The sequence below is a fragment of the Empidonax traillii genome, unplaced genomic scaffold (genome assembly GCF_003031625.1).
Source record: "Empidonax traillii isolate 1590-97213 ecotype Southwest subspecies unplaced genomic scaffold, ASM303162v1 scaffold293:size840699, whole genome shotgun sequence".
Lineage (NCBI taxonomy): Eukaryota > Metazoa > Chordata > Aves > Passeriformes > Tyrannidae > Empidonax > Empidonax traillii.
The window spans coordinates 7831-79919 of record NW_020955486.1 but is presented as its reverse complement, the minus strand read 5'-3'; the positions used below and the strand labels follow the sequence as shown (position 1 = coordinate 79919).

The 72089-nt window shown below is 37.2% G+C and overlaps 1 protein-coding gene across 1 annotated transcript; it reads left to right on the top strand.

The window, feature by feature from the left end:
* The first annotated feature begins 25416 nt into the window (after nt 1-25416).
* Nucleotides 25417-57556, top strand: EDNRA (endothelin receptor type A). The gene is made up of 8 exons (XM_027890656.1): nt 25417-25617; nt 28392-28875; nt 41375-41502; nt 46837-47035; nt 50827-50979; nt 53089-53222; nt 53598-53706; nt 55625-57556. Exons 2-8 carry the CDS (start codon nt 28474-28476, stop codon nt 55763-55765), a joined length of 1266 nt encoding a protein of 421 aa, XP_027746457.1. The 5' UTR covers nt 25417-25617; nt 28392-28473; the 3' UTR covers nt 55766-57556.
* The last annotated feature ends 14533 nt before the right edge of the window (nt 57557-72089 follow it).

Below are 72089 nucleotides of genomic sequence, written 5' to 3'. Positions count from 1 at the left end.
AAAAAAAAAAAAAAAAAAAAAAAAAAAAAAAAAAAAAAAAAAAAAAAAAAAAAAAAAAAAAAAAAAAAAAAAAGGCAGTTTCTTAAACTACTTTATTGTAGTAGGATCAGAAATACCACCATGTGGGAGACATGCATCAGACCCTGGTCACTTGAATGGTAGGATTTGAAGTTCCTTTGCATGTGTTTTCACTTACCTTCCAGCCAGTGTACTGAATGCCTAACAGCACAAACTGAGCAGTGGAGCACGAGAGCAAAGCACAGGGAGAAACCAGCAGATTTGAAGGTAACTCTGCCCTGTAAAGCTTACTTCATTTTTAAGTGCCGGTCCCAGATGACTATAGAATGCATCTCTCTTTTTTAATGTTTATTAGAAACGGGTAATGTGACTCTCTTTGGCTACTTCTCTGTATTTCCAGAACAGTGATAGAGAGGAATTTCCAAAAAGTCTGTAGGAAATGTATGTGGGCTGCAGCCTGTGGATCCCACAGCCACTGTGCATATCATTTCAGGCAGCCATCTGGTGATTTGTGGTAGCGTGAACTTTGATCACAAGCTGAAACAGTTTAATAACATGAAGTACGGCATGTCCAAGTAAGAGCAGAGAGCAAAGCATTAATTTGAGTTATAACACTGACATTCTCTGGGAAAATTCACGACTCGCAATGTCTTCCCAGATGACTGAAAGAACAAAATCTGGTATTGAATTTTTTGGTTTTATTTTGAAACCTGTAGCATCTTCTTTTTGATCTTTTAACCAACTGAAAGTTGCAGAGGCTAAATCATAATCTGTTTGAATAACTTTTCCTTTATTGTCATAAAAACAGACAGCTCAGCAAATACCAGTACATGAACTGGAAATAATTTGAACTTACACCCATTTGCTCTTTCAAGAGGCACAAAATCCACATTGCATCTATGCTCTGTATACTTTTATTAAGAGAGAGACGTCTTGGGATTCTTTGGGGAGAATCCCAGAAGCCAAACAGGAAAGAGGAGGAGCAATGAATGGGAAAACACAAGAAAAGTAAGATGTTTCCCACACAGCTATAGGATTTCCCGGGGGCATTACACAATTTAGGCCAAATTCTCACTCAGTTACATTTGTAGTACCTGACTCACTTCTGAGAGTTGTAAATGCAGGGGAGTGAAATTTGGCACTTTGTTTTTATCACTTGAAAAATAAGAAGGATAATTTAAAAAAGAAAATCAGACTAAGTCATATTCTTCTAAAAAAAAAACAAGTGGCAGAGTACAAAAAATCAATTATAGCTTATGTAATTCTTCAGACATTTTGAAAACTTTCCTGATACAAAGTCATGAGGAATCTATTAAAAAAAAAAAACTATTGCAATCTGAACTTAAGTCAAAACAAGTCAGAATTCTGAAGGATGGAAGCAGACAGAACAGCTTAAAAAAAAACTCCATGAGGTCATGGGCCTATAATGAATAAAATACAAGTCAAGCATGCACTTCTAGGCTTACACACAGAGCAAACTATCCAGCACTGACCACACAAGACAGTTCCATCCTCATGGCTGAAGGGTGTCACGTATTTCAGCAGGATGTACAAGTGGGAAGACCCAAATAACAAGGCAAAAGTGCGAGAAGAGGCAGGCTGAAGTCACTTTCTTCCACTCTGCTAGATGATTTCCCTGCTTCTGCATTGCTGAAAAATATGTGATACTTCTCACTCTTGACTGTATGTAGTGTGGTCAGACACTTCATTCACTTTGTCTTACGCTGCATAATGTTATTAAAGTGATTGGCTGAAAACATGAGAAAGTCAGTCCTGTACACATTTTGCTTTTCACTTACTTGGGTTTATGCTGTCAGCAGAATAAGAAGAAAAACTCCTTCAGTTTGCCTGATCTAAAAATGAACAACCACCCTTTCTCTCCATTGTAAGCAGCAGCACACAGCTCTCCCAGGATCTGCCAGCACTACATGATGAATTGTAGATGAGAATTCATCAAAGTGCTCCTTAATTTAGAATCTCTGGAAAGGCTTAAGTGGTCTGCACACATATAGACCAGCTTCTAGGAAATCAGAAATGGCTGAAGGAAGGGAAAAAGACTGATTAGGATGGGAGATTTCAGTGGATTTAAGGGGTGCAGCTGCCTTAGCTTTGTTCTGTTTCATTCTGGGGCCTTATCTTCCAGTCATTAATACTAACATAGCTTCATAATCACATTCACTCTGAATTGAACCTGGTAGCAAACATAGACAGGAGACTACATAGTGCATCCAACAGGGACATGAGATATATCACCATCCTTCCAAGATAATCCACCATCTTTCTCATGCCTTACAGCAACACAAAAGCACAGATCCAGTGGATCGTTTGGTTTCTGCTTCTCTTCCTTACCTGGCATGGGGAATTTGGGAGTTTCTCCTAGTGCTAGCCTGCACATGTGGTTTTGCTGCCAGATGAATACCATGGCAACTGCATGAGGAAGTGATCTGACAACAAGGTGTAGCAGCAAACACCACTCTTACAAGTTTATAAAACTGAAATCAGTGCACTTAAAAGCCCATATCCTAGCCCACTGCCACGGTTCAGTTCCACACATGCTCAGATTATGCACTGGTTTTTTGACCAAGAAACCACAGTACAGCCCTCATCCTCCTCTTTTATTGGAAACTCCCAAATGTGTCCACAGAGACTGAGGTCTGGCCTCTTTTTAGTTATAAAGACAGCATATAATCAATAGTCTCATCTTCCTACCCCAGAACACCATCTTTTTCCCTAAGGCATAAAAAGAAACCCTTTCTCAAGAGCAGACACAAACCTTGATATGTCTTTATTTGTTCAAATGCATTTGTGGAGAATGAAGAGAGAACGTGGGTTCTCCTCTTTCCTGTGCTTTCCATGTTCTGCACCATCTACACACAAGGGCAGGAACAGATTAGTCGGATGACTCCCATGACCTATAAATTTACTAATCAGCCAAATAACTTCTGTACATGAGTAGCACCTTCAGTATGACTCACTGATGGCTAAGCACAGCATACTATTGCAGCAAAAACTGCTCCGTGAGCATCTCTAAAGGCATATTCACCCTTCTGGCCTTCTGCATAACCACACATTCGTATCACCCTGCCTACATGGCACCTCTTTTAAAATGGCATTAAATATCACCACATCCTACATTTTTATAAGAGCAACAGCAGGCACAACATTCCTGCTTGCCTTTTGATCTAGAGTTGCTAATGACTTTTCAATCAGTGTTCTTATTTCAACAAAGGTTTGAACCCAGCTCTTTAGAGAACATTGTGTGTATTTAACACAGTACAAGTACAAATGACAGCTGGCAAATGCTACCGAAAACCTGTGATTTAATTTGCACTGGTGTTCTGTTTCTTCATTACATTCACAAGCAGTCGCATGGAAGGGGAAAACCCATCTGAATCTAGTTATTTAGTAAAAAAGAGAAATTAGTTACTGTTAGTAAATGGATTCTCAATATGAAGTTCCTTTTAAAGAATAAGCAGTAGGGTAGAGAAAAAGACAGAACCAGAACTTCAGCCACAGAACACCAGTTAATGATAGGACTTTTAGTTTATAGATTTGGACATTTCTCAGTAATTTCTTTATATTATTGCCCAACAGTAGTTTTATACAACATTAGTTTAAAGTTACTGTAAACAAAAGGATAAGCCTCATCTGAAAGCTGGGAAACATAATTCAAGTGCAGGCCTAAAGTTACCATGAGTAATATATGAAGTTTAAAAAACAAGGGTTTGACTCAGCATTCAAATAAACTTTTAATAACCACAATGAACAAGTAGTTGACAAAAAGTCTGGCATCATTCCTTTATGAACTGAGAATTCAGTGAGCACTTTCTGAACTGAAAGCAGCTATTAATGATATTGTCTTTCATCCAGACAGTGTGAATATAAAGAGTCTGGAGAGGTGACAACATAGCTGATATCAGTGTAGTAAGAGAATTTTATTCACTGGAAAAATGCCAATTAAAAAACCCCACATACCACAAAGATATGTGACTTCAAAGATTTCAGGAAGAACCAATTTTTACAAGGACATTTTTTAAAGTTGTTTTCTGTAGCTTTGGTAGAAAAATTAATTTTCTTAGTCAAAGTTTCATAAAAGTTATTCCTCCTCAATATCTCTAGTGTTCTCCAGCTCCAGCCTTCACAATAAAAATGTTCCTTGGCATCTAACTACCTCAAAAGCAAACACAAAACACCCATCTTTAAACGCCCCTCAGGAGTGTCTATATATCCCTTCCCTGTTTTATCACTAGTCTCACTACCTAAAGCTGTTGGTTTAAAGCTGTCCTTCTTCAATATGTCCCATATCTTGCTCCTGCCTCTGGATCACCACTGAATCTGCAGTCATTAAAACGCCTAGTGATCCTTGGTATTTCTAAATTTTAGAACCACTACTGTCCTTAACCTTCACCAACAATCAGACCCTTCACTTTTTTATGCCCCTCCTTCAGTGACCTATTCCACACTAACTATCCCCATTCATTATCCAAATGTCAGCTTACACTTCTGATTGACCACAGATACCTTCTGATACCTCTCTTAGATTTGAAAAAGATCATCACTTGGCTTCTTGTCATGCTGCCATTCACATGTGGGTAGTGCTCCCCAATACCACCCACAAAGTTATCTCACGAACTTCTCCAAGGCTCCAAGGGCTATGCTGCCAGTAAAATGCTCTGAATATCATGTTAACCAATATTAATTTATTGTTCTCTTAGGCTCCTTATCTCTTATTCCTTATTTTGCCTCTTCTGTGTACTGATGCTGCAAACTTTAAAACCACCTTTCTACTCTTTATAACTGGGATACTGCACAGTACAAGTTGTATAAGTGGTACTTTCTCACTACAGTGAATAGCAATATAGTACTGCACAGTAAAACCAATTAAAAAAAAGGACCTTCAGCAGGGAGAATTTGAGTTCAGCTTTCAGAAAAACCCACATCCCACTGGAATTCAGATACCTGCATTGAGTTTTGACTCGCATCCACATTGCAACAGCAGAAAAGAATTTCATAAATGGGAAAATTACTTCATACAAGTACTCCTAGAGAATTAAAGCCAAAAGCATTCATTACACATGTTCCAAAATAATATATTGTTCATTCTCACCCTTCCCCTTTAAGAAATATGCAAGAGTTGAAGTAAAACACAAAAAAAAAAATAGTGTGAGACAAAGATCGTGAGAGAGGTTATTCTCATAGTACTTTTGATCTGGCTGACACAGAGAGGTAATAAAAATTCATAAGACAACTGTTCTTGCTCAACTTCCAGGGCAAAAACATCTGGCCAAAGCTGACTCAACCTTGACAGTTTTTAAACCCCAGTGACCCATTTCTTTGTAACCAAAGGTATTGTGAAGTATTCACAGAAATGCACACATTTCCCAGTGGGTTTTGGTGTAGCTTAATCACTGTAGTATGGTAAGAAAGACAAAAGTTGGAGCAATCCTGGATACCAAGAACAAACAAAAAAACCCATTCAAATGACCACAGGAAGAGGTAAAACTTTCCCATTTGTAATAAACACATTTATATAGCTGTGCATGCTCACCATCTTTGCCTTGCAGTCTCAGTATTAGAACTGGCAGACAATGTTAGTGACAAAAATAGGCAATTTTAAAAAGTGGCATTTTTGCTATACAAATAAAGGGAGCAAAGAAAGCAAAAGCAACTGTTTTGCAAAAGCAAAAGCCACTGTCTCGAGAAAAGGGTGCAGGAGATGGGAATTTCAGAAGTGCACATGTGGAATGTTTTTGTAACACACCTTAACTGACTAATTATACTACACATGCCAAACCTCTACATTTCCTAAGAAAATAAACATATGTTCCATGTATACCTGTGTTTACAATCTACGGGATCAATGTCTTGGCAGCACCTGATAGAGGCAATTTTATTACTGTACTACCCCAAGCTTTTATTACAGAAATAGTCCCATTCTACTACCTGCTGTATTAATACAGAATAAAAGAAATAAAATAAAGAAAACATTACTTTGGCAGAACTACTTTAGAAACCCTGGTGTATTTTAAGTTAATAAATCAAATGTACTCACAGCCATTTAGTTCATGCTATTGGTCAACATAAGTCATATTTTGCTCTGATCCTTAAGGCACTGAGCTAACTTCCCGGAGTTATTTTATCTAATGTTATTGTTCCACAAGCCAGTCTAAGAATCACAATAGCACAGCCAGAGTTTCAGAGATGCTGAGCATAGATAATTTTCACCTCCAGTATAATTATGAGAAGTTCATCCCATCTGATATTAAGCAATTTAGTCAAGACACTTAATATTAAGTTTCAAGTTCAATTTTAATTGAGCATCTCTGAAATTCTGATGAAATTCACTTCAGCTTCAATTAATCTATTTGATACCACTATAAATTAGGAACTAGTGCTACTCACACAGTCTGCACCAATAAGATTGCAACCAGAATCTCACATATTGACTGCATTTAAAACTGTTAGTGCTCTATTTCAAATATACATCAGTTTCCACTCTTTAGCCACAAAGACACACACATAGACATTCATATTTGCCCTATCTCATACAGCTATGAGCTTTCCTAACATTAGATTTATTTGATAAGGAAGGAAACTGAGAAAAAAATGATTTATAGCAGTATTTTTATATAGCACGTAAGTCACCCTATAAATACAATGGAAGTCCAAAGACTGCTACTGAGGGTAGAAAATGATGCAACATCCTCCAAAGTTTATACCAGGGACTAGAATCCATTTAATTTCTGAAGGATTTGAATTAGGCTGTTGGACTAGCCTCCAACTAACCTTTTATATATGGGGAAAGCAATAACACATAGCCAGCAGGTGCGGAGTTAGCACACACATTCTCTTTGGTATGCTTGTATTGAAGACTCCCACTGGATTTTTAGTGTTTAAAGCTACTGTGGATGAATTAGAATAACTGGGATCATCTTGGAGAGATACACCTAAAGTGTACAACTCTTCTCCAAGCACACTTAAGAATATATAAACTGTGAACAAAGCACAGAGCACAGAGAAAGAAAAACCTTTTTACTGGTAAGCTCTGTTCCTGTTATCATGAAACAGCCATGGGGACACATGCCAATTTGAGCTCACAAAAATTTTTGTTCTGTATTTGCAAATTTTTCTCTGGAAAAAACAAGCCACAATGGGAATCAATAACAAAATTCACAGTAACTCACACAACACACTCATACTTTTATTCCTTTGGTGTGCCCACTTTGTCATAGAATTACATGCAGCAACTGTTAATAGTTCTGTGAGGGCAAAAAGGATGCTCTGGAACTGAAATGTTTCCATGGGACAGCCAAGTGCAGGATGATTTCTGAAGTGACTGACAGTTTCTTACAGAAGCTATCACTAATGCCAGTAAAGAGAAGAAACCAATTACCTAATAAATATTTACATCCATTTTTTTTCTACTTCTTTCAGCTTGCATTCTAGAGTTGAATACTTCAAACATTTGTTCAAGATCCAATAAATTAAAATTTAGTAAATATGTGAGAATAAGATATTGTTAATGTTCCCAAGTGTGGTTATGTGGATCTTTCTAGACACAGATTCAAAATACAGAAATTATGCAGTAATTAGCTACTGTTCAAAGTTCTAAGCACTATTCACAACAAATACAGTTTGAAATATAAACGCTAAAGATTATCAGAAAATACACAGTCTGTGACTGTCTGGACACAGCCCTGAGTATCCAGCTCCAGATGGCTCTGCACGAGCAGCAGGTTGAACCAGATGACCTCCAGAGTTCCAACCTCAGCCATTCTGTGGTTCAGTAATTCTGTGAATCTGTGTGCTCAGAAGTGGTTATAGAAGTACCTATATTTTGTTTGGAAATTTAACATTTTGAAGAAGTCCCTCTTTGAGAGGCCAAATATTAAAGACATAATTTATTAATAGCTACACACATCTAATTTTATCTACACAATCACAAGGACGTTAAAGGTCATCTCCCTCACCGTAGCAGGATTGAGGCACTTTTAAAACTGACAGCACCTATGAGTAGGTAACATCATGTGTGCCTTATTTTGTATCCCTCTTCTCCATTCCTTGAATGTTTCAAGTCTTTTGGAGCTAGGGTCGAGGATTTTAGGAGTTAGTAGACACACCTAGTGAAGTCTTTTCACACCAAGTTGGACACTGAACAAATAAATTCCTACACAAAGCAGGAATATGTTAATAAAGATGGCTGAAGGCAGAAAGGAGGGTATTTAAATAATCACATTTAGGTGCCTATGTGAGAGGAGGATGGTTTGCATTTACAGTATATGAAAAGAGATCTCTCTCCCCAGTGACTAGGAAAGATTCTAGCAGATAACCCTTCTAGCTTAGCATTCATCCCCCTCTAACTGATGAGCTTGACACCTCTATTTGTTCATTGCTTACATTCAAATGTTGAGAAAACACTCCCTGACCACACAAATCAGGACATTTGGGATGTCATCATAGATGAAAATCTCAGAAGGAGAACAGATAACCTTTAAATAGAGAGGCAAACAAATAAGACTTAAATGTCATATGCACAGCAAGAACACGCATTCTGAAACAGAACACAGAGGATTTCACCAGAGCTTTGTGAAATGTCAGTAAGACTTCCCTGCATCCTTGGGAAATGCTGCTATCTGCCACTGCTTCTCAACACTCTATTTTCTGCACTGATCTCTAAAGGTCCCTTCCAACCCAAGCTATTCTATGAGTCTGTGATTTGGTTCAAAATGACGGTTTGTAGTCAAATGCTAACTAAATGCTGCTACCTTTTTTTGATTTGGTCCTTTCTGGCTGTCCTGGTTTACAACAGAAACACGTGCCCACAGTTTTCTTTACGCATAGTCAGGAAGGAATCAGTCAGGCAGAAGTAGATAAAGAAGACTGATGGATTCCATTTAACCTACTGTAAGACAGACATATAAGGCAACCTATTTTGCTAACAAAGCAAAATCAGATCTTCAAGAGAATTTATTTCTCTCTTTCTAAGCAATAGTGAAGCAGAAAAATTACTCAGGTTGAATAAAATGTTATCATAAGAAAAATATTTAAAAGAAAACCTGAAGGTTTCTAGGAAACCCTAAATAAATTTAGGCCAAAAATTGGAAGATTATATCTTGGAAGACCCTTTAATTAGGAAGTAGGAGGGACAAGAAACCTAGTTGGTTTTACTGAAATTCTTGTAAAACATTAAATGAAATGGCTGTCTGAACAGCAGAGCCTGGTTCCAGTCACCCAGAGGTTCCAGATCTCAGATTTCCAATTTTATTTGTCTGATTGCTGCCCTAAGACCAGCAAAAGCTATGTTGATGAGACTATATATAGCTCATATTAAAAATAATAATTTCTCCACACAATTTATGATCAGAAATCAATTTCTGCCTACAACATCCACCAGGGAAATTGAAACTAATGATCAATTAACCCCTCACTAGCTATTATATTACTCATTCAAGAAGCACAGGACAAATACATACTTTTTAAAATTCTCTTTTGGCAATAAAAATATAAGATCACATCAAACCACAGCAAAAGGAAACCTAAAGGACAGGAAGGGGAAAAGAGGTGTTCAGATGCACACATCCAAGAATTCTTCAGAGGAAGGCAAAATTAGGGAGTTCTATGTGGAAAAACTGACACCTGCTAAGAAATTCAAAAATTCTAGAAATGCAACACAAACTACACAGCAGATAAACCAGGGAACTACTGAAACCCCTTAATTTACATGCAGACCAAGGTCTTTGCTTTGGATTTATAAATGTTCTCCTCAAGAAAATACATTTTAAAAGTATTACTGTGAACGAGACAACTCCATGTAAATTAAACCAGTTTCACTGACTCTCAACATCAGCCCTGTCTGAGACTTGGTAATTTGTGTTTTTCAATGTACAAGAGGCTTCTTTAGACAAAGCCAAGTCTCGCAGCACCAAAATTCTGTAGGAAAGACTGTCTGAATGGCATTTCCATCAAAGACAGAACAGAAGTCCCAGAAAACTTCCAAGAAAGCCTGGTCTCTGGAGGCTTCCAGACCAGTTTTACTCATGTCAAAAGCAGGCAATACATTTTTGAGAAGCATCACAGAATCATTCTATGGCTTTCTCAGAAGCACAGATGCTTCTTGAAAAATCAGTGACAGAACACAAGTGCAAGAAAACTTTCAAGTGTTGTTCATCTCAGAAGTAGGCAATACATTTTCCAGAAGCCTCATAGAATCAGAGAGCCATAGAATGATTCTGTGACACTTCTCAAAAAAATAAAGGCAAAACGTAAGTGCCAGAAAACTTCCAAGAAAGCCAATTTTTCCTACAAGCCACACAGTACAATCTCATCTCTTCATCTAGGGCAATGATACTACTGGACTAACCTGAGATATGAATCTAGAACATTAAAAACTTTTTCATCAGGAGTTCAAATTGACTTGACATTATATGACTTTTATGGTATAAAGAAAAATTCTTTTTTCTTTTTTTAATCCAGATACAGAAAGTTTGCACACAGTGGGTACATGCAGTGACATAGTCAACATACATATAGATTGTAAAATACACATTTGCAATTTAATTACATCATCTGCTTCCTTCCTAATAAGAAGGAAGAGACAGGAAGCAAAGGAATACGTAAGATGGTTGTGGGTTTGGCATCTTCTACTGACGCAGCTTACCTTGTACAATAACCTGGGGATTGCATACTTCACATGCCATATAAACATTCAAATATTTACTTGTTCTGTAGATTACAAGTTATCATTTATTATCTACCAGTTTTACTTACTCTAGCCACACTTATTTATGGACTATATTACTGGATATGCTCTAAGGTATGTCTCTCTATTGAAAGGAATTTGAACTGGATTTATAGTGAAAAACACACCATCCTTCTTGTAGTTCCGGAAATACAAACAGTAGTTCTTGGCAAGACGTATCCTGAGTTTTTCACCCTCTTTCTGGGGTTGTCTACTATATTTTCTCTTCTATCTGTATTCAGTGGAATATTTTATCCTGTACATTTCCAGAAGTGTTACAATTTTACTTCCAGGATAATTAAAAAAAAAAAAATAAATCTTTTTGTAACACTGACATGTCTGGAAACCCTTATATCTGTCCAAAACAAGCCACCACCTCTGTATCCACAGTATGTGCTATGACAGATAGAGAAAAAGGTTTAGAACTAAAATACAGCAAAAGCTCCATAAAAAACACTGAGATTTTTAAGTCCTACTGATAGCAGGTATCTAAAGTTATTACTCTGACAGCTGTGACTTCACTAAGCATCCCTTCCAACATGGAGCTCAGAGTTTGTGTCAACCCCCAGAACCATGAATGTTGCGGTGATTGCCATCAGAAAACAAGCACTGTATTTCCTTGACTATAAATGAACAGGGAGCAAATAAATGGAGGAAAAGTAATCAGCACTGAAAATGCACAGAGTAAAACTCTAAAAGTGCCCCATCCCTATTCTGCAATAGGTTTGTCACCAGTGGTGAGAAACCCTAATGCTGTGTCAGTGAAATGGCCGCTGTGGCTCTCTAGAAACTGACTGCTGGATTTGATGTTTCCCTGTTGGTGCAGCCAACATTCTTAATTCTTCACAGGAAGTCTTTCTGCATATATTCTTTACTGTACAGTCAAAGAAGCATGAACCTTCTGTTTTTCAGTGCGAAAATATTGAAATTCCATATTGGTTCTCGGACCTCCATCAGTAGATAGAAAAGCTGAACACAATAATCTCTTCTTTTGAGTTCAAGCAAGATGCCAGTTGGAATTTATTTTAAAGTTCAAAACAGCATAATGATGTAAAATGGCAATCTAACCTCTTCACAAAAGGACTGGTCTCTAAAATGCTTAGAATAACATAAGATTTGGGTCACTTGGGGTGAAGTTTTAGCTTCACTAAAAGACAAAAAGAATTTTCCAAGTGACTTCAAAGTGGTCTGGATTTCATTCCTTATACGCTTCAGATACTTTTTTCAGAGGAGGAAAAAGCTGTTGAAGTGTAAAAAAATATGATTTAGTTAACTTTCAAATGCACCAAGAGGCTGGAAGTATACCAATTCTTAAGTTGCAAATGGGAAGAAAACCTTTGAAATGTCACTTTAAAGAGAATACCCAGGCTTTTTATTAAAGGGTCTTATTTGGCAACAACAAATTGTAGCATGCCTTCCCATTCCTCATTCTCCTCTTATAAATTTTATTTATTGCCATTACTGCAAAGTGTTCTATAATTGGCTTCTGGCACAGATGGGTGGAAAGAGAAAAGTCTTTCCAATCTGATTCAAAATAGGTTTTACTTTGTAAAACACACATGCAAAGAGTGAAAGATTATCTCTTTGCTCCCTAGTAGTTATACAAACCATTTAGACATTTTAGCACAGGCAGACTTTAAACCTGCAACTTCTGAAGTTGTTTTTATAACCTATCTGTGTGATTCAGGGTTGGGGTAATTTTCTTCATATTTATTGGACAGGATAGCTTTCTCCTCATGGATTTTGGCTGAGCAACTAGAGTGTTCCTTTCAAGAAGTATGCTTTGAATGAAACTTGCCTCTCACCTAAGAGGTGCAGTCACAAATAAAATAACTTTAGTACTTGATAGTCTGAATTAACAGCTGAATACCAGGCATGCTGACAAGGCACAAATCTGTGGTTCTATTTCAGCATCTATTCAGAAACCACACGGAAGGAATTAAATAAATATAAGCATAGAAAGACATAGTAGTGTAACATCATAACAAATACAAATAACAAGAAATAAAAAATAAAGAAAAGTTACAGCTTCTCCTTCTGTTTGGACAATGTCTTCCAGAGTCAAAGAACTTTTTCAAATGAATTGATCACAGTGTAAATGGCCAAGCTGAGAACTGTCAGCATTGTCATGTAGTCTTCACCAAAGTACATACTGATTGGACTTCAGGCTAACCAGGACAGTGCTCACACAAGATAATAAGAAAGAAAAAATACAAAAAGTCAAACTGTTCTAAACAGGAAGCTAAAAGCAATTAACTGAAACATCAGTTTATTTCAATTTTTCCTCCTGTCTATAAAGGTTAAGCTTTAGCAACTGCCAGCACACAACAATTAACAGTATCAGCTACTTCCCAAAACAGAAGTACCGTCCAGTTTTAACATAAAAATAACTGAAAACTTTCTTGAGTTTTATAACACTTCAGAGTCATAGCCACCAGCTGACATACATTTTCTACATTACCTGCTCACCACTGGCAACTCCTCTCTACAAAGACAGACTGCCCAAGGTTCCCTTTCATTTGTTTCAGACCAACTTAGCTGTGCTCGTTTAACACCCAAGTGCAAGAAGGTATTATTATCAACAGGTGGACTTGGCATGAAGAGATTTAGGAATGCATACAATATTTCTTCTCCTAACAGAGCTTTAGGAGAGGGATACGTTCAGCTTCTGATTGGTGACAAGCAATGGATGGGTAGCACCATCTGAAATCTGGGAAACTACATTCAGAAGATGCCTGTTTGTGGCTTGCTTTGAACTAGGAGAGAAGAACTATTTTACTTCAAAGCAATCAGAGAGCAGATTCTGTATACCAGTTCCTCCTACTGAAACCCCAAAAGAATACCACAAACTTGCAGAAATGTTCCCATTTCTGTACAAAGACATTTTTTAATAGTGCCAGCCATTTTGAAAGCTTAGTACCAGCTTGTTTTTATTAGGTGGTTGAAAACACTGGACTCAATAATTTTAAAATAAAAAATACTACAATCCTTTCTTTAAAAAAACCCCACAGGACTGCCAGAGAGAATTTCACATGCATCTACAGTGATGTTATTTACAAAGAGTGCATCTTTAAAAAAAATATTGATAGTTTTATTTCCTCCGGATGTTTGTGAGTACACAGAGGAGAGAAATAAATATGTTTAATGAAAGATCTGGTTAAATTGACAGTCTTTTGAACAATTTCCAGGATAAACACAGTCCATGAATATTTCTCTGAGTATGGTTTGTTATAAACAAAGAAAATGTCAACAGACACCCCCCCCAATCCTTCAGATAAATGCAATGCATATCATGAGATGTCCTATCTTCCAAAACAGAACAAGGGTCTTTGTTAGAGTTTTGGGTCCATCTCAGCTCTTCATTACTCAAAGTTAATCTCAAGGGCTAAGTTTTCAAAACTCTAGCAGAAAGAAGTAAGCTTAAACCCTTAACAAGAAGTATAGTCCTCTAGAAACAGGTGGCCTGAACAAGGTACTACAAATAAGCCACAAGGAATGTGTGTAATGAACATTTTTTCAGAAGTGCATGATGTCTAAGCTTAATCAAAATGAACAATGGTACCTCTTGCAGCAGTACATCAGCAATCAGGGTGGAGTGATACTCCAGTATCACTATACTTATATAGTAAGTATACTGAAATAAAAATCTTAAAATACAGAGTTCAGTACAATATTCTAGCCTGTAGAATACTGTAGGTCATGATAGGGCGCATAATCAAGTGAAGTCAGGAAAATATTATAAACACAAGTATGCATAAGCAAATTAAAGAATAAGAAAGCACAAGAGAGAGTTGTTTTCTTTAAGATCCTTCCCAAGATGGTGACTGACTGATGTCATCTCTTGTTCAGCAAGGCAAATGGTGCTAACCTCAGCTAGGGTAAATATTAGAGCCAAAGAGTGCTCTGTGTAACCCCCTCTATTTATCTGCATTTACAACTGTTCTGAGCATGTTTTCCATAAAGGAATGTCGGGATTTCTATAAGAAATCCAAGTACCCCACCAGGCCTATGTTTTTTCACATAAATGGCTTGACAGTGGTTAAATAAAAGACCAAAAATTCCTACACTATACCAGAAGAAATAATAAAAAAAGAGTTTATTTAATATCATTTCACATCCAAAGTCATAAGTAAAAAGGAGACTGTCTCTGAAAGAATTATTCACCTGCCCACCTGAGCACATGAGATGCTCAGTCAAGTACAGTGTTAGTTGACAGAACCATCAGGTGGCAAGTGAGGGCAAGGTGTGCTATAATGGGACAAACTTATACAGAGAGATATCCTGAACCTGAGTCTTATCCTTTTGATGCAAATTGCCAAATGCATCTGTTCAAACTAGCATTTCTTTATGTACCAAGTCATACCAGCCCTCCAGGGCAGCAGGAATTAAACTCTCAGTTCCTACTCACCACTAAGAAAACCCTTAAACTTTGTTTCATGTAGAGACACCTCGTTAGGGCTGGGAACTTAAATCTACAAGGTAGCATTATAATAAGTACTGATTAATTTAAAAAAAAATTAGGAACACAACAATTGAGAATTTGAACCCTTTAGAAAATTGCAGAGATGAGGCATCTGACTATCTGGAGGCAGCAATTATTGTTACTATCTCTAGCAAGTACTTGGCCCAGACATGTCTATTAATACCAGACTTATTAGGTCTTGACAGCTTATAGGACATCTGTTTGTTTCATTTCCCTTTAGTCTCGCCAAATGCTAGCAGCAAAAATCCTACAAACTTTTCCCCCTACTTCTGCATAACTTGAAAGTCTTTTTTGCACCTATGAATTTTTGCAATAAATGAGATCTTCTAGTGTTCTGTATCTGATATATATATATCTCTGTACAGGCATGTATTCAAACAACTGCAAAGATGGGTAAATTTCTTTAATCTTAGGACATTTATCTAGGAATAAAGATGCAGTTAGTGGAGCTAACAAACAGATTTATTTTTAAATCTATTTAGAAAAGGCTGCAGAAACCAAAATATCTCAGCAGAAGTTTTTCCACAAGTAACTCCCTCAAGTATTTCAGTATCTTGCAAAATTTCAAGAAAGCGCTACAAAATTACAGAAAATAATATTGAGGCTTTTGCTACAGCTTTCCCCATTTTTCTAAAAGTCAGCACACAGATCCCAATCTAGGCAAAGTTCAATCTAAGGTATAAAGTAAAGCTTCTAAGCTAAGTTAGAAGCAGATTCTTGCAGATTTTTAGTCCCTCTTGCATTTTGCTGGACTCTAGACCTAAATCCGAAAGGTATTTCTGTCCTATGTTGTTCACAATTCTTGAAAAGCTTATATTGTTCTTGGCCATTATTTCCAAAGCAATAGTACAAGTGAGGTTTAAATTTAAAATAAAAAAAAAAAAAAAAAAAAAAAAAAAAAAAAAAAAAAAAAAAAAAAAAAAAAAAAAAAAAAAAAAAAAAAAAAAAAAAAAAAAAAAAAAAAGGAGATAACTACTTGTATATTATAAATCAACCACAGGTAGTTGTTGATGCTTTGATCCAGATATTTTGCTAGGAGTATATGCCAAACAGCTAAACTATTTTATTTACAAGAATCCAGCTTTGCCCACTCATTTGATTTTCATGTGGCTCTATAAATAATGTTTAAATTTTTAAAATAACTTTATCTCTGATTATAAACTTCATGTGAACAATATAATTTCATACGTATACATTATTTGTAATTATTTTTTAAAAAGCCCTCACTCAAGCTGTAGGGGCCATTCAGAGTGTCAATACAAAGTATTTTTATTTCAGTTTAAATCTTGTTTGGATGTAGATGTCTTTAAGTATTTTCATTCTGAGGAACCTCATTTCTAGTAAGAATGTTTCAGATTACAAATTATTTCAGCATCGAAATTTGATTTTGAACTTCTTTTCAACACTTATTTTCAGCCACTAGCAAATTAAAAATCATAAAAAATTCAGGATGTACTAAAAAAAAATTTTAACAAGCAGAAAAAGCTTTTGCAGAAAACTGCAGCAGCTGCCCAGTTTCAAGCATATTTTGGGATACATGCACACGATGGAATGGCTCCCTTCAAAGTATAATGATGTGAGTAGGAAACAACGACACCATTTATGACCATTTCTTTGCAATACAAATAAATATATTTCCCTTTCCAACAAGAGATTTACACTTACTTATGCCAGTTTAGCATCTGATCTCACAGTGTTGTAAGAGATCCACAAAATATCTTTGATTTCAGTGGCTCTGAAGTAAATAACACGACCACAACTTTGACATGTATGTTTTCAGCATCTGGTTCACAACAATATTCATGTTTTTTACTATATTCATAATGCACTTTTCTAAATAGCTAGAGAGGTTTCATCACCCAAAAGAGAACATTACATTCCCACCATCTTAGATCTAAGTTTTAGCTTTATACCATTTACTTACGGGTTAGAAAACATGAGTTTTACATCCATAAGTAAGTGGAAAGCATTTTTCCAGATATTATTCCCTAGGATAGTATGATGCAAATTATAAGCTTCTATTAGCATGCATTTATTGTTTGTATTTTTTCACTTACTTCCTGAGTAGTTAAATTGAATAGCACATTAAATCAATTAAGCCTTGTTGAAAATTTGTGACTAGGATAACTAGCAGTTAAAAATTAAAAATCTGAGCTTACTGTTTCTTTTACCTAAAATATATGATTTTATTTAATTACTGACAACAGCTTGGTTTTGGCTGTATTCATAAGAATTATCATGGAAAGCTAATATCATTATTCATCTGACAGTGCTCAGGAATTGCATAGGTCTCAAATATTTTTTTTTAATCTATTAAAACAGAATAGTCTAACAGTTTGACACAAAGGACTTTTTGTAGACTTAGTTTTGTATGTTATTTATGACAAAAATCCAACATTATAAAATGAAAACCCTTATAAGTATAGTGAAATATCAGACAGGAAAGGGAGACTGACAAGAATATCTCTTGTTCCTTCTTCATTTCACATTCAGAACAATCTGTAAGTATTAACTGTGACAAGGATAATAATTTAAAAAAAAAAAAGTAATACATGTGTAGTATTATGTGCTGGCATATTTTAACAGAATGATTAATTAATCTTTCCATAATTTCCCTTTATTTGAGAGGACACAGATTAATTCACAGTGGCTTGACACATGGAAATCATCTCAGTTTCAAGTTATTTTAGAAGGCAAAGTAAGATTGCTGTTTCCAGAGAAAGAAATATTTCTATCCAAAGACAGCAGAACTGAGTTGGACCTTTTGTCTAGGATACTTGGAGTAAGACACATAAAATCATTCCCTCTTCTCTATCCAGCACACCCTCCCTCTATCAGGAGGCAGTAAGGGCTGGCCAGCAGCCAAGGGGGATGCCAGAGATGGCAGAGCAGGGCCTGGCCAACCAGAGGCTTAACAACCTCCCACTTTGCTTCCCTGTCTGTCTGTCCTCACCACACCAAACCCCAGCACTGTGACTGGGATTAAGGGGAAAATAAGAAAATTCAACCATTCAGTGTTCAGTGTATGAAGAAATGGGCACAGTCCCAGCTGTCGGAGAAACTATAGGAGCTCATCAACAGCGTGTGGCAAAAGGATCAGTAAAAGGATAAATGTTGATGAGCACTGCAGGTGCCCAGTGCCTACCAGTCACATGTGGAAGAGATGAGTAATTCTCATTAGAAAGAATATAGAAAAAGAGATAAGGCTCTCTATGAAAAGGTTGGGATGGAAGAGGAATGAAAGCAGCCAAGGTTAATTGGCTCCCAACCCTCTGAATCTTCAGTTCAAGTTCAGATTTCTTGACAATTCCAAAACTTATTAACACAGCCAAGTACCAGTAAAAGCACTTATTCCACATACTGTTTAACTTCAAGAGACACAGAACAATCCCAGTGGTAAAATGGGCCCCACGGCACTTTCACTGTACAGGAGAATTTTTTGATATTGAATCCTGTTGAATCAATCCACAATATTTTTATTGAAATCATCCAAAATATCACTCTGGATTATGTCTCTGAGGAAAATGCAGTATTTCAAAATAGGTCCTTAATATGAATATGTTATTATTCATTGTGGATCTATATATGACTTTTGAGAAGTTCCTGGGTTATGGTAGTTTTATATTAGTCATATAGAAAATGTAGGATCTAGTCTAGTAAGAAGGTTTAGTAACACATTTTCCTGGATTTTTTTTCATGAGATTACTGATATTTCTTTACTGAATGAACTGAAAAACAACTAAACAAAAAACCAACAACCCACAAAACATGTCTTTTGGTACCAACTGCAAAGAACTAACTGGAGGCCCTAGCATAAGGACTTTCATTTTTCTCTCGATAGATTAACATTCATGCTTGATTTTTCTCATCTACATAAAGGGAGGTAAAAGTCGTTGCAATGGAAATCCATGCCACAGCAAGGCCATGACAATATATGACAGCACATGATACCAACCCTATAGCCACAAATACAGTCATGTCCCAACACAGCCCTTCCTTCTAAACATGAGATAGAGCCCCCTGCACTGCTAAAATGAGCAGACAGAATACTTTCATGCATGAACATAAATATAAAAGGATCATTCTTCGATAGTTGGGCAACTTTTCATCACCAAAATCTAAAGCACTGCCTGTTCCTTCTTTCTCAAGTATCACATGCCCCAGATTTTTCTACACAGTCCGTCTTGATGCAATTGAAGTTACCTAAATCTGTGCTTTGGTTTCCAATAAATAATGTTTTTCTTGATCCCAGAAAGGAATGGTGAGCTTTTTCCAGACACCTTGGTCATTTGAAAAATCTTTATCTTAAAATTGCATTGCAGAGATTTCCTTACATCTGCAAAAACATGCAGAAGTCTGTAGATCTATCACTTAATTATAAGTCTGTAAAGAGGCCTGCACATGTTATTTACAGTAAGATAAGATGTGGAATAGTATATGCTAACCACTTAATACTGAATAATATAATAAAGAGACTTTATCAAAGTAAATGCACAAACAGCTTATTTCAACTTAGCTTTAGTCAGGCTAACAAAAAATTGGATAACTTAGGAGCATTAGAAAGAAGCGAGATGAGCCAGCGTTTTCTATGAAAAACAGTTTCACTGCAGAATAGCCAATAGAAATAATTTTAACCTTATTTAGATTAAGATTAAATGGTATTCTAATATCTCACTATCTTATCTAGATAATTTTATTAGTGCTTAAGATAATAAAAGACATATCTGGCAGCAGAAGAGCATTCCTCTATCACAGAACGTGTGTTCTGCACAGGCTCCCATCTACAAATGCAAATTGAAACTTACTTTTTAAGTTTGGAAGATTTTCTAATCTAATACATTCTCTTCCTCTTAGTGTTCTGTAAATCAGTTTTTAGTTTGCCTTTATATCTGTTTTTCCTTCCTCCAGTTTTTTCTTTAGTGTGCTAATAACCTCTCAGTGCATAATTTCACTCATTTCATGATTATGTCACAGGCATCTTCAGTGACATATTGCTATTTTATCGTTCTTTATGTATATATTTTACTGCATATTTAGGGTTTTATGTGAAAATATTTTTATGTGTTACCATTGAAGACTGGTCTTTTTGGAGCAGGTTGAACTGCCTTAGCTCACAGCTAGTTTCAGGGTTGTCTGAAACAATGGGGATGAAGAATGAGAACCAATGAATATCCCCAAATGCTCCCTACAGTGAATCGTTTTGTTGTCTTGGTCCCAAAAGAGAGGAAGAAAATAATTTCTTCATAGAGCTAACACTAAAAAAATACATATTTGATAAATATTTCAATAAACATCACACATGTTTTGGACAATATCCAACTTGCCACAGAATATTAACTTACCAGTACTCCTTTCTTTTTGTTTTGGTTTGGTTTTTTGTAGTTCATGCTCAATTCCATTTCCAACATAAACAACATAACTTGAAGAATTTTGAACACCATCATTCTAGAGCTCAAGTCAAAATACTCTTGACAAAATGGAAGTTTCATCTGAATTGCAGAATCCCAGAACTGCAGACTTCTAATATTGGAAGGGACCCTTAGAAACTTCTCCTTAGAGCCCAGACACCTCAAGCATTTACTCGGGACTGCGTCCAGATGGGGTTTGAATATCTCCAAGGATGGAGATCCTCTGAGCTCTCTGGACAGCCTGTTTCACTCTTTAATCATCCTCACAGTGAAAATGGTTTTCCCTATGATAGCGTTTAATTTCTTGCATTTCAGTTTGTGTTCTGTGCCTCCTCTTCTGTCACTGAGCACCACGGAGAAGAGTCTGGTTTGCTCTTCTGTACCTCCTCCCACCAGGTGTTTGCCACATTGCTAAGATCCAGCCTATGCCTTCTCTTCTCAAGGCTGAACAGTCTCAGCTTTCTCAGCCTCTCCTCATATTACAGATGCTAAAACCCCCTAATCATTGTTCTAGCCCTTTCCTTGACTTGCTCCATGTCTCTAAGTCCATATTTTTCTTGGCACAGCATTCCAGATGTGTCTAATCAGTGCTGAGTAGAGGTGTAGGGTCACCTCCCTTGACCTGCTGGCAATACTCTGCCTCATGCAGCTGCAGATCACATGGTCCTCTTTTGTTGCAAGGGCACATTGCTGGTTCATGGACAACTTGTTGTCCATCAGGAAATCCAGGTCCTTTTCTCTCAACTCCTTTCCATGAGTAACCTTTCCATGAGTAGCCTTGCAATGGCATTGGCCAACTCCCTCAGGACTCATGGGTGCGCTCCTACCAGGTTCTATGAACAAGAGCTCGAAATTTAGGGTTTCCACCTATGGAAATGGAGAACAACAAAATTGTCTCTCCCAGCAAAGCTTTCCTGAAATGTTCTCAGTCTATTGCATTTAACACAGTAGACAAATGCTCCCCAGAGGAAGCTAAAATGCTCAGTTATTGAAGGGAATTAACAATACATGTTGTTATTTCTCCAGTCTGCACACTAAAGGACTGGAAAGGTCACTTCTTACACAAACTTTTCTACTGAGATTCTGCAAAATCTATAGACAACCAATCCACAGTTCCTGACTAATATTCCCATTTGGGGTGCCATAGCTCCTGCAGTTGCTCCTATTTAAATGTTTGCACCATGGTCAATTTTGTCCTTAAAACTTCAATCTTTTTTTCCCTTGTGATTCTATCACAGCTTCCAGTTTCAAATTCCCATAGTCCAAAGGCAGAAATATTGCAGTAGTTTTAATACAAATACATTTCCAATTAGTAGGGTAAACTAATATAAAATTATTCTCACTATAATTCTCTTTGATTTTAAATTCATATTGTAAATTGCCAAAAATTTCTAGTACGATGAAGGAAACAGAAAAGAGAAAGAGAAAGGGGAAAAAGAGAGATGGAGGGAGGAAAGGAGTGAACAAGGAGGGAGAAAGATAACTTTGCCAGAAGAAGGATTTGTGCTAAGCATATAAAGAGAGTTATAGATATGCCATTAGTAGAGATACAATTTAAATAAAGCAGCTACTGGGAACACAGAAATTCTATGTAACAGAAGCAAATCACTGGTTTAATGATCATTAGAAATGATGAGCCCTAAGTTTCAATGAATTTATATTTTCTGGTAGGTACTCTCTTAACTGAGTTGTTCTAAATCAGCTGCATAGGTGCATCTCTTGTTGAAGAACTGATAATCTACACAAGATAGAAATATTATCTATGGTTTGGATGATTCTTCTCTTCCACAGAATCACAGAACATGCTGAGTTGGAAGGGACCCACAAGGATCATCGAGTCCAACCCTTAGCCCTGCACAGGACCATCCCCAAGAGTCACATCATGTGCCTTTTGCTCAATGAGATGCAACTCATGACCGAACTAGTGGCTCAGTAAAAGTTGAGAAACCTGCCCAACAAGTGTTTTTCAAACTAGCATTTTACTACAAGAAATTTTGGATTTACCGAGTTCTTATTCACTAAATCTAGATATTGAATCCAAAGTGAAACAGTTAATCACAGAATCACAAAATATGCCAAATTGGAAGGGACCCACAAGGATCATTCAGTCCAATTGTTCTTTGTGTTGTTTCTTATAAAAACTATATAAGAAATCTAGTGGAAGAATGCAGAATAATTGGATAATTATACCCTTTGCCATTAATAACTTCTGTATTTCTGAAAAGGTTACAGGTTGTAAGAACACCAACTGGCTGCCTGTGAAAATGCCAGTTATGGACAATGTCTGGTTTTGATTTTGGTCATTTGAATCTCAGGAATGCAATTTAGGACTCCATGATCTGATGAACATATGTTCTTAGTTCATACCAAATCTGAGGAGGTAAGTGGCTTAACAGGTAATACATTCAGTAAATGTCCATTCCAGTCAAATAAAATTAACTCCTCCAAACATTCCTGATCTTCTGCTATTGCCTCTTAGGTAGCTGTATAAAAGGTACTGAAGCTTTGGTTTAAATGGGTTAGTAACACCTGCAATAAAGTATTTCTTTCTAATAGCTGAAGGCTCCAGGAAAATTAATAGTTTTGCAAAATGCTGATAGCCTTCTTGACTCCAGCTGTAAAATCCAGGTAGCCTTAAAACTGAAGTGTAATGGGTTATGTTGTAATGAGATTAATATGTTACCCTTACTCTGAATCTGTGAAGTTATGCAAGACAAGCTAAGTAGTTTGCTGAAGGCACAAAACAGAAGAGGTCAGAGGAAACACTGTCACTGTGCTGAAACTGGTAGACAGAGTCCTCAGTCAAGAACTCTTCCAAAAAAGAATACACACATGGGATAGCAGTCTTACAGCAATGCTGAAAGTTTCTCTAATAGCTGAGAACATCTTGGTGTAAAGAACTGTTTTATTTCATTTTACTTTTCTTAGTAGCTGAGGTCATCTGGATTTGCAACTGCAGTTTCTGCATAATTCCTACATGGAACTTGCTTTTCCATGTTACTTTCCTGAACACAGTAAAAAAACCCTAGCAGGAACTATTAGATATAATTTTTGAATTCAACTTAGTTTAAGACAAGAATTCAAGTCAACTTTAGACACCTAAAAGGTTAAAGACAGAACAAAGGTCCAATTAAAAAATAAGCAACAGGTAATAATAATAAAGAACACAGAATGGAGCGATTCAGTAATTTCTAACAACTAATATTACTTATTGGGTCGGCAATAACAAAAGCATTCACAATTGTAACAAAGGCTCTCTTGAAACAGATTTTTAACACCATTGGCAAATTTGCTTATTTCTTTGAATTTATTCCATTTAAAAGTAAATATACTATGGAACTATAAATTGGAGGAACAAAAGTGTGTTTGAATGAGATCACAAATATAAATTTTCTTTCTTTTTGGTTTGCTCTTTTTATTTTTACAACTCTAGTTGTTTAGAAATAAAGGTCAAATGATCCCAGGAAAGGAATTGGGTCTTAACAATGTTTAGAGAACACACAAGAGACTTAAGAATTGCATTCAATAAAGGACTCCATAAAGTCCACGTGGTCTTTAACTACACTATTGCCAGCTCTTCAACAGTTTTTACAACAACTTACCATATAGGTGATTCTTGACAAAGCAAATCATTAATACTACACATCTATTACCAAAACGTAAAGGATTTAAATTACTTTTACTAATATATGGACAATTTAGTGGCTTATCAGTATTTATCAAACTTCAGGGCAACTTGAGATTTTGAGTTAAACGTTTCTACCCAATTTGCAAACAGTAGGCTCTTTGCGATTCCCAGTCTGAACACATACATTCTTTCAAAGATCTTGCGTTTTGACACTTAATTTAACTGAGATTACTTTCTAGAAGTAATAAAGTATTGCTAGTCCAGTCAATCCAGATGCTGGTTTTCCCTGTACATGATTTATCAGATGATTTTAAACATATTACAGAAGCATTCTTTTACCTAACTATGCAAGACTGATAAAGTTCAAAATAATTTCTTACATGATTTAGTGCCAGATATTTTAATTCTTCAGGCCACTAGCACTGGAATGATTCAACAAGGGACTCAAAATTTCTTAAACTTGCTACCATGAAGGGATTTTGAAACTCTTTCCAGTACAAGCTTCTCCCTGCGATACACTGGCATTTTTTTCATCATGAGAAAATATCCTTAGCTATAAGAGAGCTTTCCACTTTTCCTTCACAAGTTTTTTCACATCACTACCTTGACAGAAGAACAGTAATAGGAAACATAGGAATGACAGAAAATGCCACACTCTTATTACCATTGTAAACGAGACTAAGAGGTATTAGCAAGGTGTGTCTCGGATGGATCAAAGAAATTTTCACTCAGGAAGAGTCTCTATTTATGAATTAGGCATTTTGGAAACTCTCACATATGGAGTTTCACTGATTGTCTCATAAAGAGACTCTGATCCCAGCCAAATCTGGGGGAAACGCAATGCAAAAATGGTGTGTTTCATCAGCGGATTTTTTAACCCCCGTTTTGCTCTTGTCTCCTCTGCTGTCTGGTGGGATCAGACACAGAACCTTTCTGAGAATCCTGTGTGCTATTGGCAGGCAGCTATAGGAGCGGATTCCCAAGGCTGTGTCTTGGGTGAGTCCAGCAAAGTAGTTTTGCTCAGTTTCAGCCAGGAAATAGTTAAAAGAGCTCAGCGTTCCCCTGTGCCCGGGAGGCAGCCTTTGTGTTTAACATTGGCAGGGGCTCAGTTTGGGCTGGAGGTTTGTTTTAATTGGGGGAGGGGGCAGAGGAGAGGGGACGCTCCGACTTCTTCAGTCTGTCTCTTTCTTTCACTGATTTAGCGGAGGTGGAGATTTTCAATCCCACCCAGTCAGACGCAGGCAGGAGGATCTGGTAAGACTATCCCAGGAAAAGCCACTCGGAGGAAATTCTCAGAGGCAGCGGCAGCGGCGGCGGCGGCGGCTGCAGCCCCAGCATGAGGGTGAGCCCGGCGGGGAGGCGCGGCGGGGGGAAGTGCGCGGGATGCTGCGGGAACCCGAGCCCGAGCCCGCCCCGGGAACTGCCCGGCCCCGACCGCGGGCACCGCTCGGAAACGCCCCAGAGAGGGATTCGGTGCCGGCGGTGCATCTCTGTGTGTGAGAGTGGGGTGTGTGTGAGAGAGAGTGAGAGAGGACACGACACAGGCTCAGGGTAGCCCGAGGTAACTGTTATTAAGTGAAGTTTAACAATATATGGCTCTTGCCAGAGGCACGGGGAGCGCTTTTCCTTTGGCGGTACTGGAGGAGCAGCAGGAGCCTCCCCGGCAGCGCGGAGCGCTCCTGCCTTTGCCGGGCTGGGAACAGCCCGGAGGAGTCCCCCTTGTTCCCTTCAGTGCTTTCCTGCCCCTGCTTCAGTTCGTTTGCTCCTGTTCACATCTCAGCTGCTTTCAGGCTGATCCATCACTGATAACGTTTTAGCTCGTCTTTAATACTTGGAACAATTCCGTTTCCACTGCTATGGTCTCTCCTTGGTAAAGCTCGGCATGGGAATCTTTCTGGCTTGTTACCTCAGGCAAGTCAGGAATTTCGTGCTCTGCATCAGCGGCCGGTTCTGCAGCGCTGGAGGAGCACAGGCACAGCATATGCATGTGGTTCTCAGATTAACACAGCAACCTCACGGCAATACTAGATTACCTTATTGCAAAAAGTTACCACAGATCCTAGGATGTCACTCATATGAGGCAGTTTGCATGCAATTTTCTGTAACAAGACAAATACTTTGAAAATACACACAGAGGAATGAAGGACTGCTGGGAATACGTTAAAAAAAAATATATCCTTAGAAGTTTGTATATTAAAAACTTTCTAGTTTCGCTTCTAGGAGAGGTAAGAGATGGTAAATAGCAATTCTGTTCCAAGCTTCGCATGCTGGCTGCCTGATTTGCCATGCCACCACCATTGTCCATACGATACATACATCCCATTTTCACAAGAAGACGTCATAAATTAAGGAGGACACTAATTTAACTACTGAAACAGGGGGCTATGGGTTCTGTTCATAGCTGTATCGCATTTACTTGGGAAAGTCATTTAACAGTGATACAGTTTTCCCATTTGTAAATTGAGGAGTCATAGTAAATAACACAAGTGTTAATAGTTGCCTGAAAACAGTTACAGTCAAACATCTCTGCTAGTTTTGATTTAGAAATCTAAGGTGAATGCACTTGCATCGTGCTAACTGCTGCTGATTGTCCTGGGATACTGTTGTAACCAGCATTTAATAAAGAAGGATTTACTATTTAGTACATTCACCTTTAAAATCAAGTCCATAGGAACTCACAGATGGTCAAATCCTCATTTCAAATACACCAACACAAGGACTGTAAATGTGGAGCCCTGCTCTGTGAGGGATAACGCTCTACATGCCAGACAGGAATACTCTGGTTAACATGGCTTTTGCTGCTGTATATAGGTACACAAACACTTCACAGACCACACACAACAGAAGCCTTAATAGTAGTAAATATTTATACTGTGCCTGCTCCAGAAGTACTATCAGTAAATTGTCTCCCTCCTTCTCTGGTAAATTTCTTGCTATAAACTCTGACTTAACAGCCCCACAGGGAACGGAATTAGGATTCATTTATTTAAAAGGATCCTCCCAAATACTTCATGTGAGTCCCTAGAAGTCAGAAAGTTATAAATATTTTATTTTCTGCTCCTCTTTTGTCAGCATTGCAGCACTTTGCCTTGTTTTGCATACAGAAGCCATGTAAAAAAAAAAAAAAAAAAAATCTTTATATTAAACCGAGGCTTCAAGGAAATGGACCTGAGTGGCATCCTTGGTTTCACTGGATGAAGGTGTATCTACTCTATTCTAACCCCCACTCTGGCAGGGGTTACACACAGGCTGTCCCACTCACTGGTACAGAACGCTATGATGCTTCCTTTCCTAACTGGAAATGTCATGACTTGTTGCTTAGAATACTAAACCAGCATTTTTTATCTTTAACAGAGCTTTAATTTTTATAATTAGCTTCACTGTGCTTCAGTACTGCACACGAATTGCAATGACATTCAGGAACCAAGTGACACAGAAGTTTGAAGGACTTTTCCTGGCCAGAGGTGTACCTAGGTAGACCTAGACCTAGACTGTAAAAGTCTTCCTCCTAATATTTAGGGACTTTGGATCTGGTCCAAAGTTTGACTTGAAATCCCAAGTATTTTCAGTCTTCATTTGAAATCCAGTTAATAAGTCAGGTGAAAATAAGTAAAAGCTAATTGTTGCAATATATCAAAAATACTGAGAAAATTAACAGATTTGCTATCTTTAACTATTGATGCATTGCTGTCACCCTACTTTTTCAAGGATAAAAGAATATCTTCTTATTTTATCTAAAATATCATTCAGCAGCCTCCAAGGCAGGTCGACTATTCTTGCAAGACAGTATTTTAAAACTGAATTTCATCCACCTTATTTTTTTCCATCCATATCCAAATTCTGCATCAAGCTAAAAGGCTTTTATAAAATCTTATTTGTATAAGCTATCGATTACTTAAGGAATTTTTTGTGTTTGCCGTTTGTCAGACAGTTAATGGGGGTAATCTAGATTTCAGAGCAGTGCAGTGAGTGTAAACAGGTGTTTATACCTATTAGCTGCAGAGACTGAATATTCAAATATCTTTCTTAAGCGTGAAAAAGGGTTTGTTAGTCTACCTGTTGTATTTACTCTGTTTCTTTTTTTTTTCTACTTTTACTTACTGTTTCTCTCTGCAGGTGAAGAAGTGATAAGTATCTCACTGAAATACTGAAAAAAACCCCAAACCCCTGTTTGAATTCGCTCTTTGAGGACTTCAGAATGGAAGCCTTGTGTTTAAGAGTTTCCTTGCTGCTGCTGGTTCCCGGATTTGTCCTCAGTGACAGCTCTGACAGATACGATGCCAATCGGAGTGACTTGGAAAACCACCTTTCCACTTTCTCAGGGATCGAATCCAGCTTACTCCTCACCACCGTGCAGCCCCCTGTGTCCAACCAAACTGTCAAGTGCTCCCAGCAGACCAAGATTGCTGAAACTTTTAAATACATTAACACAGTGGTATCTTGTGCTATTTTCATCGTTGGAATGGTTGGGAATGCAACTCTGCTGAGGATCATTTACCAGAACAAGTGTATGAGGAATGGCCCGAACGCACTGATAGCCAGCCTCGCACTGGGAGACCTTATCTATATTGTCATCGATATCCCTATCATTGTGTACAAGGTAGGACAACCACACCGATGCATTCTAATTGCACTTTCCTTACAAGCACACTGTCTGTTCTCTGTGGTTACTTCTCTGTCTGTTTAGTGCCCTTTTGTCAATGAATAGTGCACTTAAGAGAAAATACAACTCCTTTTCGTTCTACAACACAAGCCTTGCTCTCAGGTCTCACCTCCATCAAGAAAAAGTGTATCTCCCGTTAAAGGTGAGGTAGCTCTCAGTTCTTAAACCAAGTGTGGCCTTGGGCATTTCACAGGAGCTCTTCATTTATTACAGCTACTAGAGCTAGCGAAAGAATTTATAAGGGAAGACTTTTTATAAACGGTTCTCCTCCTTGATGGACTAGCTGCTATTTTTGGAATATCTTACCCATACTTTGTATTTTGACAGAAAATACTCCCTGTGATATGCAGGCTTCGTGTTAAGGCTTTGTGGAGAGAGAATATGTCAGTTAAGTTGACCCTTAAGTTTTTCATTTAATAGTCATTAATAGCAGATTCTCAGAATTATTCCAGAGTTAGTAAAATCAATTTTATCACAGACCATTTTTGAAACATTAAATTTCATCTGGGTTTGTCAAAGTATAAAATGGCTCCTCAGCAATTCTTTTATCTGGTATAAATTTATCCTGTCCCAGTGTTTTGATATTCCACTTTAATTAAGCAAAACCATGAAGAAGTGTTTTTTCTGATGCAGCATATGTTTACTAATACAATTCAAGCCAGGACATGCTTGAATAAACAGAACTAAGTCCTTTTTTTAATATAGCTCACTGATATTAGCTTATCTTAGACAATCATCAAAGAATGTTGTAAGCTTGTATCTGTCTCTTTGTGGATTGTACACAGGTGCATAGCTGATAGGATATTAGACTCCTTTCTTTTCTCCATAAAAACATAATGTCCTTCTGTTACTAAATAGAACACTAAGTATTATAATTTTAAAAAAAACATTCTTCACAATTTTGGCCCTAAACGACTCTAAAGACTTCACTTTTATTTATATGGGCTTTAAATGAAACATTTTAATGCATAATTTTTTAATAACTAGTGTCTAGTGGTTTCAAATTGGATTTTAAAATTTAAGAAACAGTGAAGAATTTTGCATATATGTAACTATTGACATCATAACTGCATTATAACCCAGCTATTCATAGGACAAGATCATAAAATTTGAATTAATTAGTGGATCAAGAATATCTATATGCATATATTACATTTACACAGAGGCATATTATCTATGGTAAAATGCAGCACCTGATTCTGACCTTCCAGTAGTATCAATTACAGAGAAGTCTTTTATCTGGTTTTAGTATAATATGGATGTGAAACTAGGATAATGACTGTCAATAATAACATATGCGATTTAATGGAAATTCAGGTTTACACTTTTCCATATTCCACCTGGAAAATGAAATTACCGTAAATTGTTGATGAGATAGCAGGTCTCTGTAGAGTATTTGGAATTAACTACTTGTTGAGAAAGATTAGTGCCTGCCTGATTAGAGATTCACCCATCCTCCATAGCTGTGTGAATGCCTAATGGGACATGGGATTGGGGTTCTTGCCTGGACTCATCACCTACACAAGGCCAGGCTGGATGGGGCTTTGAGCAGCCTGGCCTGGTGGGAGGTGTCCCTGCCCATGGCACAGGGGTTGGAACCGGATGATCTTTAAGGTCTTTTCCAACCAAACCTTTCTATGATTCTATGACTCTATGACTGCAGCTCCCAGCATGCATTGCAGTTTCCTCCCTGGTAAATTATCCTTCTATGTTTATGGATAATTGCTAAGGCAGTATTCTTACTTCTTGTGGTATATATGATAGCAGATTTTGAGGAAAAAATGGCATGAGTTCTTTTCAGAGCCAAGTTTGGGCAAGAACAAGTATTTTTATTACCCAATTTTTTCTAACCTTTCCAGAGCTCTGCTTTTTTCACAAAGAGGGATGGAAAGCTGGAATTAATTTTGCCTTTCAGAATTGCCTTTGATGGTCTTCTGAAAATTCTTTAGAAGTTTAGTTAAAAGTAATGAACAATATTTTTTATATTCCCTTTATCATTTAGCAATAAATTTTTTCTATTAATTTTCTGGCACTTCTCTGGCATTCAAAAGGTTCAATTACCCTGAATAGCTCCAGACAAATGAAATTTCCTTAGCCTATATGAAAACTTATTTCTGTGCTGCAGAGAAGTATTTGATAAATAAAGGCTGTGAACAAAACTGCAGCCCTTGACATCAAGGTCTGCCAATTCCCACATGTAAGAAGGTGGAGCTAAAATCACATTTAAAGCACAATTCTAAGTTTTAGGGTTTTTTTTAGTGCTTGAACATTCAAAATAAATTACTTTAAAATTATCATACAGAACTACCTTGTTGTCTAAGGTTAGCTGCATGCATTCTGATACAGGGAAGCATTTATAGCATTTACAGGGGAGCTGTAGCACTTCTGATAAGAAATGCAGTTATGTATAGTCCACTTTTCATATGAACCACTCAGCAATGTGTCTGCTTACATTAGGAGTTGATTTTAAAGTTTGTTAAATGTCATTCCTCTTTGTGTCACTAGGGATCCTAAAATCTGTGTCACCTTTTATCTCCTTGTGTTGAATGACACTATGAAGGCTGTCCACTGGAAATACCACAAATGGAGAATGGAAGTGATAGTCTTTGAAGGAAAAAGAATTGAAGTGTTTTAATTTTTGTTTTAAAGTTTAAATTTTAAGATATTTTACAAATTTACTTCTGAACTTTACTTTAGAGATTCTTTTACATTCAGTTAAAAGATTCTTTAGAGTCTGCCTTATGTTGAACCATGTATTAGTATTCTATATAAAGAAGTGGTTTCAAGTACTTAATAACTTTCAGGTCAGATCTTCATTTTTAGGAGGACAAAACAGCTCTGAAATTAGAATTAGAGTAAACAAGCATTCATCTGCATTTAAAAAAACCAAATATATATGTATACTGTATAATTATAATTGAGTATCAGAAATAGTAATAATCACTTTCCTGAAACATAGTGGTGGCCTTAACAATTTTGAAACCACTTTCAGAAGAGTAGATAATGTTACTAATGCTCAAATCCATTCCACAAATCCTTAGAAAGAAGCAGGTGTAAGATTATAGTAACTGACAATGTAACGTTCCAGGAGAATTAAGTCCATTATTCTACTACGCATTTACACAATGAACAAAGGAGTGATGCTGGGAAAAAAGTAATTATGTAATTTATTTCAACTAAAGATGTGGACACAGGTGTTTGACATTTTTATCCTTTCTTCACAGTACAGTAGGCTCAGAAATTCCCCTCTTACTTTCTCTTATTACTGTAATTAGGTTCCCCCTAGCAATTTGTTAAATGGATTGAAATGTGACTAATATTCACTAGCCTGCTTTTGAAGGTTCTGGATTTATTAAAGCCCCACTACACTTAATTTCCACTAGTATATCCACTTATAATATCAAATCAATATTAAAAATTTTAATAAATTGAGTTTTACAGGAAGGGTGGCAGTTATAAATCCATCCTTAATAGACCAAACTAAGCCAATTTAATTCTCAATCACATTTTTATAGCACCTGGACCCAAACAGTTTCCTCTTTACCCAAGACATGCCCATCTCACACATTCAAGATGTCAAAGCCTATAGCTCCAAAACAGTAATTTCTTTCCAGGGAAAAGAAGATCAGAAAAAGAATGTTTAAATCTTACACTACTGTTGAGGTAGGGTTAAGGCACTGACGAGACATGTCCCTTTTCTAGTATTAGGTAGCATTAGCACAACTGAAAGCTGCGGCATCACCTGCGTTACCCATCAGTGCCATGTGTATAGAAAATAAGCTACGACAGATGCAATGCACGAAAACTTCTTTATAGGGCTGCTTTCTCTACAAAAACTAGTCTGTTTTCTAAGGCTATGCATGGGCAGCAGCAGAATATCCATAGAAACACCATCGTCTTGGCTGCACTAAGGTCTGAAAAGCCCTTACTGGCTCAAGTTTAGCAGAGCAACAGTAACAACACCAGGGTTGTTGGACAGCACAGAAAATGCTTTCCTGAGCTCATGGAGCTTGAAACACTCTAGGCCAAGGCTCTCACCTTTAGAATGGCAAAATTCAGTTTTAACTATGTTATTGGGAAGTCCTGAGCTGTCTCTGCTTCTAGTTCTATGCACTTTAGAGAAAAATGTTTAAATAAGTTCTGTTTATTGAAAACTGACCTATATAGGATTGACATAGCCTTAGATCATAATATGCTTAACTCCTTAAACCATGAGTTTATAAAGCAGAGGAAGCCAATTAGCCAGCTTTTACTCTGTTTCTTTAAATGTCAATAAAAACATTTTCCTAATTATTTTACTGGTATAAAGTGAGACATCTGCCCAGAGGAAAAAAAAAAAGCAAGAGTTCACTGCCCAGATAGCTCAAAAAGATAATGTTTTCTTTAATAAATTAGGGGAGATTTTGTCAATAAATTCATATTTACCTTAGTTGCAATAGCATCTAAATCTGAGTAGTCCACTCAGAACACTATGAATCCAAATATATAAGGTAGCTGGCAGTGAGGAAACATCTTCAGCCATTTTGTCTTCAATAAAGAAAGACTTAGGAGGGGCATTTCTAATCACAGACATTTTTCAACATCAGAGCACACGCATAAATGTTAGATCAGTGCTGCCTAAACCACAAATTATTTGGCATATCTGAATACCTTTACCAACAGAATTAGTATTATACCTTAACAGAGATAATTAAACACATTGACACTGATCTTGTAGCCAATAGAGCAAGTGGCATCTGCAGTAGTTATAGTTTAGTGCCAAAGGAGTATAAAGCAAAGTCCACGGCACACATAAAGTTAAGGGCATTTAATGAAGAAATCCTCCTTTAAACCCAAAATTTCTCATGTGTATTTCTCAATGAAGTACTGACAACAGCAGGAAACTCTGAGGCCTTGGCTTCACAACCCTATTATTTCAAGGTGTGTAGTGTTCATACATAAAGGAAATCTAGAGGTAGCACAGGAACTGACTGCTGAGTCCTGAAGGCAGAAGTTACCCAAAATGGGCATGGAACGGAAGTCCATTGGAAATCTGTTCTCTCCATTTACAGACTACAGCTTCCTAGTAAGAAGTGTTTAACGTGCATACCAAGACAGATTTAAGGTAGAAATTTTATATCCTAGGTCTTTGTTCAAGATAGACTCTGCCTTTAAGTAATGACTGTACCTTTGGGGGGTGGGATATATGTTCCTATCAGTGCACAGGCAGCTCCTCTCTCATCTTCAACTTCACATCTCATGCCTGCCTTGCTGTCATGTGCATTTGTAATACTGGACAGTTCTTAGAGACTCTGGGTTTAAAAGAATATTTTAGTATGTTTGCTTTCTTTATTTTTCAATCAGCTGAACTCTGTAGATCACAAGGAATTGTTTTGATTGTATATGTCCAGGGTTTACCAGCTCTGCAGTAACTTCTTAACAACCCTGTCACTCTTTTTTGCAACACACAAAAGACAACAGAGCTGGAAGAGTAACAAAAGCAATACTATGCCCAGGGAATGAAAAAAAATTCCTTTCAACAAATCACCATAAGCACACCTTGCAGCTCATTTCTATGAAGAAGAGCAGCACAGCTTGAGAAACTGTGTACCTAATAGGGTGGGAAGACAGCCAACACCGAGGAACAACAAAAGAGAAACTAATCCTACTTTGCAAACAGCAAAAATATCACAGGGGAGATGCCTAGAGTTGTTAGGTACACTTTAGCACTAAGTAGAGTTTTGTAACAAATATAAACATTTTAACAAGAACATAAAACTTAGGATTTATTTTTTTACCAGTTAGTTGAGACAGAGTGTTTCAACTGCAATTTGTTGAAGGGCATTTGTTTTCTTACTTTTCAGGATCTCTTGAAATATAAACTATTTTCTCTTGTGTAAGAACTATACATTCCCTTCTATTCCTGCCTAAGCAGGAGAAAAAGACTGTATGCATTCAGTAAATGGCATGAGACCCTCTGCTACCTCCACTTTTACTCAGCTGGGATAAGATGAGCTGGGCTAAGATAAGCCTAAGATGTGGTAGGGCAATTCAGAGTAAAAACATGTCTTTGATGGTTCTTGTGCATCCCCACATAAATTTTCTTCCTTCCAGAAAAAAAATTGGTCAGTCTTTTATCCACCCCAAGTGGAAAAACAGACAGTTCTTGTAGTTGTAGCAAAATCAGAAATGTATTTCCTGCAAAGAAGAGATGCAGTGTGCTTTCTCTACCATGGCAGGATTGTGAATCTAAGTATAAGGAAATAAACAAATGATACCAAAGTTGGAAGAAGTTTAAACTACCATCTCACCATAATATACTCAATATTGGTCTCATGCTCTGCATTATAAAAGCTAGCCTTGTTCTTGTTTTCCTCTAATCACTATACTTCCAAAATTTGAGGTTTTTCACTTCAGCAGTGAGAAGGAATACCTAAAGACAGGTTGTGTTATCTCTCCACCCTTACAGCTCTTCCTCTTTCCAGCAAAGTGGTAGAGAACAGCTGAGTTACATAAGTGGGATGAGCAAGTTTGGTTCCCAAGCAAGAAATGGATGAGGATTGTCCAGCAATGCAATTCTCTCCCCGATAAATGGTTCTAGGCATAAGATAAAGGCTCGAGAACATGCAATGAATTCTTGTGCTATGATCTTTCATGAGGGCAGAAGGGTCCTGTTTGAGTCATTACATTCAAAATACCACTGCAGAAGACTCAATATACCCTTATTCCTACACTAAACAGTCTTACAGATCAGGAGTTGGAGAGACCCTTCAGTCGGAATCATCAGCTTTTGTCACTTAATGCAGACAGCTCAGTGGTGCAGACCTTAACCACTTCTGTGTCCAGTCAGATTTCAGCTGGATTCACCCAAAACACCAGGGACCCTGTTTGGCCCATGGTTAATCAGACAAGGGCATATACGACTGTAGAACAGAATTTAGGACAGAGCTCAATGATTTCTAGAGGACACAAGCCTTAAGAAAAAAAATTGCAAAAAAAACCCCAGCAACAAAAGCCAAATTTGCTGATCTAACAAAACCAGAGGAATTTCTCTTGTCTTTCACTCCAGACCAAATGGCAAGGAAAGAAAATCACCACAGACTACACTGGTTTTCAGCATCCCCAGTTAGGAGATGCTGGTCAGTTATACAACTAGGTTTTATCTATACAGGCAGAAATCTGCTGGTTTCATTCCCTTCTTCATTACTGCACAAGTGTAACTTAAGTCACTGAATAAATAAGTTATTTCTCTTTGTCCTGCTGAAGACAGAGCAGAAATTAACTTCTAGGGTTGTGCCAGAGTTGTTCCATCAGTATACTGAACATTTAAATGAAACTGAGGAGAGTATCCTCCATGTGGGTGGCATGAGGTGCAAGCATTACCTGTGTGGAACGTGGCTCAGCTTCTGGGAAGCGGATCTTGTGTGTCAGCACAATTACGTTCCCGAGTGGATACAGGAAGAGAAAGTCTCTAGAGCACTAGGACGAGATCAGAGCAGGAAAGGGCAGGTATGAAACCTCCACTTCCATCCTCAATACCATGAGGCAGAGAGAGAGGACCTCCTGACCTGTACTTGTCAAACCAAAGCAGTTTAAGAGAGCAGCTCAGAGCTGGTTCACATCTAGCACCTAAACCAGTCCATCTATTTTGGGCTGAGCCCCAGGGTCACCATCTGCCTGTAAACACACAGGATCAGCCTAGTCTTAGATAAACACTGTGGATGCACAGGAGCATATTCTGGTGAATACTCATGTGGTGGGGTTACAACATTCTCTCTTTTAGATTGTCTATAAATTGCTGGGGATGCACAGTGGGACTTCATGTTTTGTACATCAGCTACCATACAGATGGGGGTTAGAAAATAGCAGCAGTGGCGGAATAAAATCAACGGAGTGACATTTAAAAATCATCGCAAAGGAATGTTCTCAGTGCTGATGTCTTGTTTGTTACAAGCTGCAGTGTCAGGGCAGAGAGGCCTTATAAATCAGCAGAGAAAGGGGGATGCTCAGGGAAGCTGTGGCTGTCTGGTCACTTTGCTGAGTTTTTAAAGATCAGCAGTAGAATCTTGAAATCTTGGTTTCTGATTTCAGTGGAAAAATACATGTTGACTGTGCTCTTTTCTCAGGAATTGCACCACAGTATGAAATACTTCTAAGTGCCAAACTGCACAAGGGAAAAAGTGCATTTCCTTTGCTGCATGTCTTGTTTTAAACCTCAGAGATTTTGTAACCCTGGGTTTGCAAAAGCACAATCCATTTGACCAGCTCATGAGGAAGTGGGATACAAGTTGGGATAATCAGTCTGATTTCTCCTACTCCAGTGCTTTGAGAGAAAATGTAATTTGCTAACATTTTATACTCATTTTGTTTGTATATTAAAATATGCGAAAACACTTGGAGAGCAGAGCCAGTAGTTCCAGTTCTTATATTGTACCTAAGTAAATCAGGACTAGTTCAATTAAATTCCTGGGCCCTTTTTTAATACAAAATACATGTGCTATTTCCCTCTGAAGTTTCTGCACCATGCCAGAGCAGAACAGAGGGCACTTGACTTGTTTTGATGTAAAAATTAGTAAAACCAAAGACAGAATCAGATTTGCTGACTAAAAATATCTACAGAAGAAAAAAAACTGGCACCTGATCCAAGAGGAAGTAATGAATGCATAGCTGATGCAGAGTAATAATGGAGTACACCCACAGAAATGATTGCAAAGTGAATCTTATGGAAAAAATTCTGATCCCAAGGATTTTGATTAAAATCAACTTGAAAAGAATGTGTAATGATTTGGTACCGAAATTACTTCAATTAGTGGAAAGTGTAAGAAATAAAAGGAATAAAACACTTCTAATCTCAAAAAAAGAGAGCTTCCTGGGGTGTGGAGAAGAAGCGTACATGCTGGAACCATGATAAGGCTTCCCTGTGATGAGTAACGAGTTAGCGAACCTTTTTCGAGTACAACACTTTTCTTTTTGAAGCTAATGTTTGCCTTGCAGTAACAGTTTCACAGTCACTACAAAGTGCTTGTTTTCTTCCATTGCTGGGCATATGCTACAGCCACAGTCAGTGTACTGAAATGAATAGGTGGTTATCTTTCAGTTGCCTTTTTAAAGTCTGATCTATAAAGAAAAATGACTTTTGGGGCTCTGGTTGGCACAGGGGATCGACAGAAGGCTGCTGAGTTGCTTTTCCCTGGCAGCGCCATTTATAATTCAGCTTTCACCCAGTGGTGCCCGAGAATTATTCTGATTTTACCCAAACCCAGACAAGAGTCTGGAGCTGAAATTCCATGTGATTACAGGAGGTTGAATTACCATTTGTTCTGAGCATCTCCTCTTTTTCCAACATTTTTTTCTGGAACCCCACATAAACTAAAGCTTCACAAGAGAGTTCTAGGCAAAAGGCAAAAATATGCCCTGCAAACATTTGTTATACTATTGCAAACATATCTAGAAAATAATTCTTCTGGACCTTTCAATGTATTTCAGGAACTAATCAAGAGCTTGCAGACATAAACTTACCATCTTTGTTACTGAAGGTACTGACTACAGTTAAACCACCAATCCCAGTAATCCGTTCTCTAACCTTCTGGCAAAAGGGGGATTTGCTTTCATCAAATATGATTGTCCTAAACTGGAATACCATTGCAAAGGTGCTTGCAGTTTCTCTGCTGTGGTCTTGATGGTAAATGAGGCATTCATACTGAAGTTCTCAGTATGCCAGAGAACAAATACCAGCATAGAGAATAAAAGGACAACAGCAAAGGGAACCCCATTTGTAGGATATTCTAACACTCAAGAAACAGGAAGTTTCTTGATAAGCTGGGATTGATCCTATAGCTTATGCTGAGAAATCTCATTTTACTATTCAGCTGGAGAGAAAAAATAATCCAGATAACAGATAACACCTTTCCTGTTTAACCAGCAGTAGCACACACAAATTTGCTTCATGGTATCAGCACCTAGTTGGCTGAAACCTGTGAACTGCTAAAATTTGTCTCGAAATACAAGTTATCAAATGACATTATTAATATGGTCCTAGAGAGACATGGACAATGTGTAGTACATAGTTTGGGGAAAAAAACACAAGTAATTCAGCATTGTGATGAATAGCTATAAAATAGAAGGGATGCGAAAAAGCCAGGGCAGGACTGTAAGAAGAGGATGAATTCCTACAAATCTGGCATTCTGTGATAAACACCCTGTACTCTACAGCAAAGTGCTAAACTTTTGAAAGCTCGTGATATGAAAAAAAACAGAAAGGTAACTCCTACCTTAACTGAGATAAAGATAGATGTGAATTTGAACTTCCCATAGTTAATATTTATATTGCTAAAGGTAGTGATTATTACTAGGTTTCAATTAAACACTAATTTAAATAGATATAATGTTTAATTTACATTCTGTAATCCTGAGCTACAATCAAAATTTGCTTTTCTAATTCTGCAGACAGAATCCACCCACTTTTACTAAATGAGTGTGTTCCAGAGCCTAAGCCTCTACTGCAAAAAATTTTCTAGTCCTTGTGGTTGCAAAGCTAACTCTCAAAACATGAACTGCCTTTAAGCAGAGAAGTCTGCCCAAGATGAAGAGGGCCTGGTAGAACAGGTCTGCAAGAAAGTAAACTCAGGAAACAGCAATTTTGATTTAATCGTATTCCATATTGTTTGGTTTCAACTGTAAAAATATTAAAAACACGATTCACAGGCTTTGTTTATCATGAAAGAACACAACTAATTTTTGCATGCATCAGTCCTCCAGCACTTTTGTGCAGATGAAAGTATGGTTCTTGTTCTCTCCATTCCATGTTGCACTCTTGCCCAGGGGCAGCAAGACTGCCACGTTGCACAAACTGTATTTATTGGAATGCTTGTTGTGCCACCAGTTTATCTCCATCTGATTACTTGAAAATAAAACTGTTGTGAAGCTTAAATCAATTTTAGTTCCACAAACAGTCCCAAGTCTGGATTCAACAGTCTTCAACAATTCAGCAAAATCAGGTTTTAAAACCTTTGGATAAGCTTGGGTTTTGCTGATATTGTTATTCCTTAAAATTGTTATTCCTTAGTGTATCATTTGCTGTCTTCCTCTGAAGCAAATAAAAACATCTTCAAATTTGACAGTACCATCAAAATATTCGTGTTCTAGCCTTCATTCAGTAAGGCTTAATGTAATACCAATGACTGCATGGTAGAAATAGTCAATTATCCAGTAAGTCAATTATTTATTGCTGCCTTTCAAAATGTGCCCCCTGGCTATATAGGGATACCTGGCTCAAACATTTAATACTTTCATTTCAAACCTTACACTTTCTATTCACAACCGTTTTAAGAGAAGTTGGTATGAGCATAAAAACTGCTGTGCCATATAATACAAGGAATTCATCTGACCTCTTATCCTGTATCTTACTCCTGAGAAAGGCTCAGTAGCAGAGACTTAGGGAAGATATAAAAAATGGCGGTGTTTTTCAAAAGAACTGTTCACAGCAGCTGAAAGATCCTTTACATGAGTGGAAAGAGCCAAATTAGGGCTCAGTACTTCGTATGGACTCAATAATTTTACATTCATTGCACTTACTTACATTAAATGTAATCTGCTAATTTACTGTCAGCGCCAGTAAAGGGAGATCTTCCGTGATTCTGCAGCCAGTTGTAGATTTGACTATCCTGAATAATTTTTTATCCTGTATTTTGCATGTATACTTGCTATCCAAGCTTTGTTCAAAGCCATGTTCAAAGCTTTAATAGTTACGATTAGAAATACTACTATTTATATGCTAATACTTCACAACTATGCACATGAATCACTGTACTCACATTTGTTATGCAAATGCCTCCCTGAAAATACTAACCTAAACCCCAGTCACTCACTCACATCTTTCCAATGGATGCCTTTCCATTGCCTTGAAGTACAGCCCACATGTAGGCGTGAGGCTAGTCCTCTAAAACACAATATGGAACAAATTATGTATGCACAATATTTTCTTCACACATTTAAGAATCTGGCAGTGAATAGTCATGAGCTACGCAGTGGTACATTTACAATGAAAAGAATCCACTTGCGTGCAGCATCAGAATCTGTCTCTGAGGTACTTCACTGTGAACTCCGAGCTATGTTTTGACTGCTTGGTTCAGGGACACTGTAATTGCAACCATGTATGACAGGACTGGGTTAGACTCATCATTCAGTACTGGTGGATGATGCACAATAATACAAAAAAACCACTTTTAACAATGCAAGTTATTATTACAACCAGGTCAACACTGAAGTTTAAACTTTCACCCTCTGTGCTTCTCCAGTAGCAGTTACTTCCCAGATTCATTTGTTGCTAAGGATATGCTTAAGGTATGTAGAATTCAAGGTTACAATGGCTGTGTCTAAGACAAGAAATAACTACAGTTGTGACACACTTGCTAGGTTATTTTTTAAATATTCTGATTATTTCATATCTTCTCTTTAGCTCCTTGCTCAGAAGTGGCCTTTTGGAGATACGGATTTTGGACAGTTTCTTTGCAAATTCCTTCCCTTCATCCAGAAGGCATCAGTGGGAATCACAGTCCTTAACCTCTGTGCCCTAAGCGTGGACAGGTACAGTGTGTTTGACTCTTTTGATGCTGCTCTCGCCCTTGCAGTTTTCCTAAAACTGGGAGCACTCACTATGGTCTTCTCAGCAGCCAGATTACAGTATAGATGCAATTTAGATTCTGTTTTTTTGGATTTCCTGGCTATAACAAAGCACCACATCTCTGGCTCAAAGTATAGTATTAAGTCATTGGACTAATGAACTTTACATGTTTTTAAAAGGTATTTAAAAGCTCTACTAAAGCATTATTTCAACTTCCTTTACCAGACAAAAATTTATTGGGATTTGACTCAGATTTCTTTCCTTCGTATGAACTCATGTTTGTTTTGTATTTGAATAAGATTGTAATCTTTAGCCTTAAAAATTGTTTTTTTCAACTCACTGCCTATGGACCACAATTACAGGGTTTATTTTGATAACTTTTATACCTAACTGAGTTGTACTGAAAAACACGTTGGAAACTTGCTTTGAGAGATTGACATTGATGGTTTGAAAAGTAATGCCTCTGCTATTTTTTCTTCATACATATAATGCAATAGCAGACGAATACTTGAGTTCTGTAAAAACTATTTTTATTGGTCTTGAGTTCACTTGATCACGTTCTATTTCAAAATATCAGTAACTCTGATACAGAAAATACTGTTAAATAAAATGTGTATTAGTACCGTTATGCAAAGTTAAAAAAAAAAATTAAAATTAATCTTGGTTAATTTTAAAGGTAATGTACAAGGTTTGCAATGGATGAGTCACTGACTAGTTTCCATACCTGAAACACAATTCCTTACTGTATTAGTAAATCCTTAGCCAAAGCCAGAAACAAAACAATGTAACACAGGCAACTGTTCTATTTCCACTTTTGAGTTTGCAAACTATAAAAAGAATTCTATTTCTCAAGCAATATCTGCCCAGCATAAAATAAAATCCCATGGGCTCCTCTAAGGAATAAATCATAGATCAAGCACATGAAATGGCCAGTTTGTTAGATAAATTCTGACAACTGCAGTTTTTTCAGCAGATGAAGTTCTCCTGGTATACACGTGCTCATAAATTGGAATTAACTCAGCTGATGCTACCTCTTAATATGCATATATATATTTTTACAAGGAGTGATTTGCTAATCCTCACAACAAGCAAATATTGTTTCCATTTGATTATAAAGTCTTGTGTGGGATCAGACTCAGACTATTTAATTTCCTCCCCCAGCTTACACGCTTTGCCAAGGACATATTCTTTATCATCTGGTGCTACTCTAGTAAACGGTTGCAGAGGATGTGTGTTAGAAAACAGCCAGATTCTGATATTGGCTACTATGAATTGAACAAAATTAAATCACCATGAAATCTGAGAGCACCTTCAACAAGTCAGACTAGGCACTGGAAGTGGCATAGTCACATTAGTACAAAATTCCACATTAGCAAATGGTTGCTAATGGAATGAAATATGAGTAAATAATAGGAATTAAAATTTCTATAAAATGGAAAATGAGTGTTTTGTCACAGCTGGACTGTATCTGACCTACAGGTGAGTTAATTTTTGCTTTAAAAAGCTCTTGAAAATATATATTTATAATTACTTTGGGTGCTTATATATGGAATTGCATTCTACGATGTAGAAAAACAAGAAATCAATTGGTATAATGGATGCAGAGCTCCGTAGCTTTGATAATTGTTGACTGACTGTCCCTCTTGTAGACTACAATCTTAATTAAGAGCAGGATTATTTTTTTCCTACAGGGACAAGTCTCTGTTTTAACTACATCCTAGTGGGACACTCCACTGGTTACTACTGCCCTTCACACACAGTGACTTGGCCTGACAGTGCATGAAGGTTTTACTGTGCATGCCCAGAGGGAACAATGTCCCCTCACATGTGGAGAGGTTTTCAAGAGGCTTTTTTAAAAAAAATCCAGCCATTCACCCTTCAGAGGAAGCTCACATTTGCTTCAGATGCCTCTCAGGCGTTTTTAAAGTCTAGATCATGATGGTGACAACAGTGTGACTGTTTCTAAACAGTGCCTGACTGTGACTAAAACTAAAGATATTTTCTTTCCTGAGCTGTTTACTCCTGCTTATGTCATGGGCATAATAGTTTTAATGAAGAAATGGGTTTAAGGAAAGTGAAGATATGGATCTCATTTAATGTGTATACACTCTCTTCTTGCCTCCTCTGCATAGCAAATTGTATAGAACAGTAATCTCAGAGTGGATACTTCCATCTGGACCAACTTTCAGTAAGCGTATGAGATAACTGAGGATTTTACCACTAAAACAAAACTAGAAGATCTTTATTGAATTAAGAGCTTTGCAATCAACACACTACTCCTTACCTCTAAAATGAAGAACAGCTGTGGTCCCTAATAATGAAGCGGAACAGTTTGGTGCCACCAATAGTAGTGCCCTTTAGGAACAGTTCTGACACTAATCTTGACAGTGACTCTTTCTTAGGTCCTTCTTCTAGTTTCTAGTCTTCCCTTCATGGCTTTTCACTCTTACCAAAGGCTGATGACACTTGCAGAACAGTGTTATACTAATGGGTCATTTGAACACCTTATTTCCTAAGGCAGTTAAAAGGAACAGGGAAACAAAAGCACCTGCTGATGTTCTCAGATCCAGACAAGATGTCCTTCTGAAAGAAATGCTTTAAGCAAATTACAGCTAGGTAGGAGTGAAAAATATTTAATAGTCTGTATGTATACTCTATGATGTAATGATCCCTTGTGGTTTAATACTGTGCATCTCTAAGTAGCAGGAAGGACTGCAGAGTCCTTGAAAACACAGTTGGAATAAACAGGTAAGAATAGAGGGAGAAGAAGAAAACAGAGGAGGGAGAGTACCTGAAGGACACAATATACTAAAGTTGACAGCATGTGCATGAGCAATAGAAAATGAAAAGGGGAGAGAAAAGAGAAGGCACAACATTAAACAGAGAAAAGGAAGTGACCTGGGGAAAAAGTGAATATTTTAGACAAGGTTGGAGAAAAGAGGGGAATAAATAGAAAAAAAAGTTAGACAAATTACACACAGATTTTAGACTGAGGAATTAAATACAATGCATTATGCATGTATTTTATGACAGTTCCCTGGCAGACATCCTATATTTTCCAAGTATGAAGGAAATAAACTCTGCAGTATTTTCTCACTCCTAATTATGGAAGGTTTGTGGCTAGACAAAGATCCTATATATTACATAACTCACAGAACAACCACTTGAAAAGTTATACTACCACTTTTTTCAAATCACTCTTACAGCAGTGAGTAAAATGACCAAGTAATTGCAGATTAATATGCATTCAGCAAATTATGATCTTATTACTGAGCTTCTTATGCTTTAGCTGAAACCATTCATAAAACTATTCAGCTAATAATTCCTTATCTGATAGTTATTTGACTTGGGAACCGAAAAAGAGTTTATTAATAAAATACATACGGCACCCAAATCCTTACTGCTGTGCGTACCAATCTGCTCATATGCAAGACAGATGTAACTCAAAAAGAACAGGTACAAAAATGCAAGAAAGGAAATAACTGGATTCACAATTTGCAACCTTTTTGTTGTCACTTACATAGTTACACCGGTGGCACAACACAAACTTTACATTTGCTCCTTGAAAAATATATACAGTTGCTGCTTGCCAAGAGCATCAGTCAGTCAAGGATTAGATAGCACCTTGTGCAGCTGATGAGACCAATCATAATACTGCCAGCCTATAGAAAGTAAACTTCAAACTGATTGTTAAATATCCAAAGTTCACAAATATTTGAGTATTTGTGTAAAAGGTTAAGTTTGTGTGAATATTTAGTTTAGTCATTAAAGCCAAGATTTTATATTTGGCAAAATGAAATGTGATAGGGTGACAAATTATTTAAAATTAAATTTGGATTTTAATATGAATATTTATGAAAAGATATGATAATGGATATTAGTTTCTTAATTCTCCCAGTATAGTTTTATTTGTTCAGATGATCTCAGAATTCTAATCTCAGAGACCTCCTCCCCATGTGTGAACCATTGCCTTCCTTCTTTTTCATATTCTTTATTTATTTTCATATTTCTTTATTTTTAATCTGCAAGTCCAAATTGTAGTTTGCTTTAGCATTTTTAAAGTATTTATACATACATTTCTGTTAAGATGATGTCTTGAAGGCCTCTCCATAGCACACACCCATGACTACACAGCACGGGATATTGCTGTAGATATCAAAGCAAAGGTTCCTACTCTGTTCACTGCAGGAATGGTGGCACACCAGGCTCTGACACCTCCCGGTGATGTTCAGCAACACCTTCCAGTGACGTTCTGTAAAAACACTCTCTGAAGGTTTTGTGAGGGGCTTACAGCCTGGACTTGCCTTCATGCCTTCTTCCTTCCTCTAACACCAAGGCTACAGGGATTCAATCCACAAGTCTTACTGTCCAGCTAATAAGCACACTTCCAAACTAAAAAAAGGGTGTGATACAAGAAATCAGAAGAAATGCTTTGTGTGTGAAATCCCATATTAGTGTATTTGTTAAAGAAGGAATGAGGAAGCCTTTTAACAGCTAAATTTTACTGATCTCTGTACTGATTCAAATACTGATACTGATTCAAAATCCAATACTTCCCAGTACACTCAAAGCATTCTAATCCAGAGTTCTTAACTACTCCTTTACTTAAACCTTTATTATCTCCAATCCTTCGAGCCCATGCCAAAATTCTGTACTCTGTCCAATTACGTCTCTACCATCCCACCCTAATCCTTCCACAACCTAATCCTCCAACCTAAAGCCTTCTCATTTCCCCTGTTCTTTCCTTCCATTGCCAAAGCTCACTCATCTTTGCACTTCAGAGCCACATACTTACAAACTGAATCCTCCTGGTCTCCTGAGGGCATCTCTTTCCCCACACCTTTCACCTTTTTGTGCCTGCTGGTGTCCTTTCATACGCCACTTAATTGCTGCCATCAGCTAAAATCACCAATCCATTTGCCTTTCTCTGAAAAGTTTAATCTCGGCTCTCATCTTGGGAAGTTGTTAAGAATAGAGGTGGCAGCTGCATGTATCCAAAAGTATCTCAGGGGGGCAGAAAATGAGGGCATGCCTGAGGGAGAAAATAATACCTGCAGGACAGTAAAATGACACAGCTCCTTACAATTTCTAATCTGCTTCAGTGACTTCTTATTCTGACATTTTTTTTTAAGCAGCTGAAAAACCTTTTTTGACTTTTTTTCTCCTCAACCAAAGAAGAATATTTCACCAGTGGATGCCATGATATTCCGTGTAGCACTGTAATTCCAAATAGGAAGGTGCTATTACTTTTGGGAAGTAAAATAAGCAGTTTAGAAACTAATGCCTGTCCCTTTCAGGTACAGAGCAGTTGCCTCCTGGAGCCGTGTTCAGGGAATTGGAATCCCTATGATCACTGCTATTGAAATCTTCTCCATTTGGCTTCTGTCCTTCATACTGGCTATCCCAGAAGCAATTGGTTTTGCTGTGGTACCTTTCAGATACAAGGATGAAAGTTATGTCACCTGCATGCTCAAGCCTACAAATAATTTTATGTTGGTGAGTAACATCCTTTCTTCTCTTTCTGGAATCCACAGTATATAGGTTAGAGAACTAACATATTGGATTTCAATAGGTTTTATTAATGCCTGAAAGTGCAAAATGTATTCTAATGTGTATTGGTGCAAAGAGTATCCTATGTTTACAGTGACTTGTCTCTACTTTCAGCCAGAGAGGCTAAATGGGACTTTACAACATTTTCATTTCTTCACTACCAAGGATTCTTAATACAAACATTTGCAATTAAGGCCTGCTTAAGGTAGAGTCAAGGGACATATCAGGGAAGGCAGAGCCTTGGAAGGTTTTGAGTTTCCAGGTACAACACCTTGGAGCTTGTAACTGTCAAAACACATGTTTTATCATGATTAGTCATCATTTTACAGGCAGTAGTCAACTCTTCTGGCACATAAAGAAAAGGGTGGGGCCATGCTGTACACACTAACAGAGTCAAATAAAACATAATCCTTTCATTTACAAGGAATCATGAGCACAAAGCTGACAGGCCCACACCTCCAGCCTGGGTAGCTTGTGCGCTGTCAGCTGTCATCTACACACAGCATCTCAAGAGCAAGAGAAGTGCCTGAGACGCACCAGGATGCTTTGGCACGTTTCACAGCCCTCATCCTCTATGCTCCTGCAGTTTAACAGTCACCAATACCCACATTAGCTTGTTCAAAGCAAGTTTGGTGAGAAGTCACTTCTAGAATTAACAGATTACTGCATAGGGGGATAGTGATTTTCTACCTTACACTGAGAAAATACCTTAATATTTTCTTTGTGAACCCACAGGAGAGCCAGGTACCACTCACCCAGTAATGAGAAAAAAAAAGGAGTAATATTCTGATTTGTTGCAGAGAAGGCAGATAGGACCAGGTCTTCAGCCTTGAGACAAACTGGTTTTTTTTCTGGAGGAGACTTTTTCATGATACAGTGAAAGTTTCTCTTTTTTGAGTGTCTGGCACTTCTCCTTTTAGTGGATCAGAACACAGCTTGGCCTAGAATTGAGAAGGATAGAGCAAAATGGAGCTAGGCATTCTGGAAGACAAAAAGTGTGGATGATTTTTTTTTCAGAGGAACATCCTCCACTTTGGTAGGCTTGCACAGACTGCAGGGATGGCAAAAAGAGCAAGAGACAATTGCAAGAGAAGACAAAAGGAATTCCCTAATGGAAATAATTAATGCATGTGAAGACCAAGAGGCATTGCCCAGGACTTACTGTATCTTTTCTTCGAAACTCCACAGACTGTGTGACTGTATATAGTGTAGTTATTGGACTCTGATTTATTAAATGCACACTGCAGCAAATTTCCACTTTTTAATGGCTGTTTTTCTCCACCTGTGTGCCTGAATTAAATGGTTTAATCTTCACTTCCACTCTCCCTAAGAAAAAGAATAGTTTTCTCTTCTCTCTCCTCAAAAACACTATAGTTCAGGTTTTCCACAGGCATGCTAATTTTAATGATTACTGTTCTGGCCTTAATGTTGGAAGTGGAATAGCATGGTATGTTTTATTAGCAGGAATTAGCATCTTTTACTTGCCTAGCATAATTCAAAAGTGCCAAACCTCCCCACACCAGTTTGATTTTCAAGGAAACAAACCAGCAGTTATGTCCAATCTCAGAGTAAATGTTGGATGTGTCAGTCAAAATTGAGAGCTTTGTGTTTCAAAGTTTTGCCGGCAAGTACAAACATGAGATTAAAATGGGAATACCACTTTAACCTTAACTACAGTATTTACTACCACAAACACCACAACAAACAACTACTAAACTTTGGGAAGGATTTATTATTAACTTTTGTTTTTAATAGGAGTTTTATTTCTGTTTAAAACTATCCTTGAAAGACTCAAAAGATTCATGCTAGACCATGACTCCCAAGAGGCTGAGTGCACTAGGAAACTTGTTTAAAATGCACATTTCCTGTAGAAAACCAGTTCCATGTGGGCTTTCAAGACAAACAAAGGAATGTCTACTTCTCTTAAATCAACCCATTTTTGTGCTTTGATGTAAGCTTTGTGAGACTCAGATTCCACAATTAATCACTTACAGACATTTTTGAGTAGGCTTTATAACTTCACCAAGCCAAGTCCTCATACAGAATTGATGGTCAGGGTTGTGACACAGACCTCAGTGTGTGTTTTCCTGACAGACAGGCAAAGCTCATGAAACCTGGCAGACTGATGGGACAGGAAGTTTTGCTTGTAAACATGGCATGGATTCATGCAGTACACATTTTGTGCTGCCCAGCCAGTGCAATTCTAGTCCGAGTTGGAACAATTTGCCATGGAAAATATAATTATCTCCATGTATTTGTAATCCTTTTCTCTGCAGAAGGAGCAGCAATTACATTTGCCCTCAGTACAAACTCTTCCAACACGAGGCATTATTGTTTTCCAGTTTTCTGCTGGCGGAAGCTCAGTTCCCAGGGGGGGAATTTCTGCCCCCAAGGAAAGTGCAACTATGCAGCAGACTGTAGCCCCTCCTCAGGGAGGAGGCTAATGAGGAGGAGGAAACAAGTTAATCAACACGAGGCAGTGTCCCAAAGTGAGGTGGGATTGTGGCCTAGATACCAGCAGTGTAGTCTAAATTACCAAATTCTGTGTGCAGCTGTGTTGGGGCAGAGGGAGGAGAAAAATCAAAAGCATTCCTTGTATCTTAATAAATCAACTTTCTAATATAACTAAAGTGGATTTTAAAATGAACATTATTAAATACTACTGTATGAATCACATTGATTTTTTTCATTTTTCAAACTTTAGTACTGTTTGGTTTTAACTGCAAACAAGACGTCAAAAGTTTGGCCTTTTCAAACAGGGTTCATAAAATCCTGTCATAAGCATTTTGACATTTGGTGTGGGAACTCTGATGTTACCAGAGCACATCCACTAGGAATAAACAAGATAGGGGAAAGAATATGACACATCCCTTTTACACTAATAACAGAGGCAGGAAGTGTTTAAAATGCCATATTTTACATATTTTAGTGCAAACTCTTGGCTGAGCATGAAAGTTAAAAACCAAGATACAATATTTACAATCATGAAAACATGATTGTCTACAGAAAAAAAGTAATTTTAAATGTTTGTTCGGGCAAAAAGTGTAATCTTTCCCATAACATGTAAATGTATTAAGTTACAGCACTGCTGACATCACAGCTAATACTTAAAATTACACAGCAGAATTTTAAGTACCGTTCTATCAAATGGTATGAATGGTTGGCAAAGGGTTAAAAGTAATGGTACCACCAGAAGCCATCGGCCCTAAGCTTTGCATATATCACACAAACACTTATGAAGTGGTTCCTATCTGCCCAGTACATAAGCAAACCAACTGCTAACCTTTTCACTGATAACGAAAGGTGATTAAACTTACAAGACATTTTGAATTTTCCTTTTTTGGAATCAGGAGAGAAGCTGTAGAGGTAAACGGCATTTCCTGAGACAGGCTTTTAGTAAGATTTGTTATCTCAAACCGACACTGTCTACATTTTGGCATGTCTTTTTCACGAAACTGGATTCCAGGTTTCATGAAGGACCATAAATGTTCAGAAAGCACAACTAATAGGAATTAATTCCAACCCAAGACAGATTGCAACAAAGGTATAGGCAGGCTATCTGTGAGTTAAAGTAAATGTTTACACTGTCACAATCCCCATTTTGATGTTGGTCTAAACCAGATAAACAATAAGAAAACAGACAGACAAAAGTGCACCGTCATGCTTTCTGGGACCTTTCTGTGGTATTTTGCATCAAATCATAAAAAAAAAAAATCTTCTCTTTACTTTATCTACAGTTTTACAAAGATGCAAAGGATTGGTGGCTGTTTGGTTTCTATTTCTGCATGCCACTGATGTGCACTGCCATCTTTTACACGCTAATGACTTGTGAAATGTTAAACAGAAGAAACAGCAACTTGAGAATTGCTCTCAGCGAACACCTGAAGCAGGTAAATATTAGAAACACCGTTGTTTGAATGTACTGTTCTTCTCTCTGTGGGTTAGCTTAGAAATGTTTCAAAGTGTACTTGAATACAGCAAACTACAGAAGTAGAAAGTGAGGATGTAGGTTGTTTATGATGTCAAGATATCAATTTAAACCTGGAACAAAAGACTAAATCATATTATAAGGAGGGATTGAAGACAGTATGCTCAAAAAACTAGCCAGTTTCTTTCCTTTCCTATGTATGACAGTCGTGCTCTTTAACCTCAAATCCCTACTGCCTAAATGCTTTGAAATTTAACTACAAAGATTTGCCAAAAAAATGTTTCTTTTTATTTATAAAGATATGACTCCGTGGAACCTCCCTCCTTTTGGCAGTCTTTGATATGTAACTTTAGTTTCATATAAAAAGCAATAACCTAGTTTAGAACAGAGTGGATTTTGTTTTTCAGGGTTATTGCACTGCTGCAGTAGCACTGCTGTAGCTGCTTTGAAAAGAGCAGCGGGAGAACAGTACAAACAAATGATCACAGAACAAAGTCGCTCACAGACCAGTCAGGTCTCGCTTTGCAGTTTTTGCAGCACTGTCTGATGTTTAGTGCCTAACTGAAATTTAAAAAACAATCTGTAGCTTTTCCCCTGCGATAACATCAGCCCTTTAAATTCCACTCTTTCTTTCAAATGCCATATTCACAGATGTGAATCCTGAAAGCCATCCTCTCTGCATCAGAGCGAGTTCTCTCAGAGGTTCCTCCTTTGCTGGTTCATTCCAGATCAGGGCTGACCGGAAAATCCTCCCCTTGTGCAGTTCCTCCACTTTTTCCCCTCCTCAGGCCCCACAGCCTGGAGCACAGTCTGTCCCAGGGCCACACACGAGCTACTCCACCCATTAGAACTAGAATAGTATGTAAGAGGTGGGGAAATACACCCTCCAGCTTTCCCATCCTGATGTGCAGTGCCCAGTAAGCTACTCAACTGACTGCTGGAGGATGACTCTATGCCACAATTTACAAATGCATTTTAACTATCACCTTTTGCCCCTCTTTCATCCATCCTTCCTTCCTTCCCTCCAGCCTTGTCCACAGTAATGTCTAGTCACAATATTTTCATATTTTGATAAAAACTGCTATTATAAAAAAGAGGAAACTATAATAGTCATATTCAAAGCCTAACAACACTTATGACTTCAAGTTTTTTTAATGACAGTCCTTAAGTGCTTTGCTGTTACATTATGGTGGCAATTTCAGTAGTAGTATCCTTACTGCTTCGTATGTTGCTCTTTATTAAACCCATGCCTACCAAACACCCCTGGTATGCATTGTCAAGAGTCCACTAAAACATCTGTAACTCTCTAGAGCCACATAAAATATCCATTAAATTAAATTAAGTTCCTGACTAAATATTTCGAGATTAAGCTGTAATGCAGACATTTCTAAAATGTTGTTTGTAGAGGAACTATTTGCTTGAAAACATCAAGATCACACAGTAAGGATCACAAAATTAATATACTGTGTAGTATCCCTTTGTGTAACACTATACATATTAAATGAAAAATAATATATCAGGGAGAATTTGACATCCTGACTAGGTATGTGGTTGAATGGAACTTTTACTGCAAGTTGATTTAGGTGCCTTGGGTTTATGCATTGCCCCACATCAAGGATTTGGTACAAGTCATTTATCAAGCAGGTGTGCACACTGTTGCCTCACACATGAAAAGGTTTTCTTGCAGATTATGTGTCTTTTTGACAAAAGAGGTTTATCTGAGGGATTGTCAGAAAACTAATCCAGTGTAAAGGAGTAAGAAATGCTGGGAAAGTATTCAGAAAAGACTAGCAATGGATTTTCCTGGGCTAACTTCTACAGTGCTCTGGCAATAACCTATGTGCTCCAGCTGCTCCAGTGATGAGCAGGCTGTGTTGAGGATGGCCAGAATCAAGAACAGGACAAGACTCATAAAAAAGCTCTCAGAGGTATCAGGCACTCTGGAAGCTTCGTTTTGGGAATCTTGCATGCTTAATCAAGATGACTCACTTTGCTGCCAACATTACTACACTACAATCACCTGCCAATATGAATAAGGCACTCAGTGTACACTGTTATCTTCTTCTTCCAGCGTCGAGAAGTTGCAAAGACAGTTTTCTGTTTAGTCGTGATTTTTGCTCTTTGCTGGTTCCCTCTCCATTTGAGCCGAATTTTGAAGAAAATGGTATACAATGAAAAAGACCCCAGCAGATGTGAACTGCTCAGGTACTTCATTTTGTGTGTCAGTAGTTAATACTGAAAAAGTATAATGCTGCCTTACTTGGAATTTATATGACTAATGTCACTGTGCTTGCAACTGTGGTTTTTGATTTTCAGCTGCACCCATTTTCAGTGGTTTCAGTTGTAATGGGGTAGCATAATGTCAATAAATGTTGTCTGTCACCACTTCAATCACTTTCCTCTGGCTTTGTTGAAGTTCTGTGAGATAGATTATTATAGACATGGCATGGTACAAGATTAGATTGAGGGAGTTAGGTAAGAGGGAATAAGTTTCTGTGACAGAAGAGACTGTAACCTTAAAGAACACGGATGCTTGTGTAGCATACGAACTGTTTAAATGTTTTGCTTTCTCTTGCCTAGTTTCTTGCTGCCTTTGGATTATATCAGCATCAACCTGGCAACCATGAACTCTTGTATAAACCCCATAGCTCTGTATTTTGTGAGCAAGAAGTTTAAAAACTGTTTCCAGGTAAGATCTTCTTGATAAGATTTCATGTCCAGTTAACTAACTGTATTAAACCACTAAGTTGTTATCTATTTCTAACAGCTGGGAGAAGAGGAATGCAAAGGACTGAAAGATAATAAACTGTCCAGTTCAGCAGCTCACATAGCACACATACCAAACTGAAAGAGGAACTACCCACTTATCTGAAATGCTAAACCAATAAATAAGTTTGACAAAGTCCTCATCTGTAAACATGTAAACTGAGATAGACATGCTCTTGTAAATACTACAATGTGTGACATGTGACATGTACACAAAATAGAATTTGGTTGATAACATATCTTTCATTCTCGATGACACCAAGATGCCTGCACAAAACAATCCCATTAACAACTAAAATGTTCAGCCTTGAATACCAGGTACCAACCCTCGTACCTGAGTTGACTTTGGCATTAAATACACGTTATGTCTTCTACTTGCATTTTTCCAGTTCCTACACATGCAAATATATTTTAAGGCTAAAACAATTTCCTTGTGACAATGTGCCTCTGCAAGTCCCTGTCCCCCTAGTAAAGGCAATACAGAAAGAAAAAAAAAAACTAGAGGTAAAGGAATGAAACAGAAAAGGAAGACTAAAATAACTTTATCTGCAAAGAAAAGCAAAAGATGACAGGACTGTACAGGACAGCACTAAACTTTAAGTCTGAGAATAGGCAGAACCCAAAAAACATAATGAAAAAAAACATAATTAATTACTAGACTAGTGAATACCTGTTTATCTATAGCCTGCTCAGATTTACAAACTATTTTAAGGGAGTATTTTTACATGGTAAATAAGTCTGCTTTGCTTTTTACTGTCCCCTACTTCATTTGGGAACCATGGAGAGGATAATAGGCCTGAACTTGCCCTCAGGTGAAAGGGAGAAGTAACAGAGGGTATTATCAGGCTGCTCTTCATGATGTTAATTCATTCTTCCCATTTGTCCTTCCAAATATAACTCCCACCCAAAAACTCTAATTACAGAATTGTCAGCAATTTTTTTTTATCCTTCCCAGTTTCTCATCACAGCTTTCCCTTTGCCTCCTGGTATCAAGGTCATTAATTCAGTTTTGAATTTGTGTTTCTCACCCTGCCTCTGTTGCTGTTTTACATACCCACCCATACAGTACCTATATCTTAAATCTGGCTTTACCTCTGCAACATCCCCTTCTCACGGAGTTCACAGAATTCACGGATCTACTGCTGTTATTGGCATTGTTCCTCTGAGACTCCTAACTCCTTCCCCTCAAGCAGACACTCCATCTACATAGAATTAGGCACTAGTTTTTGTGAAGGGATGAGGGGATAGCTGAGGAATCCTTTCTGCTCCTGTCAGAAGAGACAACTGAACACAGCAACCTGTGAACAACCTGGGAGTATGGCCCTGAATGGCCTTTTATTCTTAACTGTCCAAAATAATACACCTCAGTATGTTTTGTCCTTTCTCCTAAACAATTCTATCTTCTTCTAAGATGTCAGAAGAGACCCAAGTCACAGGCTGGAGAATTTTCTTCTTTTCTCTTCTCTGCTAAGCAGCATGCTGATCCCCAAGCTTGAAATACAGTGAAAAAGAGGAGGAAAAATGTCAACCCAGCCCTTAAAAATATGCATTGAATTCTGCCAGTTCTCAATCTACTTACCTCAGTTAAAAAAAAAATTTTCATACTGTGAAAGTTTTTCTTAAATAAGAGGCACAGGTTGGGCCTAATTTGCTGTATTTGTGATGTTTAAACACAAGAATTGTTTGCATCCTAGGATAAAAATTTCTCTGAATGCAGCTACCAATCTCTTCAGCTAGAATTGTCTTTTCATTTCTAAATGAAAAATAAGGCTGGCAATCTGCATAGAATTGATAGATTTGTCTTAACCTTTTATTTATCTTTTTTTAAAATTTATTTCCAGTCATGTCTTTGCTGTTGCTGCTCCCAATCTAAGAGTCTGGTGACTTCAGTGCCCATGAATGGAACAAGCATTCAATGGAAAAATCAAGAACTAAACAATCACAATACAGATCGAAGCAGCCATAAAGACAGCATAAACTGAAAATTAAGGACTATCATACCATTTTGCAATGAAACAGGAAAAAAAAAAGTCACTACAAAGCTATTGCAACAAGAAGCCCAGTGACTGTTCCATAATAATTCAGATATGTGCACCATTGTACCTAATTCTAGAAGTGACTGAGTAGGCGGACTGATTATAACTATGATTTTCTGTGAACTGAGATCCACTGGATGGTGATTCTGCATTTGGAAATGATATTTATGGGATTATGACACCCAAAAACTGGCTTGAACTGCACAGGTGGTTTGCTCTTCTGAACCAGGCAGGAACTGTCCAGTGTCCGTGACTGGTACAATACATTTTGCCTGATTGTCACCTAGAATTAATCACTTTGGAATTTTTTCAGAAGATATCAAAATGGAATCTGTCTGTGACTATATTTTATCTCTGCCCATTTGTCTTTTTTAACTTTTATTTGTGTGGTGGATATATTCCATGCACCGGTATGTTTTGCATGTTGTTGTTGTTGCTGTTTTTCAGGTGTTATGTTCGAAAATGTTTTAGTCCACACCAGCATTTTATTTACTTATGTTACAGTGGGTCAGGACATTAGCTGGGCAGTTCACATTTGTAGCACTTCAGTATTCAAATATAGGAAGAGACCATTTAAATAGCATCAACATTTGGCACTTAAGCACAGATTAATACCAAAAAAAGAGGTATTAATAATACAGTACTATACTGTGTTATTTATTGTAATGCTCTGTACAAAATAAACATAATCTGTAACAGCAAAAATAATGAAAGATGCTCACAGAGGGCAATGTGTTTTTAATTAACTTGCCATGTTAATTCTTAAACTATATGAACCTTTTAATCTCTTTAGACTACAGCTGCATTAAGTCTAAGTTCAAATAATGGTCAGTGGAACAGAGTGAAGCATTATAAAAGCTGTCCAAAGAGTTCTGAGAATACAGCTATTATCAGAGCAACTATGCATAACACTACTACTTAAATATTGTGAACATGAGGTTATAGTCTTAGTGAATGTAGAACTGTGGAAGTCCATAAGAGCTGGATGTGCAGAAGGGTATTTTGTGCCTTATTGCTTACAGAGTTATTTATCTACACAATGTTCAAAGATTTTAAGAGGGTTTTATATGTTATCGGCATTGTTAAACATACAAAATGCTATTAATAAGATATAGAAGCTATTGCTTGCATACATGTAAACTGATGAGTTCCTTAGTACTTCCATCCATTAAGACTACATGGCAAGAGATTCCTTTGTTTGCCTATTAAAAATAAAAATTTTTAATAGGTAGCCTTTCACTAAAAAGTGGAATTAAGTAGCGTGATGTCATATATAATATGTCTCATGCACAAATCTGCTAGGCAATTCACAGCATCCTTTGTGCTAGGCTAAGAGGTAGTAATCAAAATTCCACAAATTCTTAAACATCTGTTTCATTTCAAGGGAAAGATATAATCCTGCATATTTTTATTTAAGAGGTCAAAATGCTAGCACCTACAGTGACTTCTGCTGCACAAGTTCCCCCAATGTTTACATTCACACCAATTTTCAAAGGTATATTTAAAGAAAGGTTCTTTAAGTTGGTTTATGTATTTTTGTGCTTTTGTCTCTGTGACATATATGCGTGTATAAATACATATAAATCTATGTTCATATGTTATAAACCTAAATACAGTCTTCTGACAGTGCTCTGTGGTAGTGCCTAAGAGCATGGTATGGAATGAGACTCGGCTGACTTTTACTCAAAACACTTCATCCTCAAACTGTATCAAAAATCATAGTAAATGAGTAAAAAAGATTGAGTTACTGAGTCTCTTTACACCCTAAAACCTTCCCTGCTTCTTTGACAGAACATATTGAGGAGATGACAAAGCTAAACAGAAAATGGAGGAGTGGATTTCTTTATTTCAAGGCAGGAAAAAGTTTTATGCACATTCCCCTTTTCTGCTATTTATCTGATGGGTAGATAAACCAAAACAGTTCATACACCAGCAAACCAATCATGATTACTCAGAGACAATGTTTCTACCTGTCTATGTAGGACAGTGAGCAGTAGAGACAATCTAGGTCAGAAACTGTAGGGTTCTTCTACAAAAAATGGTCCTGAAATGGACCATTTTTATGCTTTACCCACACTGATGCAAAGCATGAATCATGAAAATCTAACAGTTTTCCTTCCAGCATTAACACTTCCAGCATCTGTTGCTTTCAACCCAATAGTTGGCTCTCTCATGTGGCAAAGAGACATGGATGTGCACACACACAAAGCATACTTCAAACCAGTCCAGCCTAGATGGAAAAACCATCTTCCTACTCCCCAAAGAGCCGACTGGCATCAGCAGCAGCATTGTAAAATACAAAACTTTTCAAAGGAAAGAAGAGGATAAAACAGATATATATTGTGAGAGGCATTTTTTAGAATCCTTTACAATTATTTTTTGAAGCTTCCTTACAGATCAAAGCCTGCAAAAACTAATTGGTGATTCTCATTTCACCTCCTCCAGATTGTGGAAGGACTGACAGAGCCTAAACAGCAGTGACAAGTGAAGTCCTGGGAGGTCTCATACGCTTTTTTGCCATGTTTGCTCTTGTATGTTCAGTGGTGGCTGCTGCTCCCACTCACAAACCAATTGTAAGGACAAAGGGTGTTATGATGTGGCAGCTGTGGTGAGGGGGGGACTGTTTCTCAAAAACTTGCTAAGGTACTTCCTTAATTCTCTCTTCTTCATTCTGCTGAGAATAGTAAATATTCCTCCTGGTATTGTGAAAGAGCTGCCTTTCCAATAGAACCAACAAAGTCTTCCACAATTCTGAAATTAAATCTTTCTGAATTTTAACCTTTCCTTTTGCTGCCAAGTTCTGCAAAAAGGTGCTCTGGCTCTTTTGTGCATCAAACCCAATGTGGATTTAGTTGGGATTTTTCTCTGGTGTTGCACAGAAGCTGCGCTCTCTTTTACATCAGAAGAACTTTCTAGAACAAGCATTCTTCCATTCTTCTCTTACTTTTATAGATGTTTTTATGCCTGCTGTTTGCACTCCTCTCAGCTGAACCAAGCCCAGCTTTTCTCTGCAGCTGACAGGACCTCTATTCCACAAGTTTCAGATTAACGTCATAAGCTTTTTGTAACATCTGTTCATTGTAATCAAAATCAATTTAACTATCACATTCATCTTTTTTTGTGGACTTCAGAATTCCCAACTACTTTCAGTCCAGTCAGTGTAAAATTTCACTGACAGTCTCACAACCCAACTTCAAACACTTTGCAGAGTTTTCTTTAATTTTAGAATACAGCTATTCTCCTCATTTTCATTATGCATTGTTTTCAAACTACCTCACTAAACATTTCCTCTTTGATGCATTTGATATTTATTTGCCTCAAAGATACAGCATACATAGGTTTTCACTTACATATATGTTTGTATCAATTTACTTACACAGGAAACTGTGCTTCAGACCTGACTTAGCCAGCTCCTGTGCTTTGGAAAAAAGTACTTCATCATAAATCTCACCTGACAGAACTATTAGCTCAGTTCTGTGAAAAGATGCTTATGCAACCCTCATATCTGAATGTTTCAGGCATTTACCTGTCTTTCCCTGCATCCTTCAGAAACAACTATGACCCCCCTACCCAATTTCAATGAATTTTACAGAACAGTAAATTCACTATGAAGCTACAGAGAATTTCACCAAAACTGCAGGATGGGTGGAAGATCCAAATTGTACTTGTGCTGTATGCAGAAAATTTCTGAAATGCAGTTTATACCTACTGAATAAATTCGCTTGATAGAAAGATGTTATGAACATCACAGATGCAGAAAAAGCCTTGATCAGAGCCTGCAATCTGTAAGACATCTGAGAATCAAACTTCAACACACAAACCCTTGGAAGCCAGTATCTGTAAGTTCTGTTGCTTGTGGAATTAGTTACTTTTTAAATTTTTAGTTATTTTTTTCTGTTTCTCTTTCATCATTTACATATTTCCTGCAATCTTGTTACTACATCATTTGATTCTGTGAGGCCTTATGAGTTTGTGAGAAGACAGGGTACAAATACAAATTCTGCTGCATTTGTATGAACAGATTTCAGCTCAAATGTCCCCGAGGCAAAGGACATATTTTCATTAGAAGAACCACCAGGACTGCCTGCTAACATTGCCTTGCAGAGTTTCTTCCAGACAATCAGCTGTGCAAAGCTTGGCTCAGCAAAGTATCCTAATTTACGCTCCTTGCTCTTTCAGAGACTAAATAAAGGCAATTATTTTCAAAATCAGAGGAAAAGAAGACACATAAAAAGTGTATAGACCAGAAACAGCTCTCAAGTTGCATAGAAAAAAAAACAAAACAAACAAACAAACAAACAAACAAACAAAAAAAAAACCACACCAAAAAAACAACCCAAATCAGGCATGTTTAAAATATGGCTCTAAAAGAAACACAACTTATCATTAGTCCAAGTGTGGGAAAGGAAGATAAGAACTAAATAAAAAATGTAGGTCATCTCCACTTTTTCTTTAAAGGAAGACAAAATTAATTGACCTTTCATATCTCATTTAGAATCAGCCCTTTCCCTGTACAGAAACCACTGCCTCTGTCACAGTTTTGCAGTCCTATTAGTACAGTCGCTTATTATTACAATAATAAAGCTCAACATAATAAGTGGTACAGCTGATAAGAAAAGAGGACTTCATCTGTAGTTCAGCAGCACTCTGCCCACATTTTTCAGCGTAACTGAGTGTCTGTAAACTGCTCTGAAATCAATAATTTGGAAATAACTTGGTGCACCTCAGAAAAAGGCTTTTACTTTAATCTCACACTGTCTTAGTCCTTGGGAGTAAAAAGACTGAATCTGCAAGTTACTGAATCAAGCATCCAGAACAATTAATGAGAAGCAGTTCTAAGCCATCCAAGAGAACATGCATTCTGCTATATTTTTTTAATGGAGGGGAAGATTAGAAATCCATCATTACTAGACACCACTGTGCCAACCTGTAGCCACACTTCGTATTTATTGAAATGTCTCTGTCTAAAGTTCTTTTGTCTTTTCCCTCCAAAACTGTTGTACAGTGGTCTCCTTGGTATTGCCTCTGAATAAAGTATTTGGATCTTTTTTTTTTTTCCAAATATCTACCCACTATAAATACAGATACATGGTATATTCCAATATAGAAGCACAATTAAACCACACTCCTAGTAAAGTCACAAACTTTTAGAGTCAAGTTTTAAACAGAAAATTAACATACTTCTCTTGGGACAAATGAATACCACAGTTCAGTACTACTAGTAGAAAATACATTGATTTTTTTCGTAAAAAATAAGAAACTATATCACTTTTTCTAATTGAAAAAAAAGAGTAGGTGTTCACATGAATAATGAGAAAGTCCACACTTCATGAGCTGTAATAAAATACAGTAAGGACCATACATCTTTTTGCTCCAGAATGTAAAATAGGTTTAAATTCTGGGGATTAGGAAGACATAACTCTCCGATGCAAGATTTTTTGATTTCCCTACTTCTCTAAAGTACTAATTTCAAGACACATCTCAAACTCAGAGATAGTTGTGAAGAAAGGGAGATGCTTATTGTTAACTAACATTGCCTTCTTGCCCTGCAGAAGAGTCTTTGGCTAGCATTTTTTATAATATCCAGCATCTTTTGGCTTTCCTGTACCACAAATGAACTGCAACAACTGCAGTACCAAGGACTACTCCAAAATCAAGGAATACAATGTTGAATTAGTTCCTTTCCAAGAACATTTGTATATATGAGAATTTGCTTGCACAGAACTTTAACCAGTGGTTGTTCTTCCATACAAAGTTCATTAATATAAAAAAATAAACTAACAAACTGATCTTCCATTTACTTTAAAAATGTGAGCTATTTAGAGATAAAACAGAAAGAAAATACCATGTAATTGAACTACGAGCACTTCCATACCACATATGCTACACACTGCTGTAACTAAAGACATGAATCAAATACCAAAATGTTATCACATAAAACTGCTTGTTAAAAAATACAAAAAGAATTAATACATTCAGAACAATCAAAGTTTGTTCAACATTCAATATTCTAGAGGACAAACTAGCACAGTAATATATTTGAAAATTGGTTACATTCACTCGGTGACAAATAAAAGAATTTGGCCTGGACACCCAAAGTTGTTTAAGCTTCTGTTTGAAATACCAGTGGGATAAAGGCATGAGTTTGCTCTACAAAGAAAATTATGGGCTACAACTTCACTGTAAAAAAGGAGCTAAGGAAAGATCAAAATCATTTTTAAGATTGTCAGATTTTTCAGACTAGAATTGATCTTAAATACGAACTGTATCTCTGACATGGAATTCCTAACTAATTCATATTTCCAGCTAAAGACTTCCATATGTTTTATCAATTTTATTTTATTTTATATCATCTGCTTGGTAAGTATGAAAATGTCAAGACAGTCAGTCTAGTTTTACTTACCCAAGATTATAATTCACAAAAGAATTGAATGTATCTACACTGATTGAAATAAGAAAAAAACTAGGAAGGATGTTATTTTGTCAGCTGAAGGTATTATCTCAATCAAAGTTAAAACTAGACATTAAACTAATCTTAGGTTTCAAGTAGTAACTTGGGATAAAATGCTGAATCTACTGAAGTAAAAGATAAAGTTGCCACATCACTTCAGCAGGACTGGGATTTCAGTCAGAATGTCTGATGGAGCTTGGATGAATAATTATGAAATTATCATCTCATATGCTCAGGTGGGGGAAGAAGCTTAGGCACACTTTTTCTCCCATAAAATCACCTTAATAAAAATCAGGGGTAACAGGGTTCTCCCCTCACACCACACCACCAACAGAGCCAGGTGGCCAGAATAGGAAACAGGAAGACTGTCTACTTGTAGGGAACAATCTGCATAATAGAACATTGATATTCTGAAGATCCAGATTATTGTCCTGATCCTGTCCTTCCTCCCAGATTTTTGTTATTGTAACAGATAACAATGGAATGACCTGTGTCAGTGCCCTTATTGCATGTGTCCTCTTCATAGTTCAGGCTGATATTGGGCAGGTACTGTCGGCTGGAACATCCTAACATTATGTATCCCTGACATGCCTGCTGCAATCATGCAGATCAGTTTTTACCGAAACAATTCTGGCCTACACTGAAATCAATGTGGACGTATTATAGTGTGAGCACCTATCTCTCAGAGATAAAGTAATCCCATGTCAGAGGAATCACAGGATCAATATTTATTACTGCAGGGGAGGTAGCATGTTATATTCCAAGAATTTGATACGTACAAGAGAAAAATATCTCTGTGGGGGTTTACCCTGCTGACTCAAACTGAAAACCTTTACAATTCTCCTCATATACAGACCGTTGGGATCTGCCTCCTTTCAGAAAACTTCATCTTCTGTATTTAACTGTTCTAAGGATGTATTTTCTAGGCTCTGGGAAAACACAGTTCGCTCTAACTAAACACTGCATGAGAACTGTCATGTACAGTCATTCCCACTTTGCAGTTTTTTTGCCACGGGTATGGGATTTCATAAACATTGTTCTGTATTGTAAATAAAATAAGCAAAATAATAATATGGAAAATGTATTTACATGAAAAATAATTAGATGTTACATGAAAAGGAGCTGTCTATAACTAAGCACACCTGACGCAGTTCTTACAAAGATCCAATTGGTAACAGCAGATTACGTTTTACTTGATTTGCTCAAAAATTTCAATAATCGGCCCCTTGAACCAAAAGCAAGAATGCCACACGATACATAACTTTTTGGATAACTGGCTGACTTTTTCCATGTTGAGTCTCAAAACTGAATACAGATAACTAATTTAATATACTGCTTATGTCTTAGTTCAAGCAAGGTTAGCTTACCACAACTTTGTAACCCAAATTGCCGTGCTACCCATTGAACTGGTTCACAGTTCCAGACGTTTTAGCAAAAATTTGTCTCAGTGGGTGCCGAGATGGAAAATGGAAAGGAGTGACCAACTCAAATAAACAAACAATGCAATTCAAGAACAATTTTGAGCTCACCAGGGAGCTGAAAATCTATTCCAAATGCTACTTTAACTACGTGTTGTATAAATACTGTAATCATTTTTTTTCCCCAAAACTATGCTCTGCAAGCCCCTGGCAATGTAGGCTGCACAGCAATTTTATGAAACACTAACCCCAAAGCTTTATAATGTTTAGTACTACAAGATTGATGATGAGTAGTGATGTGCATTTTGAGTGTTAACTATTTTTCATTATCCAAACTCTACAGAACCCCGAGAACTCTGCAAGGTAAGAGAAACCTTTTCTAAATAGTCTAATACACAAGTTACAGAAATTGGAAGTTGAAAACTCCAATCTGTTTGAATAGTCTAATACATAAGTTAGGGAAATTGGAATTTGACAATTGAGTCTAAATTGAAAATTTGAAAATCTGATATGAAAATTTTCAATTCCTATTTCTCTGACTCTGTGCTTACAGTTTGCCTTTGACAACTTCTCTATTATCTTGTCCTTCTTTCTGAGATCCTTTCTTATTCTTGACTTAGCATTGCCAATAAGGAGGACGAATTAACTTGTGTTGAACTCTTGATTGCTTCCACTACTTCAAATGCCAATGTTATCCAGGCCTAAAGTTGGCCTTAGGTATTACTCCTCTATACCAAAAGTTCATGTGAACATACTTTGAATTGTCCATGTAGTTCCTGAAGATAAAGTGATTAAACTGTAACAGTTTTAGGGTAGGCGATTATAGGAAACAGTGTAAAATTAATAGGGGAAAATACAATTAAATATTGGTATTGAAATGAGTTTTCCATCTTTAAGAAAAGCTTTCTATCAGTTTTCCACAGCTTTTCTCTCAAAGCCTCTTCAGAATCACAGTCAATAGAAAGATGAATGCTTCTGATTCACTTCAAGGAAGCAAAAGGTTTTATGCTTTGATGTGTAATTTGCAGTGGATTAGTTTCAGAACTGTCAAACTACAAATACAAACAGATATAGCCAAAGCAATTTTAATTTAGATTCAGTATTTGTAATCTCAGGACACAGACAAAAAGTTCAGCCTAGACAGCCCTAACTTTGCTCAGCAGCACAGCAAACAATCTGGCATGCAACTGCACTTTATGGTTACAGGTACCCAAACGAATTTATTTAGATCAAGCGTAGCTTTGGCAGTCATGATTTTTGCTATGAATTTTAAGAAAGGAACAAAGGTCCAGAACACAAAATCTCTTCTGGACTCTAATCACAAAATTTATCTTTAAAGAGGAACCTAACGCAAACTAGCTTTTTGTCCCAAAATTGCATGTTTACAAGAAAGAAAAACCCAAACCTAAAATATTTGTTTCTATCTGTGGAGTTGAAAGGGTGCTGCATAAGTAATTTCTCCAGTATAAAGGTTGACCAATATAAAGACTGCCTAGAAAAAGCCCTTTCCTGTCAAACTTGAAGTGTATTAACAGAGAAATGTGTGGAATTTATCAGTGTCGGAGCTTACAGCCCTTGCTGTATTGTTCATAATGTCAGCATAGCTAGAGAATTTATGTTTTAGGACAATCAGCCTGACACCTTTCAAAAGTACTATGTTAAAAAAACCCAAAAGGATTTAGAAAATAATGGGTTTACTACAAACAAGTCAGTAAATCAATTTAATTTTATAATAAATTCATAGAACAGATTAAACCCTAAAAAGATAAATACAGACAGAAGATAAATAGAATCAATTGGTAAAAAAGGAAAGAAATACACATAAAGAAGATAACCAGAAACTAATCTCTAATGGGAAGATGGAATCATGGCAACAGACCTCCAGGTGACTGTGAACACCAAGTAAGTGATCTGTTTGCACTTGAAATATGGCACCAAGAAAGAGAAATGCAGTTTGGGATTAATACATACAGGCATTAAGTGTCACAAGACACGGATTTAATATGCGGCTGTAGTGTGATTGTATGTGAAATAATTGCACTCAGAGTACACAATTGTGATTTGAAACATTCAGTTTCAGTAGCACACAGTTTAGGGAGTGAACAAACCTGTTTCTTGAGAGGTCCTTCAAAAGTAGAAGTAAATTTTTTAAAAATGGTACAGGAAAAAATTAATGCTATAAAAATAGATTAGAACTCTCCATGTAAAATTAAGACACTTCTGTCCAGCACAAGAATCACATCTGTTTTGTATAAATATGAGCAGTCCTTCTTTGTGTTAACGATCAAAAGGATCTAAAAACCTAAAGCAGGCTGACTAATCTGCTTACTCATATATTGTATGAAAGCTGTTCCCTAACACTGATCATCTTTTGCCCTTTTGTCTGTTTTTCTGAGTTCTACTGTGTTATTTTCAAGATGGGAGAGATTTTTCACAGTAATTCCTTTTAAAACTGTTGTATTTAGGGTTCTTAATCACCGGTAACACTTGGAGTCATAAGGATTTCACAATGCAAGTCCAGTTTGGATGGACCCTTGAGTAAACTGGTCTACTGGGTGGCATCTCTGCCCATGGCAGAGGGGATGGAAGTAAATGATCTTCAAGGTCTCTTCCCATCCAAACCATTCTATGATTCTATATTTGTACTGAACACATGTATACACTGTTCACAACTGCCTCTATAAGTTCCCCAGTTGCACAGGGATTACCATAAACTAAACTTATCCTGGACCTTGCATCTATCTCCCAAATACCAAAGATATTTCTCCTTGCTTAATTCAATTTATAAAGTGTAGATATGTTAGGAGTGATTCGTTTCTGAATACTGCAAAATCACAGAAATGTACATTTCTGAAGCTGATTATAAATTTCTTTTCTTAAATTACAGTTGTAACTGTAGCTGAATAAATTTTCCTTTAAGCTTTCCAAAAGGAAACAGCTCAAGGATGACAAAGCATGGAAAACTTTGTCTACAGAATGTATTATTGCAGAATCATAGAAGTAAATATAAATACATTTTTGCAAGGGAAGTATATCATTTGGAAGATCATTATGTTCTCTTTGCTCTAGCAAAGCTCACAACGAATGGAACTAACTGCTGTTTTACATGCTAAACTGTATTCTTGGAAATCAGTGGAAGCTTTGCCTGAGTAAGCAGGGTAAGGACGAGATACTTAAGAGGTGAGTCGATGTCTTCCTTCAGGTACTGTCTGAGTGTCTTTCAGAACTGAATTAACCGTTTGACTCAGAATTTTGTTCTGAATTATGTCAAAGCAACTCCCACCCAAATCCACAGAAGGGCTCACATGCACCTGGGAATGCTGGCTCAGAAAAGCTTGTCATGACCCCGATGTAGAAATGCTCCATGTGTATTGATGTATAAACACTCTACAAATTAAGTGAAACAATCAAGTTCAGGGTTCCTGCCCCTCAACTGGAATAGCAGCTGTGCTATTCCCAGCAACTGACTGGGAGTCTGAGATGACTAATGTGGATCTTTTTGCTGTAGTTTTCTATTCCCCACCTCCTACAGCCTTCCTTCAAAATACATCAGAAGAAATTTTGTAACGCTTTAGCTTTGAACTACTTCAAGCACACACAGAACAAACAATATGCCTACCTGGAACAGGAAACGAGCTTACCCCAAACACCAGGTAGCACAGGAGTTAGAGGCAAGTGTAGGAGAGAAAAGGCAATTATACAGAAAAGCTTCATTTTCAATGGCAGTGATATTCTTGTTTCTAATGGAAAATTAGATGATGCTAAATTTTGGCAAGCTCCAGCAGTGGGTAACAGTCCAAAAAAATGCTACAGACTTGCTTAGAATCACTTCCTCTAGTCATGGTAACTAAGAGCTGAACTTGGCCCATAATGCTCCCCCTACATCTCTTCTTCTGAGCCATGTGTTCTAAATACTTTATAGTTAGAAATATTTTCATGTGGTTGTAAGTAAATGTGTGTCTTAATGTCTGCCAAAAACAAAGTATACTTACATTAGAATAAGCACATCTGATTTATGAAACAATATTAGGAATCATATTGCTGGGAAGAGAAAAGCAAAATGCTAAACCAGTGTGAGACACAGAACCAAATGTCTTGCATTTGTAAGAAATCCAAGGAAAAGTATTGCTGGGTTCATTCAAAGGCTAGTTTCTATATTGTACACATTTTGGAATCCTGTAGTGAAATCTCTCTTTGGGAATTGCACTACTCTTCTGTCCAGCACTCAAAGTTTATTAAAGTTTTGTGGGAAAAAAGCTGTTTGGCAGCATCCCAGTCCATAAGGGTCTGAGAATGATGTGCCAGAAAGACTCAGGAGGCCTAAAAAGCCACTTTAAAATATGGAAAAGCTTTTTTTTTTTTTTTCAGGGGCCCAGTTCAGGGGGTTTCAGTCTGTTTCATGGATTTTTCTAGGCTGCAGCACAAAAAAAAAAAAAAAAAAAAAGCCTCTAATATTGTCATGTTTAAACAAAAATGCTCCTTTAGAAGGCAAAGTTTTGGTTTAATGATTTTTCATGGTTATTGAAAAACTGTGTTTTTTGAACTAAAAGTTAATAGCTATCTATATGTAGAAATGTAGAAATTTATTTAGTGTGAAAGGGATCTTCCAGTCACATTACTGTTTACATATTGGCAGGTATTAAAGTCCATTTCATCTCCAACTCTTCATGTGTCTTTACAACAACATTTCTCAAAAAAAACTTTGTCTGCGCAATTTTGTGCCATGAGGACTGCCTAGTCATATATACAAGCTGTTACAAACGTGTTAGCTAAACATATCCTTGCAAGGATACATGCAAAAACATGCATGTATTCTGGAAAGAAAAGCATATTTATTTTTCTTTTTCTCCTTTTTAGCTGTCTTTCTAGCCACTTAACAGACCATATCTCAGAGAATTTGAGTTTAAATCACTATAAAATTCCTTTTCAATTAATTTGTTTTAAAGTATTGAGACACACATTGACTTGGTAGGAATAGCAGCTCTGACAAATCCCAGCAGAAATGCATTAGTTTTAGGTATAATGGATACTATACTGGAAACTTCCCCAAAAAATCTTCTTCCACTTAGAGCCCAATTTTAATTTAATTAACATCACAAGGACTTTTCCCTTTGACTCCTGAAGAGAAAGATCAAGTTCAGACTATGTTTCTTACCTCTTCATTTTTAGGACTGACCACAAATATGGAAAGAAACAGAGAAACGAAGCAAGAGAGAAAGGGAGGAAGATCTTGTTTGTTTAGTTGTATCTGGCAGATCCCTCTTGCTGAACCTGGGAGAGATCTCGAAAAAGACAAAGCACTGCACTCCCAAGTACCACACCATCTGATTTTCATCTTCCTGGCCTGCATAATTGAATCCAGAATGTAGAGTGCATGAAGAAAGGTTTTTGCCTTTGGTGCACCCACAAAAGTCATCATGTTGGATAAGGAGCAGACTAATCAAGCAGGCATTCACTGAAGAGCGCTTTACCCTAGGCTCCAGTCCCTGCTCCTACAACTATTTTCGTACTTATCCAGGGCTGAGTATTTCTCTATTTTCTGTAAAATTTCACAATAGTTCCTCTTTCTCACCAATGTGCCACAACTGCAAGACTTAAATGCTGACAGTGAATAGTTAGTATCTTCTCAGAAAGGGGAATCGAATCCTAACTGCATTCTCAGCCTTCTGCCTGCTGACTAAAGCATGGTCCAAAGAAGGGGTGGAATCCTTTCAGACAGACAAGGGAATTGAACCTGGACCTCATCCATATTTCTGTCTGTACTAAGCCCCGAACTACAGTCTGAAGGGAAACAGATTTTTCCACTGTGGGGCCAGCTGTTGCATTTTCAGAGCTCACCTACTGGATTGAACTCTCCAGGGAGACACGTGAAGGAATGCTTCACTTCTGGACACCCACTGGGCATTAGCCTGAGTTAATTACAAGGCTGCTCAGTCCTATTAAGGCTTAAGTACCTTTGAGAGCACAAATGAGCACTGCTGGAGTACTTTATGCACCTCATAATAAAAAATGCCTGAGCTTCCAGTCAACCTTATGAACCTCCAGGGTTTTACGGCAGATGTGTGAACACTTTTAGGACTGCAGTTTTGACCCACGGCATCTAAATTCCACCTGACTTGAACATCAGTTATGTCCTTTTCTGGGCCTCATCCCAGATTAGAATCCACAGCTCAGAAATAATCATAATATCTGCATAATGCTGATTTTCAGAACGATTTATAAATATTAAGTAATTAATCTTCATATTGCCCCTGGGCAAATATTTCCATTTTACATACACAAAAAATTGTGATAAATTGCCATAGGCTGCAACAGAGTCAGTATCAGAATGAGAATGGAGGAATTCCTGGCTCTCAGACTAGAATTTAGTTCATGCCTCTCAGAAGAAAGGAGAAAAAATCTTAATCTTCAGAAGAAAGAGCTGTTATGTTGACACATTTTAATTGACCAAACCCTTTTTCTTTTAAACTTGTAGACTGGTTTTTTTTCAAAGTACATAAAAAATTTTGCAGCACTGTCTTACAGTTCTGGTAGACTTAGCAACACTGATAGGTAAATAACTGAGAAAGCATGACCAAAACTTACCTTCAGTAAACCTCATCTTTTGTCTGATTTTAGAAAGGAATGACTGGAAAGACTATATTTAATATTATGCAATCCTGATACATTAGTTAAAAAATGACTCAAATTAAAGAAAGGGCTTATTAGATCACTTAATCACTACCAGTGGCATCATCGTCTGTAGTACACAGACGTTGAAGTATTTTAGGAATCTAACATTTTATGCTCCTGCTATGGTTTTGAAGATGGAAAATCCAGAAGAAAAAAAAACAACCAAACAGTAGGATTTTTTCTCCTTTCATTGCTGAAGGAATTCTACGAGAACTATATTTCATATAAGAACTGTTGCTGTCTTGAAAGGACTGCCAGCTACCAACTCCTTCACATGACATTCTCTGCTTGAACAGTTCAAACAGATCCCTCCAGAGCTTCTCTCACACGGTTTATCAATCTACTTTCTACATACCCAACTTAAGAGTATGTTATGTTAGCCATTATAAAGTCACAAGTGCTGGAAAGTTCTAACATATGAAATCGTTTTAAGGGTAAAGTATCAAAACTGACAAAATACATCAGTATTACTGACACGACAAATTGCAAACTTTAACCACTGTGTTTCAAATATTTACATCACATCCATTTTCACAACTCTAAATCTTGATAAACGTTATGTTGTTTCACAACCAGTAATTCAGTGGATCAGTTTAAATCCACAGATCTTAGTTGAACACTGTTTAATACATGTTTACATTCACAACAAGAAACAGCACACCAGAACACAAGTAATTTGTTATAGAACACATGTAATATTTTTTGTGTAAAGGTGTTGCATGTATTGCATGTATTGCACATATGATATACACAGGAGGTCTTAGCACAGAGACCACACCTTGCAACAATTATTTGCAGCCCTGAAAGTTCTAATGTTAGATATTCAATTAACTGATGATGGTCACAGCTGTGACACTCCTTGAGTAAATTCTCATTTCAAGTATGCCAGCTAATTGTAACATAGGAAAATTTGCCTATCATTCAACTACTGCATGCCTTTCCTTACAAACCCCTATATTTTGTACATCTTCTCTGAGATCTCCAAACAAGAATACCCTGGGGGTTATGTTTACATCACACTTGAGTATTCTGAAACTTCAGTCTCTTAAATACCAGGGCTCCAATTTTAGGCCGACAGCACATCCTAGTGGGTACTCACACTGTTCCGTGTTTGGATTGCACACACTTCCGTCTTAGCTGCATAAATACTCTTTTGTTACCCTTCAGTGCAAGTACTTTTCTTCTTTCCTTATATGGAACAACTAAGAATGAAGTTGGGAATTTGGAAGTATGTGCCATTTAATAAAACTGAGATAATTCAGGAACATGGAATAATTTAGAACTTGTTTCATACATCTTTTAAGCAAAGGTGTGCTTATGGATATGTATAATTTTAGCTACTTTTAGGCAGAACATACAATGAATGGTAGTGTAGTTTGTCCTTTTGTTTGCATTTGCCAGTAGGAAAAATCAAATTCAGTTTCATCTGGGCAGCTTTACCTGAGAAATATGAGCAAAGGGCTATACACATTATCAAGTACTTAGTAATAAAGCTATACATTTAGTCATCCAAAATGCATCTATTACAGCATTTTAATATGGAGGTTTGCCAGTCAAGTATGCAGCACAATCAGAGAGATGCCTGTTGAAGCAGACAGAAATCAAGAGAAAATGGAAATAAAATGCTGCTTAACTGTGTTACATTTTGTAAGAGCCCCATTTAGAGATTTTTAAATGACTTCTTAAGTGAAAGATTGTGAAATATGGGATACTCACATACTTTAAGATA

What these genes read in the sequence shown, in the direction of transcription:
- EDNRA (XM_027890656.1), top strand. Translation starts at nt 28,474, where the DNA reads ATGGAAGCCTTGTGTTTAAGAGTTTCCTTGCTGCTGCTGGTTCCCGGA. An exon ending in TGTGCCCTAAGCGTGGACAG is followed by an intron (nt 41,503 to 46,836) that starts GTACAGTGTGTT and finishes TGTCCCTTTCAG; the next exon opens with GTACAGAGCAGTTGCCTCCT. An exon ending in AGTTTAAAAACTGTTTCCAG is followed by an intron (nt 53,707 to 55,624) that starts GTAAGATCTTCT and finishes ATTTATTTCCAG; the next exon opens with TCATGTCTTTGCTGTTGCTG.